The sequence below is a fragment of the Panthera tigris genome, chromosome X (genome assembly GCF_018350195.1).
Source record: "Panthera tigris isolate Pti1 chromosome X, P.tigris_Pti1_mat1.1, whole genome shotgun sequence".
Classification (NCBI taxonomy): Eukaryota; Metazoa; Chordata; class Mammalia; order Carnivora; family Felidae; genus Panthera; species Panthera tigris.
In genome coordinates, this window is record NC_056677.1 from 81,405,352 (window position 1) to 81,475,529 (window position 70,178).

At 41.4% G+C, this 70,178-nt stretch overlaps 5 protein-coding genes across 10 annotated transcripts; 2 read left to right on the forward strand and 3 right to left on the reverse strand.

Moving 5' to 3' along the window:
• Positions 1–3,119: 3,119 nt before the first annotated feature.
• On the reverse strand, positions 3,120–6,339 carry TIMM8A (translocase of inner mitochondrial membrane 8A). The gene is made up of 2 exons (XM_007094081.2): positions 6,116–6,339; positions 3,120–4,588 (listed from the first exon to the last, which is right to left on the reverse strand). The coding sequence occupies exons 1-2, from the start codon at positions 6,245–6,247 to the stop codon at positions 4,427–4,429; spliced, it is 294 nt and encodes a 97-aa protein (XP_007094143.1). The 5' UTR covers positions 6,248–6,339; the 3' UTR covers positions 3,120–4,426.
• A 135-nt stretch (positions 6,340–6,474) lies between these two features.
• On the reverse strand, positions 6,475–38,807 carry BTK (Bruton tyrosine kinase). Of its 3 annotated transcripts, XM_042974104.1 has the most exons (20): positions 38,676–38,807; positions 35,054–35,155; positions 30,386–30,556; positions 29,750–29,848; positions 26,409–26,477; positions 24,772–24,853; positions 18,620–18,748; positions 18,240–18,307; positions 17,115–17,302; positions 16,625–16,687; positions 15,995–16,049; positions 15,636–15,715; positions 15,345–15,472; positions 14,472–14,546; positions 13,823–13,994; positions 13,086–13,302; positions 11,754–11,818; positions 10,812–10,930; positions 10,131–10,288; positions 6,476–7,457 (listed from the first exon to the last, which is right to left on the reverse strand). In XM_042974104.1, the coding sequence occupies exons 2-20, from the start codon at positions 35,081–35,083 to the stop codon at positions 7,386–7,388; spliced, it is 2,040 nt and encodes a 679-aa protein (XP_042830038.1). In that variant the 5' UTR covers positions 35,084–35,155; positions 38,676–38,807; the 3' UTR covers positions 6,476–7,385. The 3 variants fall into 3 exon arrangements, with proteins under 3 accessions (XP_042830039.1, XP_042830038.1, XP_007094141.2); XM_042974105.1 differs by lacking the exon at positions 16,625–16,687 and having other exon boundaries at positions 6,475–7,457; XM_007094079.3 differs by lacking the exon at positions 35,054–35,155.
• Positions 38,808–43,192: 4,385 nt separating this feature from the next.
• Positions 43,193–45,712, forward strand: LOC102949249 (60S ribosomal protein L36a). Its single transcript, XM_007094082.2, has 5 exons — positions 43,193–43,318; positions 43,728–43,833; positions 44,042–44,109; positions 45,190–45,312; positions 45,592–45,712. Exons 1-5 carry the CDS (start codon positions 43,208–43,210, stop codon positions 45,610–45,612), a joined length of 429 nt encoding a protein of 142 aa, XP_007094144.1. The 5' UTR covers positions 43,193–43,207; the 3' UTR covers positions 45,613–45,712.
• Positions 45,713–46,525: 813 nt separating this feature from the next.
• Positions 46,526–55,178, reverse strand: GLA (galactosidase alpha). The gene is made up of 7 exons (XM_007094083.3): positions 54,772–55,178; positions 52,143–52,317; positions 50,924–51,101; positions 50,232–50,323; positions 48,584–48,745; positions 48,178–48,375; positions 46,526–47,561 (listed from the first exon to the last, which is right to left on the reverse strand). Exons 1-7 carry the CDS (start codon positions 55,062–55,064, stop codon positions 47,298–47,300), a joined length of 1,362 nt encoding a protein of 453 aa, XP_007094145.1. The 5' UTR covers positions 55,065–55,178; the 3' UTR covers positions 46,526–47,297.
• Positions 55,179–55,269: 91 nt separating this feature from the next.
• Positions 55,270–61,029, forward strand: HNRNPH2 (heterogeneous nuclear ribonucleoprotein H2). 4 transcript variants are annotated; one of them, XM_042974100.1, is made up of 3 exons: positions 55,282–55,377; positions 58,444–58,513; positions 58,992–61,029. In XM_042974100.1, the coding sequence occupies exon 3, from the start codon at positions 59,045–59,047 to the stop codon at positions 60,392–60,394; it is 1,350 nt and encodes a 449-aa protein (XP_042830034.1). In that variant the 5' UTR covers positions 55,282–55,377; positions 58,444–58,513; positions 58,992–59,044; the 3' UTR covers positions 60,395–61,029. The 4 variants fall into 4 exon arrangements, with proteins under 4 accessions (XP_007094146.2, XP_007094147.2, XP_042830034.1 ...); XM_042974101.1 differs by having other exon boundaries at positions 55,350–55,365; XM_007094084.3 differs by lacking the exon at positions 58,444–58,513 and having other exon boundaries at positions 55,270–55,377.
• The last annotated feature ends 9,149 nt before the right edge of the window (positions 61,030–70,178 follow it).

The following is a 70,178-nucleotide window of genomic DNA, read 5'->3' on the forward strand; positions in this document are numbered from 1 at the left end:
CCTCAGCAAAGCATAGCTATTATATTATAGATACAGCTCAAAATTCTGTTGACCCCTTTGTTCATCTAGAGTTCCTGATCAGTACATTTGAATCCTGGCTTGCTATATCCTAACCATCCCTTTTATGTATTTCTGTGTAGCAGAAAGTACCCTAATCATATTGTATAGGCTTTGCCTTTTTGAGTGATTTTTTAAGATATAGCCTTAGATACACAACACAAATTTTATTAGTTCATACATTAATGGTTAATGGCTGAAATGTTTCTCTTGTTAAAATGTTAATGGATGTAATGATTTAATCATCAAATTGCTTTAGCATTTCTTATATAAGTACTAAAAGTAGTAATTCAATTATTTTCTTTTATCGCAGGATTTGTGTGTAGTGATCAGTTCCACTTGCTTGTCTTCATAGTGGGACCTCATGATGGCCTCCTTATGTATATTCACATATGATCTGTTGGCTCACTTTCTGTGTCAGGTATCAAGTTTGGGCATTGCCTTGAAGCAGCTGTTTTAGGGAAGCCAATCACATAACCAGCCCTCAACTGGATACTCTTGACTTGTCTGTGATGGGTGTGGCATTCAAATGAACTATCTGACCAAGGCTTTGGCTATTGCCAGTACCTATGCAGTCCTTTTCATATAGTATTTGCTTTTCCCTACTGCTGTCATCACCTCTCTGCCATTCTTTTCAAGGAATGGCAGCAAAGTCTCTCAGCAACTTTGGTGGTACCACCTGTGGTTTCCTCACCCTAGTTCGTGGGCTTTTTTCCTCCATGCCTTTTGAGAGGTCCCTTGTGGTATCTGCTGCCCATTGACTGGGGATCAATTAATCTAAACAATACCCAAAGGGTGCCTGGGTGGCTCAGTCGGTTAAGTGTCCGACTTCAGCTCAGGTCATGATCTCACAGTTCATGAGTTCGAGCCCCGCATAGGGCTCTGTGCTGACAGCTCAGAGCCAGGAGCCTGCTTCAGATTCTGTGTCTCCTTCTCTCTCTGCCCCTCCCTCACTTGTGCTCTATCAAAAATAAATAAACATAAAAAAAATACTTCATAAAAAAATCTAAACAATACCATTTCTCTTACATGGAATAAAAATGCACATTACCAGACTCTTCTGCATCAGCCTCTTTTGAATCCAGAAGATGAGACAGGATGGGAGCATGAAGAGTCTCAAAAGATGCACTAGTGGGTGGTCTTTGAAATAAAATCTCCCCAGGCCAAGATTTTTTAAGGTACTCACACGAATGAAAATTGGTTTAAAAAAAGCCCCGATTGCTTTCCATGTAGATGTTATTCTACATGGGGTTTATTGACTTGTTATATTTTTAAATCTAAACTCCTAATAGAGATTTGTTACCATAAATAAATATGAAGTTCTTGCTTGATTTCCTTGCATGTGTCATCCCTAATGTTCATTCATGGGCTCATGGACAGGGGCCTTAGGGATAGTCTTGGTCCAGTTTTCACAGTATGCTTAGTAAAACCCTAGAGGTCCTAAGACAGTGCCTTAGGCACCACAGGGGTGGGTGAAGTGGGGGTGGGGGTGACAACAGCAGGCCTCCAGATATCCCACCACTGTTGGAACAGCTTTGCTTCTCTGTTTTATACATTAGGCTTCCAAGTAAGATTGCATTTCGGGAACAGTCTGCTAATTCATTCCTTTTATTTCTTTATGTCTTAAGCATTGTACCCTGAATATTGAAATGAGAACTTTGAATGTTATTAGGGCCGACACTACCACCTTTCTATCAAGATCCTGAAAATAAATTTTGGAGACTGACAAAGCAAACAAAAGCTCAAATTGTTGCTCTGGTATACTTAACTTCCTCGCAGACGGGGACAAATGTTCGACCTTTTCTTTCCTATTATCTTGTACCTAGCAGTGTCACACATATACTTGGTGCTCAAGCATGTTGTATCAATCTGACAGACTCTTTCTCATTATGTACACTAGCTGAGCAAGCAGTAACACTGTAAAACAAATGGTTAACTTTGTGTCTAAATGTGAGGAGAATATTTTAATACTAAGTGAAGCAAGAGTAACAATGAATGAAATAGCTAATAAATAATGACATAATAATATATAAGAAAAAGAGTAAGGAAGAATAAGAAGGCAAAGACTAAAAGACCCTCCCTTTATGACTTGAGGTTTTATGAGAACACACTAAACTCGGGGCGGGGGGGGGGGGGGTAGTGGTAGAAAACAATAGGGATATATAGATACAAAGTATATGCTAGATACCTACCCTAAGAGCCTGAGTTCTCCTGGACTTCAAAATGACATTATTATTACTTACCTACATGTTCTCCAAACAGCAGCTAGATCCCCGTAAAACTTAAGCGATATCACATCACTCATCTGCTAAAAACCCTCAAATGGCTCCCCATCTTGCTTGGTAAAAACCAAGTACTTGCAATGGCCTACAAAGCCCTGTATGATCAGTGCACATCCCTGCCTCCCAGCCCCAATCCCTCTCATGCATAGGTCTCTGACTTTATTTCTTAGCATTCTCCTTATTCATTTCACCCGTCATACTAGACCTTTTGACTAGTCTACTTTAGCATCACAGCATGCTGCTCTGACCTTGGGGCCTTTGGACTTTCTGTAACCTCTGCTTGAAATATTCTTCCCAGATACCAACATGGCTTGGTCACTTAATTCTTTCAGATCTCTGCTGAAATGCCATGTTCCCAAAGAGGCCTTCTCTAACCATCTGATGTCAAATCACAATACCCCCACAAACATTCCCTGCTTTTTCTACATGGCACTCCTTTGTTTTTTACGTACTCCTGAGTCTCTGGCAAGAAAGTATCTGGCACAGAGTAATCACTTAAAACTTTTGTTGGGGGTGCCTGGGTGGCTCAGTCTATTAAGCATCCAACTGTTGATTTCGGCTCAGATCATGATCTCAGTTTGTGAGATTGAGCCCCATGTCAGGCTCTGCGGAGCCTGCTTGGGATTCTCTTTCTCTCTCTCTCCCTGCTCCTCTCCTGCTCATGCTGTCTCTCAAAATAAATAAATAAAACTTAAAAGAAAAACTTTTGTTGAATTTTTTCATCAGGATTTTAAAAAATTTCCTTATAGTACATATATGGTGGAAAGCTAAAAGGACTTGAGGCTTCTAGAAATGTGTATTTCCCCAACCTTCGTGGACTTGAACTAAAGACTCCCAACAGGCAGTTCCACTTTAGGTCTACACTCCAGTATACTACTAGGATTTGAAGTTGGGGTGGGGGGTGGAATCCAGTCAATATAACCTCTTCTTCTACACTCAGGGAATGGACTGTCAACAGTGAAATTTCCCCCATCTCATCTCATCTCATCTGAAGGTTCTCTTTTTGTCACATAAAGGTCAGAGATTCCTGGAATGCCATGCTGTTCCTTGCACAGAGGAGGTACCTGGACTGATTAACCTTCAGTCTTAGAACCAGCCTACACCAAATCTCTCCAGGGTGCAGGTGATAACCAGAATAGAAAGCCTTCTCAGAGTTTAATTTTGTAGAAGCTTTTATTTCAGTGATTAAAAAGATGCAATCAATGGAACCTATACTGATTAACATTAGACATGCACCTCTACCTGAAACTGCTGTTAGTTCTTGACTGGCCTAAATCTTTACAACCTACTTAGGCACATCTTTGAATTTTTTCAACCCTGATATACAGCGTCAGTAAGCTTCTTCCTTGTGGCAGTTTAGTAATGAGTATTATGCTCACTGGCTACATTCCTTTATAACCAAAGGCCTCTAGACACTCAAGCTACCTGTACTACCTTGAGACCATACCTTTATATATTTAAGTAAATCACAGCATAGGGGAGATTATCTAGAAAGCTGAAGTGTATTGTATGAATATCCCATCGATTTTTTTCCAACACTGATAGTCAAAACACTAGATAAGGAGGCCTACAGTTAAGTAGCAAATTACCCTTTGCTCATTGCTGCCCTTTCTGAGAGACACAAAGATGTATAACAATCTCCCCAGAAATCCTAAATGAATCCATGCAAATGACAGGTTGTACCTATGTGGTCCCACTATCAAATTAGAGAAAGCAGTTCCACTGTCAAAATTATAGAGAGCAATTAATGGGACTTTGAGAAAGCACAGTCCCACATACAGTAATATGCATCTAGTAGAGTTTTCCATTCATCTGTCAATTGTTTTCACAAGATTAGCATTAAAAAACAGCCAAATACACATATGTCCCTCAAAGCGTGCGCGCGCGCGCGCGCGCACACACACACACACACACACACACACACACACACACACACACAACTGGTCTTTGTTCATTCTCAGATGACAGGATGTCCCAAGAGTGACAAAGGTGGGAGCCAATCCCCCCATAGCCTTTTCTTCAACTATCCCATCAACAGCTCTTCATTTCTTGGACTACCTTCCTTTTCCAAAGAGGTAATGCTGAGATTAGTCAGAAAGGCTTTCTGAGAAAACTGGCTTGGTTTTCTGGGTCTGTTCCAGTCGATTCAAGATGAACTGGCTTGTATCAATGAAGCGCTCAACGCAGTTCACAAAACAGGCCTCAGCCCGACTATCCAACTTTGGCCCAGGCTTGTCCATGCACTTTTCCTGCTCGGGACAAGATACAGAATCACAAACAGGACAAGATACAGAATCACAAAGAGAACTTGGGGTAAAAAAGGGGGGGGTAACTTGTTATTTATAGGAAAAATTTCACCTAAACCCAGTATCTGTTATGTTAATATTTCTCATTTGGCGTATGGCAAGCAGTTATCTACAGCCTTACATTAAATTCTCACAACAATCCTACCTAATAGATACTATTATTAATCCTCATTTTACAAACAGGGAAGCAGTGGGAGAGATACTTTGCCCAAAATTATTGGGCCAGAAAATGGTGGAGCTATTACAGAGCAAAAAAGGGGGGGGGGAGGGGCAAAATACAAGTGAAGTAACCTTTGGCTGAATTTGGCTGTAACTCCACAATGCTGCCACCATTTAATGCCTTTAGACTAACTTCCAGGGGGAAAAAAGGGGGGTGAAAGCATAAATCACAGCAGTGACACCCTGAAACCTATCAAACAAAAAAAGACATCTATTACCCAAGATGCTGTAACCTTGTATACTTAAGCCAGAAGTTCTTGAATCCTCTCAAGATGAATGGAAAGTTGTATGAATTTTCCTAAAGGGCCCACAAATTACAGATTCTTAGAGGAATCCTCAACCACACCCCCTCCTGGCCCAAATGTAATGAATTACAGTTTGTTTTTTTTTTAAAGAATGAAAGTACCAAGTAGTACAGGACTTAAGTAAGCATTTGTTAGGGGTCAGAGTCCCACAATACCATAAGTTTATGTGAAAGGGACTACGGAACCAATAACTGTATATAGTTCAAGTTATTTCAAATGAATTTTATTAGTTATTCTCTGCTGTGTACACAAGCGTCAGACTCTCCACTTCCAAGGAAAATTATCCTTGGCCTCTGAATTCTATGAGATATTTTTTCTCAAGGCAGGGCAGTTATGCTGCCCTTGGCAGCTAGAGAACACTTTGATCCTAAGCTGCAAATGCCTTTCACCCTTTTGCCAAGTCCCCTCACAAGGCATATTCAATTCCTCAACATTGAGACCCGAAACAGCTTGGTATTACACAACAACCCAACAAAAAAAGCAAATTTAAGTGGGGGGGGGGGGAAGACGCTACTTTTACAGTTAGTGGGCTACAGCGACTCATTTGTCACGGACAACGGTTAAAGCAACTGGGAAATCCAGGTTAACCCTGAGGAGTCCAGAAATGGGAGACTCACTTCCTGGGAATCGGGGCTCCAAAAATAAGATCTCAGTATTGGTGACCAGCACCAGGCAGCGTCAACCTCAGGTGCCTAAAAGTGCTGCTCGGGACAAGTGTGATCCCCAGTCCTCTGCACCAACAAAGCCATGGTCTGGCGTGAGAATTCCCCGAGAAACGGAGTCACCCTCTCACCCCTCCCGCTTGGTGTGAGAAACCGAAGGAAACCAAGGCAAGATGCTACCCGGTCCTCCCCGTCCCCGAATCCCGGACGTCCTGACAAGTCCCGCCCGGAAGGGGCAGGGAGAAAGCAGGGACAGTAGCTAGGTCCCAGACCCAGCTCCTCACCCAACAAAGTTCCGTCATCTGGTGCACCAGCTGCTGGAAGCGCTGCTTCTGAGTCTCCACCTCAATGAAATGCTGCAGCTGTGGGTCCACCGAGCCCAAACCCGCCGCGGACGAAGACGAGGAGGCATCCATCCCAGCGCCGCCACGCGTGCCGAGAGGAACTCTGCAGCAACTCACCGACCTTCACGTGTCTCCGCGACGGAACCGGAACCACAATCCACCGCCTCCAGACCCGCCCCGTGACTGCAACGCGCCGGCGTGTGGCCCCCTACCCCCGCCCGCCGCTCCTCCCAGCCCCTTGCGCTCCCCGCTCCAGCTCGCGACCCAGCGGCCGCTCCCTACGTCAGCTGGGAGGCCTCCGGGCTTGTAGCCGGGTGTTGCGATGCGGTCGAGATGCTATTCCAAAGAGAAACGGTCAAAAGTGAAAAAGGAAGTTACTTCACACCAGGTGGCTGGTTCGGCCTGCCCGAGAAGCCCTGGCCCTGCCCACTTCCAAATTGGCCCGCGCTTTTCCTGCCGTTGTGACTGCTAGGCCCGTCTCTTAGCCATCCTGGAGCCCCAGTTCTTTGATGGTGTTTTGAAAGAGGCTCCTGCAGAATTTGTCCCCAACTTTCAGATTCATTCCGGTCATGCTGCATGCACTGGTGCTTTGCTTGTGAGTTTATCTCTGATTTAGAGCCAGAATTTTCCAAGAGCCAGAGGAGTTAAATTGCCGTGAATCTTGCCAAGTTCTCAAAGTAGGAATATGGCAAACCAATGCCAGGCAACAGTTCTCTGCAACACTGAGATAGGGCGCTTCAGGGAGGTTGTGTGATTAATCGAGGTAGCAAGAAACCTTCATGCTTTCCAGTAATTTTATTTTATCAAAACACCCTGCCCTCCCATTTTTATGACACCATTTTATTCTTGCCAAATTCTGCCTCCCGCCCCCCAAGCTCTAATGCCTACCCAAAGAGCTGTTGGATACCTTGTCAGGCTATTTACATCCCTCCCTCCTCCAAATTTTCCATCCCAAATTCAGTCCTGTCTTAATACTCCTGGAAATTATTTTCTCTGAGAACAATACCAGGCACAAGAATTCCTTGGCTTTTGCTCAGAAGGTACTATCCCAGAGAATCATAGAAGAGAGTCATTCCTAGATGTAGAGAGGGGCCTTTGTGTATTCAGCAAGAGCACAAAGGATCCAGTGCCTGTAAACTTGGGATTTCCTCAGAAATGAAATTGGGGCTTGTGGAGGAGAGGGGTAGAAACAAGAAGCTTATTGGTGAGCTCAGGATTCTTCATCCATGACATCTAGGATGTTGCTCAGAAGAATTTTGAAAGTAGGACGTTCCTCTGCTTTCTAAAACCAAACAGAAAGTAGAGTGTAACAGCAGGCTAAAATCCAAAATTCAAGGGAAATGCACTGAGTAAGCAGCAAATGTTTATCAAGTGTATACTATATTCCCTATAGCATAACCTGTCAATTACACACGAAAGAAAGAGGAAAAGGAATGGAAGTGCTCCATAATGTCTTTGTGCACTTTTCATCTTTAGTAACTCAGGTTATTAATGTAATGGGACAATTCGCAAATTAAACTCACAAACACTGATTAAACTGAGGGTAAATTCATTACAAAATTGTACATCAATACATCCTTATTGTGGATCCTCAAGTGAAAAATGGCTACTGAACAAGTTTAAATGTTTGACAGAACTGAAATTGTAAGCTTTCAAATACGGTTTCTATCATCCCACAGTCAAAGTTTTACAAAGAAATTAACATTTCAAGATCATGGGCTGCATCAGTGGGCAGAGATCCTCAGCACCTACGACATTTTTATTACCACTGTCTGGCCTCTAGACTAAGACCCTTTGTGACCACCATGGTCCATAAACCCCTGAGGTATTTCGTGATTCAGGGCATATTCATGCCAGAAAGGTCTCAATCCATCAGAACCAAAAAGTCATCAATTTCTTGTCCCTTTGAATCAGTGGTTCTTAAACCTAGCGGAGTATCAGAATTTCCAGGGATGTTTAAAAAGACTTTTCTGGGTGGGGGGGTACCTGGGTGGCTCAGTCGGTTAAGTGTCCAACTTCGGCTCAGGTCATGATCTCATGGCTCATGAGTTTGAGCCCCTCATAGGGCACTGTGCTAATAGCTCAGAGCCTGCAGTCTGCTTCAGATTCTGTGTCTCCCTCTCTGCTCCTCCCCCACTCGTGATCTGTCTCTCTCTCTCTCAAAAATAAAATAAACATTAAAAAAAGTTTTTTTTGGAAGACTTTCTGGGTTCTGCTTCAGACATACCTAATTGGAATCTCTGAAAAGGCCCAGTTATCTGCAGTTTTAAGAGTTTTCCAGGGATTCTGATATGCCAATTTCATGAGTATTACTTTTCTTTAAATGTTTATTTATTTTGGTAAAAAGACAGAAAGAGAGACAGAAAGACAGCGAGAGGGCATGAGCAGGGATGGGGGGTGGGGAGAGGGAGAGAGAGAATCCCAAATAGGCTCCACGCTGTCAGCACAGAGCCCAATGTGGGGCTTGCTCTAAGGAACCATGAGATCATGACCTGAGCCAAAATCAGGAGTCAGACGCTTAACTGATTGAGCCACCCAGGTGCCCCTCATGAGTATTACTTTAAACAGGCTCTGCAGAAAGCGCCTGTATGAAACAGTTAAGTAGCAGAGTGAGGATGTCCTAGTTGGGAAGGAGCATTGTCAATCTCCCTTAAACCTGCATGGCACAGGAGAGAGAAGGGAAATGGTTGTCCCTTTCTCCATACATCCTTTGTGACTTCAGTCATTTGTTGAAGGGAAAGGAATCATGCTTTGATCCATATACCCACTTTTCACCCCGCCAAGAGGACTCCAGATTCACATATATGTTTGTTGGACACTGTCCTTCCCTGTTTCTAGTGGCACAGAACTAAGCCGAGCATTCATTTCCTACTAGAGATTTAGGGTGCCAAATTAATGTTGCCAAAGATCTACTGAAAAGTGGAGAAAGCACCTCTGAAAAAACTCAAGGTGAGAGCAGCAAAACATTTTATTTTATTTTTATTTTTGAGACAGAGAGAGACAGAGCATGAGCAGGGGAGGGGCAGAGAGAGAGGGAGACACAGAATCCGAAGCAGGCTCCAGGCTCTCAGCTGTCAGCACAGAGCCCGATGCGGGGCTGGAACTCACAGACCATGAGATCATGACCTGAGCTGAAGTTGGACGCTTAACCAACTGAGCCACCCAGGTGCCCCCAAAACATTTTAGTAATAGTGGGACAGGCTCCTTATTTTCAAAATACCACTACTATCCACATACCCCATGATGCATTATATTTAAAAAAAAAATGACCACTACTGGGGCACCTGGGTGGCTCAGTTGGTTCAGCATCTGACTTCAGCTTAGGTCAGTGGTTCTTGAGTTCGAGCCCCACATTGGGCTTTCTGCTGTCAGCATGGAGGCTGCTTCAGATTCTCTGCCCCCTCCCACCCTCCCCTGCTTTGCTCTCTCTCTCTCTCTCTCTCTCTCTCTCTCAAAACACTAAATAAACATTTAAAAAAATTAAAAATGACCACTGCCTATTTTAGTTCCTTTCAGGATTTTTTTTTAATGCCATTTAGGACCACAGCCAGAAAAGGTTGGCAGTTAGTAAAGTAGAAGAAAAAGCCAATGACTTCCAAAGGAATCAACACAAATTTTAATGACTTTTCTCTTCATTTTAAGTGTCCATACATTTGCCTGAGTACCGTTAACTGCCTGCTTATGCTAGGTGACATGGGCCCACAACATCCCCTCTCCCTAAAGCTGAGTTGGTAATGGAGTCTGTTAATGATACTGTAGGGAGAACTGGATGAGCCTGGGAAAGCCTCTGGCCATCAAAGGACTGGGGTACAGGCTGGGTCCAAGAATGTGTGTAGCTATCAGTGTGTGCCCAGCCGCCATGTGGCCAGGGAGCATGGGGACTGGGTGCCTGGCTGGCTAAATGGGAAAGTACAGCTTGAGGAAATCACTTAAGAGGTCCCAACAAAACACTTACCTCATGCCAGCAGCTGTACATGATGCTATATACCCTCTCTGAAGCTAGATGAGGCCTATAGAGACGTAGACCTTGTGCAATGTGTTCAGCTGTTTCACTGTTAGAAAATCTTTCATATGGCATCTTCCCCAGAGAGTAAATTTCCCACATCAAAACCCCTAGAAAATGAAAAAATGTATTAAGTCAATTTGCAGTCTCTTCAGGTAGTTGGGACACTAGTCTTCCTAGATCAATGTCAAATATTAGATGCAGCTGATTCCCCACACTTTCAATTTTGCATTTGGTCCAAACTTCTCCTGTAGTACTGACCACACTAGAGGGTAAACAGGGTCTTACTGGACTATTAGCTCCTCTAGGAAAGAGACAGCTTCTTATTTGTCGTTGTAATTATAGGGTCTGGCAGAGTCCCTTGGTACATAATCAGTATTCAGAAGCTGTGGAATACTGAATAAATTGTTCCTCTCAATATATTGTGAGTTCTAAGAAGGCAGGAATCATGTCTATTTTACTGTTTTTAGCCCCAGGAACCCCTGTGGTGCCTGACAATAGTAAGCACTCCCTAAGGATTAGAAGAATGAAAACAACAGATAGTAACCTCTGTGTGCAGGTTACAAAGTGGCAATTTCCCCACTGCTTTCCCTTCCTTTAAGCTGTATAATCTGTATAATTTTATCCACTCACCAAAAGCCCAGATGTCAGATTTGCTGCTGAACTTGCTATACATAAGGACTTCTGGTGGAGACCACCGGACTGGAAATTTGGAGCCTACTGAGCTTGTGTATTCATCATCCAGGACATACCTGTGGATGGTTCAAGACTTGTTACTGTTAGGATTTGGAGAGAGCTTGACATGTGCTTAAACTTTCTTGGCAAGTCATATGAACTGCACAAATGCATGCCTATGGGCCAATCAGTATGTTTTTAAAAGGTTATTTTTAATGTAATCCTGTTTTCTTATCTGAATTAGCTTTCTTGATTAATAATATGGTTACAGAAAGTATGAAGTGAAATAATACTCCCTTCTTCTTCTCTGTCCTTCTTTGTCTTTTCTCCTTCCTTCTAGTCTGTAGTTGCCCATGGGAATTAGACTGATTAGTAAAGAAGGAGGCTCAGGAGTAGAGACAACAGGATTAACAAATCAAAAAAAAAAAAAAAACGTATTTGGAGAAATTGCCTAAAGAAAGAGGGAATGACAAAGGAGAGGAGAGGGATACAAAGGACAAAAGAAGTGACTTAAATAATTCAAAGAAATAAAAGGAACAGAAAGGCTAGAATGAGAGGGATAAAAGAAAGGGAGAGGGTGAAAAACAATAATGCTGCCTCATGTTTGTGCTGTGCTATTTTTACTTTTAATTTTTTTAATGTTTATTCTTTTTTTTTGAGAGAGAGAGAGAGAGAGAGAGAGAGAGAGAGAGACGGAACAGGGGATGGGGCAGAGACAGAGGGAGACAGAATCTGAAGCAGGTTCCAGGCTCCGAGGTGTCAGCACAGAGCCCAACGCGGGGCTTGAACTCACGAACTTCGAGATCATGACCTGAGCCGAAGTCAGACACTTTGAATGATTGAGCCACCCAGGCACCCCTATTTTACTTGTAGAGGGAAAGATGAAAAAGATACACTTACCTGGACAGGCCGAAGTCAGATACTTTAACAACTCCTTGATCATTTACCAAACAGTTTCGGGCTGCCTGTAGTACAACAATTACCAGTGAGACTCTGGCCCTGACATACAGGTCACAAAGGCACAAAGATTCTGCCCACCAGGGGAATGAAGCCAGGGAAGCTTCATCTCTTTCACTCCAGAGACACTTTCCCACCCAGCAGGAGTCAGCTGTTGCCACGGAGAAACTTGGATACATTTCCCACACATCTAAAGCAACCTGCTATGTAGACATGAGTAAAACATTGAGGGCATACAGAATGATTCCATTCACAGTGATGATTCCATGACACCCCTTCCTCTACCAAAATGTTGAGAGAATTAGGGAAAACAGAAGGCAAGTTTGTTTTGTTTGGTTTGCTTTTCTGCCAGTGGGCTAAGACAATTTGAGCCTTGGCCTCCCTGAAATAAGCAGTGGCACAAACTCCGATGCTTCTAGAGGCCAGGCAGGCACCGGCAAAATGAGAGAGTGAAGTGGGAGGGTAGATTGCAGGAAAATGCAAAGCATGCAGTTGGTCTGAAGGAGGCAGCTGTTCCTCAGCACCAGTTGACTGTTAGCATGGTCTGTGAGAATGGGCCTGGTGTTTCAAGATGGTCAAGATTTTCAAGACAAGCTGGAAATTCAGTTTTTATTTTTAATGAAAACACTTTTTATGTTTATTTATTTATTTTGAGAGAGAGAGAGAGAGAGAGAGAGAGAGAACAAACAGGGTAGGGGCAGGGGGCAGGGAGAGAATCCCAAAAAGGCTCCGCGCTCTCAGCACAGAGCCTGATGTGGGGTTTGAACGCCCAAGCCATGAAATCATGACCTGAGCTGAAATCAAGAGTCAGAGGCTTAATCCACTGAGTCACCCAGGTGCCCTCAGTTTTTTTTTTTTAATGTGTTTTTAAGTGTTTGCTAAGTAACATACAACATTTTTTTTTATAAAAGAACAAATGTACCCAAATGTACAAATGTACTCTGATGTAACCAAATGAGGCTCTGTGCCAGGAGCAGCCCCAATGGGAAGCAGGGTTGCCCTTCTGTCCTGAAGGACCCCACCATTTTTACTTGCTGTGGTAGGGGATGGGAGTGAGTGACAGCTCTAGCTATCACCATGGCAGAACTTGTGTTGGGACTAGAGATCCTTGACTGGTTGACCACTGGAGCATAGGTTCACCTAACTCTTAATGCCTTCTAGATAAAACTGAAATGATGATTCCAGCAACCCTCCTCATCCATGTACTATATATATTCCTCTGCTACTTTCACCCCCTCAGTCCTTGGTCCCAGGCCAATCCTTCTGAGGTCCTACCAGGTCTCGGTGAAGAAATTGCTTTGACTCCAGGTATTCCATGGCTTCACAGACATCCTTGCACATCTCCAGCAGCTGCTGAGTCTGGAGGCGGTGGCGCATTTCCCTCAGGTAGTTCAGGAGGCAGCCATTGGCCATGTACTCAGTGATGATGAAGATGGGGCGCTGCTTGGTACAGACGCCATACAACTGTACCAGCTTCTCATGGGAAAGATTCCTACAGGAGAGGCAAAAAACCAGTCCTCACTTTCTGGCTCTGCATACTAATCAGAAAGGGGCTGGAGAGGAAAAGAGTTGGCCTGGAAGTAAAGTATCAGGTAAGGGACCATGATAACAAGTTGACTTTCCTCTTTCCCACCCTAAACCACAAATATGCCTAATATGTGAGAGTGGAGAGAGATTTGGAGCCCATCAATAGAACAGAAAATAAGCCCAGGGCTAACTGAACAATAAGGGTAATCAGAATCAGTCTTCCTTTTGGAAGTCTCATTTTTCACATTTATCCTTAAATGCTACTGAGATGGTACACCCCTGTGATCAACACTATTATCAACCAATATCTAAGATAAAGAAATGATTACCTCAGCAGTTAGTATTCCCACCAATCAAAGATTGACCTCAGGCCCTGGTCCCAAATCTCTCCTACTCTAAGTCACCTTAAGCCACAGTGGAAACAGTCCTGGTAATTCCTAGACTCCGGCAACTGGATTGAGAGTTGAGTTTGGGCTGTAACTCACATCATGACTTTGGCTTCTTCAATGAACTCATCCTCGGACATGGAGCCTTCTTTGATCATCTTGATGGCCACGTCATACTGGCCTCTCCATTTTCCATATTTCACTACCCCAAATTGTCCAGTCCCCAGCTCCTTTAAGAAGGTCAGGTCCTTTGGATCGATTTCCCATGATCCTATAACAACAAAGCCTTGATACGATTCTTTGGGAGTCATGTATGTATAATTCCTACAATAGATAAGAATCTCTACTAGGGGTAGTAATAGGCAAGTGGTAAAAAGGAAATGTTCAGGAGTACTAATGTCTCTTTGCCTGGGAAAATCTCAGGGACAGGGTGGTTACTGGTTGAAGGAATTGGAATTTTAGGTGCCAATTAGCCATAAAGGAAGGAGAAACTAGACAATCTGTTAAAATTCCTTTATGGTTATTTTTTTTACCACAATTAAAAAATAATCCCTTTATGAATCTGTTTTTGCAGTCCCAGTAGGAGCCACCAGGGCAAGAAGAATTATTAAATAACTTGTTTGGCTTTGTCTTAATCTTCCTTGAGGCAGCTGGTGCAGAACAATGTGCTGCAAGGTCTAATTGGGTCTGCCAAAGGTAGTCCTTGCAACTGATCAGTCCACCCTACCCTAGAGAAATAAGCAGTTACCGTAGCCCAGGCCTGCAGTGGAAGGCGCATTCTTGTTTTGTTGAGACACTGGATATTTGAGCCTAGATATGAGTCCTGAAACATACAAAGAGGGTCATGCTGCTGGTGCAGTGTAGGAGGTGGGATGTCATACACACCCTTGCTTAAAGCCTTACACTTCTGATATTTATCTTTCTGGTACATTTTGAATTCCAGAAGATCTTCACGAGCCCAAATTTTTCTGGAAGTTTCTCCTTTCACAAAAGGATTTTCAGAAAAAAAGAGATAAATACTAATTGAAATACACTCCCCAACTAAATATATCCCCACCTCCAAGCCCAGGCTTAGCTCACATTCTACTTCTGCTTTTGATACTGAAAAGTGTAATTGGGACCCCATAAAATTACAGCCTTGACACTGCCTTGAATGGGGATAGCAGACAGCAGCAAGTCTTCTCAATGTATTCATGCCGTCACCAATCTCCCAGTTTTTCAAATGCCTACCAGACTGAGAAACTGTCTTCTGATATTTTCTAATCTGTATGTTCTTTGAGGGCAAGGACCTTGACTAATAACTTTACTGTGTTCTCCTCCAGTATCAAGAAAACTGCTGAGGACACAATAGGAACTCAATGAATACTTGCTGATTTATTAGTTACCAGTATCTTCTATGTCTTTCCTTAGCACTGAGATTTAGTCACCAAATAAGAAGTCAGTCTGTACTGGGTGCAAAGTCTGGCAGTCAAAGGCAGACCTCTACCCAGCATCATAAGGGTTTTCTTTCACAACTAACTTGCACTGCTTTGTGAGGCTTTTTGTCCCCTCACCACTTTGTCCTGAATTGCTTCTACTGGTTCTTGTCACACTCTTCTTATCTGGTACCCCTGATACTCACCTGCAGAGTTATGCTGATGGTAGTTAATGAGTTCAGGGATGGTGCTGAAAAGGTGCTTCTCAGCCAGGTAATACTGGCTCTGAGGTGTGGAACACACAACATAATGGCGTATCACCCCTTGAGAGTCCCTAAGGAAGTGGGTGCTGAGTCAGCAACTTGAGAACAAGTGTCAGCAGGACCCAAAGTAAAGTGAAGTGAATTTTGAGTTTAAGGGACACAGGTAGTAGGAGAGGCACACTATTAAAGAACCTCTCCCTTTTGTCCCCAGGGCCTTGGAACAGTAATGCTCACCCTGTAGATTTAGCAAACACAGACACAGTATATTTTCCTGCTTTGCTGGAGTCTCTGACAATGAAACCTCCTTCTTTCCCCTGAAACAATGAAAAAGAATCTAACTTTAAGGAGGAAGTGGTGCTCACACCTGCATCCCACCTGCCCAAACCTGAGAGAAAACTGAAGCCTTGATTTTACTGACAAGTTCCATGTTTGAACTGCAGCCTCATTGCTTTTGATACTGAAAAGTGTAATTGAGACCCCCCACCCCAATAAAATGACAGCCTTGACACTGCCTTGCCTTGAGGTGACAGATAGAAGCAAGCCCTCACTTGTTGTGCAAGGAGAATGCCATTTTCCTGTGGTCACACACTTACCTCTTGCTTTAGCAGTTGCTCAGCTTGACTCCGAGTCATGTGTTTAGAATACCACCTGTAAAGGGAGAATGCTTCAGTGGCTCTTAGGCCACAGGGTTAGCAGCTTAGAGGTTAGAGCACCTTTCACGGCTCGTCTATGCCAGTGGTTCAGTCAGTTCAATCAACTCCTATTTATTGAGTACCTATCATGTGCATAGCACACAGCATCCCTTTCCCAAAGACTGGTTGGAAATGAAGAGCACAGGACAAAAGGCAAAGGGGTTCAAGGAAGGGATTAGGGACAGGACATTCAAGGATAATCCATTTACATGATTAGGGAGAAAGGAAAACAACAGAAGTTTGATGTTTTCACCCTTTCTTATCAAATTGTCAAATACTTTTCTTTGAGTGGTTCTTCTGAATTTGGGTGGGTGAGGTTGTGTGATGACCTCTCCAGCTCTCAAAAGAAAAGAGTGTTTGGGGTGAGGGTAAGACATACCCACTGACTTAGGGTGGTGGCATCATTTGACCCAGTTGGCAGTGGCTTTAGTAAGTATCTTAAAATAAAAATTTTACTGAAAGTATAAGAATGTATACATTATATTCCATTCGTCTGGGAAGACTGTGTGCTGGGAACATAAGCATACTCACTCATACATTTCTATGGAGTCTTCTGCTTCGGTGACATAGTTACTAGGAATGTAGCCTTCCTGCCTGTAGAGGAGACAGTGTGGTATATCATCCAATACTTCCCATCCTGGCAGGGGCGGGGGATACAGATTCATATGCCTGTATCCCCTGGCTCAGAACAGATCTCAAATGGAGGTATATAAACCACATTCCTCCCTCAAAGAGGATCATGTCACTGATGCATGGCTAAGCCAGTGAAGTGTGTAGCTTCTGCACGTGCAGCACTGATTATATGCGCATGACAACATAATGGGCCAGACCTTGTAGGCTCTGACAGGTGGCCACAAGTAGAGCTGCACTCTGGGAAGTACTTGGCAGGACAGCATAGTCACTTTGGTGTGGGAAGAACAATTTCTGATTGGGATACTGAACGGGGGAGTCATGCTGCAAGATTTTGCATGTGTGTGGAGAAGGTGGACACAAGGCTCCAGAAGGGCTGGAGTGGACTCACCCATTTTTATCCCGCGCTCTCCACCAGGGTAAGTTGCTCTCCTCCAGGATAAAATACTCATCACCCTTTCGTAGCTGTAGATCATTTGCATTCATTGGCAGGTAATCATAAAGGGCTACAACCTTTTTCAGCTCACTTGTAGAGGCAGGTGGTGCTGTTGGCTCAGGGGGCAGAGGCTTTTTCAAGATCTGTGTAGTTGAGAAGGAAAAAGTAGGGGATTTTGGCTAGATATCAAGCCCTCTCCTCTTCTCCCCCAACTCTCAGGCTTACTAGAGACATCAGTCTAACCTAAATCAGGAATAAAAAAAAATGTTTATTCAGCATTTATTCAACCAGTTTTCAAGTCTATGCTGGCTTCTCAGCCTGGAGTGCACATCAGAATCATCTAGAGAGTGGCTAATAATCCTAGGCTGTTTCCTATATCAATAGTGTCAAAATATCTGGGGATGGGACCCAGGCACCAGTAATTTTAAAACTTCCCAGACAAAAACCATGAACAGTCATGATGTGGAAACCTTGGCATTAAACTAGTACATGGATCTACTAAGTGGCTCCAAATCTTAGTTTCCTTGTTTGTAAAATGAGCATAATAACTCCTGCCCTGCTTACTCATAAAATATGAGAAAGAGGTTTTTAGATTTTAAAAAATAACCAAAAAATCAATAATAATATATTAGTGGTAGGATCAAGTATTGGGTATATGGGTATTCACTGTTAAATTCTTACAACTCTATGTTTGAAAATATTTTTCACTTAAAAATATCCGGCTTTGTTTTGTTTTAAACAGGTGATTGGATTAAATCATTGCCAAGAGCTTTGCAATAGCCCTCTAACTTACCACTGAATAGGAAGTCCTAATTAGGACAAATCCCATGTTTCCTCAAGAACTCCAATTAACATTACTAAGTCCCCTGGGAGTTCTAAGACTGGTGTGCTTTCAGGGTGTGACTGTAAGTTTCTCTTTTTTTTAATTTTTAATTTTATTTTTAAATTAATCTCTACACCCAACATGGGGCTTGAACTCACGACCCCAAGATCAAGAGTCATATGCTCTACCGACTGAGCTACCCAGGTGCCCCTGTAAGTTTCTATTTAAACAGTAGCAGCACCAATTTCCCTGTATACCTGGTCCTCTTCAGGTGTGGGAGGAAGGGGCTTTTTCGTCTTTCGGTGAGAACTCCCAGGTTTTAAACCTACAAAGTAAGAAACCAGTTTTGATATAGAATGCATCTTAGGAAAGGGCCCAGGGACAGATTTGATTAGGAACTTAGCTTTTGTATACATTACCTTTAGGAAAGTTAGAAAAAGTCTAAGTGCGTACAGCCCTGTACCAGGTTGCACAGCTTGGACAGCAGAGTGCCAGCAGGATTTCGGCCCCAGCTAAACCCCTCTCCCAGGCCCCTTTGTGTAGTGGGCAAAATATACAAACCTGGGTTTGACAGACCCTTGAAAGGGTGGTGGATAGGGTCAAAAGAGGGAGAAATTATATTGATAAGATCTCTTACTTCCATTCCTATTCTCCAAAATTTGGCAGCCCATAGCATTTTTGGCTGTCTGAGAGCAGCAGAGATACTGCCCATCGATCCAGAAGCAAGGATGGTATTTCTGTGCCAGATCACTGTTGTACCGGATTACTGTAATGGGAGAGAGAGAGAAAGAGATCACATCTGAAATTCCAAAGAATCCACCATTTGTATGTTTTCCTCTTTGACTAAGGTTAGTGGTGAGCTCTAAACAACTGCCCCTTCTTGAGGACCAGTTGGCTCATATCCCTGTCCCTGGAGAGTTCTTGCACAGTCCTCTTCAGTGGTCTCTCATGATGACTATCTCCTGACTACTGTGGTAAGAATATCTATGTGTCCAGAGCCCAAGAACAACAACAACAAAATATATATGTTCTCTGTTTTCCCAGTAACCATTACAATATTCCTGTAAGGCAACGTGTTGATTATGGTGTTCTTTTCCAGATACAGGAAACAATAAGCCCATGCCAAACTCACTCCAGTTCTCAACATGCCAATGTCCCAGCTACCTGAGTGGTCTTTTAGCGATACCTACTTTAGTGAGATTATCTGCATCAGGCTTTCCATGTTCATAGAATAGACAATAGAATGGAGCTCAGGAGCAAATGAAGTGATTCTGCCTCTAGAATAAACATGGTTCCGGTCTTCCTAGGGCCACCAAGGTGGGTTCAGCTCATTGTGGGAGATAAACACAGCACCTCCATTTCCTTCACAGAGTCATGAGGTTCAAAATGTCTCCCAGAAGCCAAAGTACTTTGCAAAGAATAGAGTGGTTTGCAGATAGGAGGAATTGGTATTACTGTTTTTAATATTGTGGCATCTCAAGAACCTGAGCATGAAGTCAATTAGATAAGTCATCCATGGGATCAAGTTGTCAGATAACAGATAGAGCAAAGACAACTGAAATGATTGACAATAGCTATCATTGGGACAAAAAGACTTCGGCTGGTCTAAAAATATGCACATTTGAGGACTTGCACATTTCAGCCTTTACTGCTAAGGAGAAGCCCATGTAACTTTTTTTTTTTTTTAAGATAAAAACAAGGCAGGGGTGCCTGGGTGGCTCAGTTGGTTGAACGTCCAACTTCGGCTCAGGTCATGATCTTGCAGTTGACGAGTTCGAGCCCCGCGCCAGGCCCTGTGCTGACAGCTCAGAGCCTGGAGCCTGCTTCAGATTCTGTGTCTCCCTCTCTCTCTGCCCCTTCCCTGCTCATGCTCTGTCTCTCTCTGTCTCAAAAATATATAAATATTAAAAAATTTTTAAAAAACAAGGGAAATTTTTCCTCTGTAGAGACCAACTCAAGTCCTTACGAGCTTGCTAGTCTCACTCCATTCATTCACTTAAGACTTTGAGGGAAGCCTAGAAGCTTCTGGTGGCCAGGTGCATTTCACAGGCAAATGAACAAAAGTGCTGGTGTTTTTAAAGTACTATTGTGATGCTTTTGTAAACATGGATTGGAGTACTTCTAACCACTGTTCCCTGCTTAACCTCGTCCTTTACTTTCTCAGCACTCCCCTTCACCATCTTACCAGGTACAGGGTGGTGGGACCTAGTCAGATGGAGGTGCAAGCTAAGGGGCTGAATTGTCTCTAGAGAATTTTAAAACACTAGTAAAACCAACCAAAAGTCTGTCTTTTATTATTACCAGGCACTGGCAATTCTGAACAACATTCCAGATGTCAGCCAGGACTGATCACTCTCACTACCTCCATTCTCTGCCCCTCCCTCCTCCCACCATTACTCTTCACCCAGGGATTTGAAGGCCCTCTGGTGCAGGCCTGCACACTGGCAGACCTGCCAAGAATTCTTAACCAATAACTGGCTGCTCTACAAAACGAAGCTATGCTAATATGCGGATGAAGGCACATAATGCATTCTTCCCTCTCTCCCTACAGAAGACTCATTAGGAACTCACCCTACATTCCTAAGTAATGCCTGCCTCTTACAGGGTCCCTTGAAGATTACACCCTTTCTCTTGCTGGCTAATCCAGAACTGGTATTTCCAGCTACCTAGGAGGGAATTTCAAAAACATTTATCTGTTATGGACTAAATGTTTATGTCCCCCCTACCTTGAAATTCATATGATGAAGCCACTCAATGCGATAGTATTAGGAGATGGAGGCTTAGGGAGGTAATTAGGTCATAAGAATGGAGTCCTCATGATGGGATTAGTGCCCTTATATGAAGAGACAAGAGAGAGAGATTCTGTCTCTCTCTGCCATAGGAAAACAGAGGGAGAAAGTGCCCATTCTGCAAGCCAGGCAGAGGGTTCTCACCAGAAACCAAATCCACTGGCATATTGATCTTGGACTCCCCAGATTCCAGAATGGTGATAAATCAATGTTTGTTGTTTAAGCCACCTGGTCTATGGTATTTTTTCTTACAGCCTGAGCTGACTAAGACAGTGTCCAAGTGAGAGGGCCGGGAAAGACTACTTCACCAATGCATAGGGCCAACTCTGTCTGGGAAGCACTAATGGTTGGTGCACTTTCTCCAAGTACTTGATGGGCTGGTCTCTCATGTTCATATTTATCAGGATAATGTCTAAAATTCTGTTTCATTATGAATGAGTTCTTCCTCCCTATATTAGTTGTCGCAGTTTTGTCAATGCCACTCTTTCTTTCATTTTTGGTGAGGTCAGGACTTTTGCTTATTTTTGAAGTTGCAATTAGGAGAGGATCTATTGAGCTTGTCCAAACCAATATTCTAGAGTGAATGTAGACACATATTTGTGGTGCTATAACATTAAAGTGCCCACTGTTGTGTTCAAGGAAATGGAAGGAGAGAGCCCAAGTCCTCAGGGATACAATCTCTGCATGGAAAGTGCCACTGAAAAAAGAAGGCAGCTGGATATGGGGTACCTGAAGCCCTACTTTTAAATGGAGGTATAACTTACACATAATGAAGTGTGCAATCTAAGATATACAACTAACCACATTTGTTTACAACCATTTAACCACCACTCTGATCCAGGACCTCAGAAGGCTCCCTCAGGCACTTTAATAGCCAATAACCCTGCAGAGGTAGCCAGTACTCAGATGAAGTCTCCTTCTCATGCCAGTGATTTTCAACTGCTGCATTTTATCCTACAGTGGGATAACTTATCCCTAGAGTAGGACTTTATGCCTCCTATATTATCTCACAATTGGCATTGCAGAACCTGGGGCTGTCTTGGTATTGTTACGACTTGCACCTAAGTCCCCCAGCAACTATGGTATTTTGTTGCAAGTTACCTACTTTTTTGGGTCATGTTGTCAGCCCAAGCAGGTTCAAGAAGACATACACCCAGGTGTAGAACAACTGGAAATGAAATGCCTTCAGAAACACAAGAGAAGAGAAGGCAAAATTGTACCTTCCCACACTACCCATCCACACTAATAACCCAACTCAAGTGGTAGTATTTTCTATTTGTTTTGGCTTTATTTTTACTGTTGTTGTAGTTTTACTTACCTAATGAACTTTAATAGTAGTGCATAATCAGCATTATGTTTGCCATTTGAGTTAATAAGCCAAGTTTACAAGCTGGATATTCTTTTTTTTAATTTTCTTAATGATTATTTATTTATTTTGAGAGAGAGACAGACAGGAGAGAGAAAGAGAGAGAGAGAGAGAGAGCTCAAACAGGAGATGGGCAGAGAGAGAGGGAGAGAGAAACAATCCCAAGCAGACTCTGCAGTGCCAGTGTAGAGCCCAACACTAGGCTCAATCTCGCAAACTGTGAGATCATGACCTGAGGCAAAATCAAGAGTCAGACCCTTAACGGACTGAGCTACCCAGGCGCCCCACACACTGGATATTCAGTCGTTGCTAATACCTTGAATATAGTGGACACTCAGTAAATATTTGTTAGGCTAACTTATGACTGGTTTTGAAATTAGTAGTTTAAGTGTAAGGGAGTTACTAACTTGCATGTGTCACTTTTTTTTCTCTTCTGGTTCTTGCTCAGTATGTCCCACTTTCCCCTATTTCCAAACTAACTCCTAGCTGTCCATCAACATGGAGCCCTAGTTAGTGGTGGTTGTATACTCTTACAGAAAAATCAGTGAGCATAACCATTGGTCCCTTTCTGCATTCAAGTCACTGTATTAGGCACTGTGGAGAGAAACCAAAGAAATACAAACATATATGCCTTCTGTGTGCTCATTTTGTACTCCTAGGGCTAAAGCAGGCCTCTTACCTTAAAACATGCCCCCCCCCCCAAAATCCCAAGAACTGGACTTTGTGGTATAAGATATCACCAATTTGCCATCTCAACATGGCCTTACTCTAGAATATCTTGCAGCTAACTACAGGTATAACTTCTGGGCTTGAGAACAAACCAGCATGAAACTATGTACTAAACTTAGGCTCTGGAGTCATTCAGACCTAGGGATATGGTAAAACTCCAGGCTTTACCATCAAGTGTGCCCATGAATGTGACCATGAGCAGGTTACTGAACCTCTTTGAACCTCAGTTCCCTCATCTATAAATAGGGGAATAATACATACTTCATAAACTTATCATGAGAACTAAAAGCTAGTACATTTGAAACACTTGGCACAGAGCCTGGTACATAATAAGTGCTTATTAAGTATTGTTATTTTTTTATTTTTAAAATTTATTTATTTAGTTATTTGTTTTGAGAGAGAGAGAGACAGCACACGCCAGGGAGGGGCAGGGAAAGGAAGGGAGAGAAAGATTCCTAAGCAGGCTCTGCGCTGCCAGCACAGAGCCCGATTCAGGGCTCAAACTCATGAACTGCAAGATCATGACCTGAGCCAAAACCAAGAGTTGGACACTTAACCGACTGAGCCACTCAGGCACCCCTATTATTGTTGTTTTAACCCACAGTTGCTGTGAGAATTAAATGAGACAATAAATATAAGGTACCTAGCTTGGTGTATGGAACATAGCAAGAATACAATAAATGACCCCTTTCTTCCTTTCTCCTCTCCTCTTTCAGCTTGAAAGATTTGGTGATTTTTATTTTGGCCAATCAGACTTGCACTCAAGGGAGTGAATAAGGGTGGTATGGTGAGCCGCCGAATAGCAGAATCTAAATGTTAACAAAAAAGGCTGTCGTGCAATAACCCAACCATGCTGTTATCAGTCTGCCATCCTTCCTGTTTCTCTAGGCAGCCTTTCCTGATGTCAACTCAACCAGTTAATCTCTCAGTCACTTGACATGTGGCTATATATACACACAAATATGTGTGCATGCATCCTGTGCTGCAAGACTTTAGAGTCAAGTTTATCTGAGCATGTTGTATGGTCTTTGTGAAATGCTGAAACTATGCAAGTTTAAGTCCTCACAAAACAAGGAACATGAAATAGTTCCTTAGAAAATATTTACCCATGAAAGAGATGTACCATGCTTTCCTATACAGTGTTTTATAGTTTTCCATGTGTTTTCATAAACATTATATCATTTGATCATTAAGACAACCCTGGAGGTAGGTATGGCAGGTACCATTATTATTTCTATTCCAGAAGAAGAAACTAAGCCTCAAAAGGAGCTTGTTGGCCTACTTGCCAGAGGTCACCCAGTTTATTAGTGGCAGAAGAGGGCTTGGAAGAAGCTTCTCTGCTCTGACTTCAAGCATTCTCATAATCATCTAAGTTTTGGGAACTAGATATTTTATACTTAGGATTTGAAATATTGCAATAACCATTGAATGCCATACCACCCTTATAGTTGGTGGAAAGAGTGGGACTATTTTATAGATAGGGAAATAGAGGTGCCCATAACTACAGAATTGCACTAGAGAGATAATGGTGGAACTGCATTGAAACTCTTTGTCTAGTACGTTATCTTTTATTCATATAATGGAAGGAAAGGAGTTTAATAACTCAATTGTATCACTAATATTGGATAAAATACAATTTATCGTCTTCTTTCCTTCCTCCCTCCCTGTTTTCTTCCTTCCCACCTCCCTCCTCTCTTTCCTTTTGTTTCTTCCACCTCTTCTCTTTTTTCTCTGTCGCCTGCCTCCTTCCATCCATTCTTCTTTAGTCTCTCCTTTCCTCCCTCCCTCCATCTCTCTTTCCCTGTCCCCCTGCTCCTTTCTCTCTTCTTTCTCTCCCTTTCCCTCTCCCTCTACTTTCTTCCCTTCTTTCTTTGAAAACTAGTTTATTTTCAAAATAATTCTCACCATTTTTGAGCTGATGAATCCAGCGCTTCCTCAGTTCTTCAGTTGGGGAGAAGACATAAAGAGGCCCTTCATCATATACAACCTGAGGCAATGGACACACAGACTTCAGCAGTTAGGATTCAGAAAAAAGAAGAAAGTTTTTGAAAGAAATAATCTTAAGCTGCAACTTTGTATATTCATAGTGGAAAACAAAGAAAGTTAGGGTCTTCAGTCAGCAGTGGAGTTGGGGTCATGTGAGCTGTCTGATAAATTCCTGAACAATTAATATCCAGGGTAGTAGGACTTAGGGGCTCTTAGCTTTTTAAATGGTCCTAGATCCTCTTGACCTGTGTTTCAGTTTGTGTGTAAACATAGTTCATAATATTTCCCTCTACTCATGATGGAGACAGGATTTGTGTTTATCCAACAAAGAATATGTTATGATCTTATTAAACTTTGTGTTTGTATAGGAGAGAATTGAAGTAATGATTTGTATAACTTAAGTCTTCATCGGTACATATGGATTATAATATGTAACAAAATTTTAACTCAGAGCTAATTTTCCTCCCATGCCCTAGTGGCCTCCCATTGCCAAAATAAACCAAGTTTGGAACCACAAAAGAGTAAAGTATATATTTACTTCAAAAAGAGTAAAGTATATATTAAGCATTGTCATCAAATCAAACAGTATTTTTTAAAAACTTCACATGTACAAGGCATTGCGTTAGGTATTGTAGAGGTGCATGAAACATGTGGTTCCAATCCTCACAGACATTACATATTGGATTCTGAAATCAAATGTAAATTAATTTGAATTAATTAATGGTATTATCCACTAGCCCAGCCAAACAACATCATCTTGTTGAAAGACAACAGTAGTAAAAACGATGTCTAAAACACTCCTCCTTCATAGGTTTTGTAAATTTTGATACAGTCAAGGATGTGAACAAGATCCTTGCAAATTTTTCTTTTTGCTTGTTAGTCTTGCTGTGCTTATAAATCCATGACAGAAAGCCCCCTCCCCTGAGACTTTCCACTTCCTTTTCTGGCTTTCACTGTTTGCAGAGGCTGCTATATTCACAACATATGACCTACAGAGTTTTCAGGATGTAAGCAAGCCAAACTGAAGGTTGAATCTGAAGCTCTTGCTCTCCCTCATGGATTACAATGCACCTATGAAACAGATATCTATGTGGCTTTTCAGTTATTTCAGACTTGAATAGAATTTAGGTTTATGTATAAGTCTAATAAGCCTTCCCCATACGGAACTTCCTAATACTACTCCTTCCCTCCCCTTTTCTGTCTTTTCAACCCACATGACCACCATTAGACAGATAGGCGGGACCAGAAGGAAGTGAAATGCTCACTCAACAGAGCATCTTTCTCAATGTAGTTACCATAGACAAGACACGCCATAATACAATTACTGCCATTATGGATTCTCTTTGAGGTGTAGGGACTAAAAGGTACTGTGTTAAATTGGGAAAATAGAAAAAAAAACACTCTTAGCCCATGTCAGTGTCATTTCTCACTTGAGTGTCCTTATCCACCTCAACTTCTGTTCACTGGGACCTAGTATTCTTCACTGTGCCCCGCACCCCATCCCTAATTGTTACATTACAGGTACCTTTGAGAGCTGGTGAGAGAAAATACCTTACCTGGAAGGGATAAGGGAACCTTTCAATGATTGAAATCTGCTCCATTTCACTGGATTCTTCACCCCTTCTCTGCAATGAAAGAAGAAAGCACATGCCACTGTGGAAAACAGTGTGGAAGTTCCTTAAAAAGTTAAAAATAGAACTACCTTATGATCCAGCAATTGCACTACTTGTCATTTACCCAAAGAATACAAAAACGCTAATTCAAAGGGACACATGCACCCCTATGTTTATAGCATTATTACTTAAATAGCTGAGATATGGAAGCAGCTGAAGTGTCCATCCATTAATAAATGGTTAAAGAAGATGTGATATATAGATATATAGATACATATAGACATAGATATAGATATAGATATAGACATATAGATGTGTGTGTGTGTATACACACACATACAATGGAATATTATTCATCCATTAAAAAGAGTGAAATCTTGCCATTTGAAGCATGGATGGAACTAGAGAGTATAATGCCAAGTAAAGTAAGTCGGACAGAGGACAAAAAACATATGATTTCACTCAATATGGAATTTAAGAAACAAAATAAACAAGCAAAGGAAAAAATGAGAGACAGAGAGAGAGAGAGAGAGAGAGAGAGAGTCAAAGCAAGAAACAGATAAGTATAGAGAACAATTTGGTGGTTACCAGAGGGGAGGTGGGTGGGTGTTGGGTTAAACTGGTGATGGAAATTAAGGAGTGCACTTGTGATGAGCTCAGGGAAAGTATGGAACTATTGAATTACTATACTGTACACCTGAAACTAATATAACACTGCCTGTTAGCTAACTAGAATTAAAATAACAATTTAAGGGTGCCTGGATGGCTCAGTCGGTTGGGCATCCGACTTCGGCTCAGGTCGTGATCTCATGGCTTGTGAGTTCGAGCCCCACGTCGGGCTCTGTGATGACAGCTCAGAGCCTGGAGCCTGCTTTGGATTCTCTCTCTCTGCCTCTCCCCTGCTCATTCTCTGTCTCTCAGAAATAAACATTAAAAAAAAAAAACTTAAAAAAGAAGAGAGCATGGTTGTTAATTGATACATTGCTGTCTTTTGGATTTCCTTGGGTACTGGGAGTCCTTTGCAGTGGCTCTAGAAGACATTCCTGCACAGACAATTCTTATTAGAGATTGCTTCCTTTAACCCAATAGGGACACATATCCATAAGAACCAGCACATACGTGTTCAAAAAAAAAAAACAAACCTCATGCATTTCAAACCATCAAGGAAAGGGAGGTTACTCAATCAGTGGTGCTGGGACAAACATTTTACCCCTAATATTGGTATGTGTGTTGAGGGAGAGTTAGGTGGCTATTTCACACCATACACCAAAGTAAATTCTGGATGGATTCAAGAGGTTAATATAAAAATGGAATTATGAATGACTGAGAAAAAAAAACATAAGTGTATGTATAATCTTGTGGGAGACAAGGCCTTTCCAATATAATGCTAAAGGTTAGAAACATTAGGAAAAAGATGAAGTAATTTGATGGCATAGACTTTAAAACCCAGTATGGTAAAAATGAACAAGTAAAAAACACCATAAAATTAAAAGATAAATGAAAAACTGGGAAAAATATTTTCAACACATATTACAGTTAAAGGATTAATACTCTTTTTTTAAAAAAAGGTTTATTTTGACAGAGAGAAAATGAGCAGAGGAGGAGTAGAGAGAGAAGGAGACAGAGAATCCCAAGCAGGCTCTGCACTGTCAGCACAGAGCCTGACACGGGGCTCGAACTCACAAACTGTGAGATCATGACCTGAGCCAAAATCAAGAGTCAGACACAACTGACTGAAGCACCCAGGCACTCTGAGGATTAATACTCTTAATATATCAAGATCTCTTAAAAAGTACTAAGAATAAAGTAAACATTTGAGCAGAAAATTGGGCAAAAAAAATGAGCAGGCAATTCACAGATGGAAAAATATAAATAAGGTGTAAGACATAAACATTCAACCTTATGAGTAACAAAAAATTGCAAAATAAGTCAGAAATGAAATATCACTTTTCTTGGCTGCCAAATTAACAAATATTTAAAATGTCTGATACTGGAAAGAATGTAGAGAAATAGAGGTACTCTCATACATAGCTTGTAGGAGTGCATGAAATTTAAATTGCACTTCTAGAAAATAGAATATAAAGATAAACATAACCAAACTGTACAAATTTAATAAAGGGAAGAATAATATTTTACTTCTAGGAAGTTATTTTAAGGAAATGAATAGCAAATGTACATAAAGATGTATGCAAGGATATTCTTAACATGGTTATAATATCAAGTTGGAAACAAATGTGTAGTAATAGGTCAGTTAAACAAATTGCAGTATATTCATAATAGAGAATACCACATAGTCATTAAAATCACGTTATTAAAAAGTATCTATTGTCATGGGAAAAGCTTCCATATATTGTTAAATTGAAAATGTTACAAAGCAAGATGTTTAGTATGATTCTATGTTTTCAATACCTAACATATGGGTGCCTGGCACACTTAGACAGAAAAGCATGTGGCTCTTGATGTTGGGGGTGTGAGTTTGAGCTCCATGTTTGTTGTAGAGATTACTTAAATAAATAGACTTAAAAAATAAATGTATAACATACATAGTAGTATGAATATGTGTGTTGCTAGTGGAGAAAAACATCTGAAACTCTGTATACCAACATACAATAGCTGTTTTACCTGGATAATGGGATTATGCATGGTTTTATCTTCTTTATTGTGCTTTTTAAAGTATTTTATAGAGTTTCTATAATAAGGAAAAATAATAAATGATATATTTTTTTAAAAATTCAATCTGAAATCTGTAAGTGTTATGCCTTAAAGAGCCTCTGGGAAATGAGAGGAGACTAAACCTTGAGTTATTAAAGAATCTCATGACTCAGAGCCCTAGATTCTGGCCTTCAGACTAACTCAAACCTATAAATCTGATCCTGGTGTCTGAGACAGTAAAACTAATAATCTCTGATCAGTTTGAAAATTTTAAATATTGGGGCCCCTGGCTGGCTCAGTTGGTGGAGCATGTGACTCTTGGTCTCAGGGTTGTGAGTTCAAACCCCACCTTGGGTGTAGAGATTATTTTAAAAAAATAAAATCTTTACCACAAAAAGAAAATTTGATATGTCGTCTTAAAATTGGTGTTAGGAGTTTTCAAGGTTAAGTGAGTTGTTCTGCATCTGGGTGTAAAATGCTGAGACTCAATATAACCAATATGTGGCAGAGTGAAGAATTTTATAAGGGAGATTTACCATATTGCACAGCATCACCATTTTATTTGCAAAGAACTGAAGTGTTCCAAGTTTCTTAACCACTCCACTCCTGCTCTGACAGTGGCCTCTACTTACCGGAATCTGTCTTTCAGGGGGAGGATTTTTTTCAGGAACCACTGTTTCAACGCAGGTGATCTTCTCAATATCTATTGAACCCTTCTTACTGCCTCTTCTCTGAGAAAGAGAATGAGGAAGAAAATGGAGAAAGGTTAAGACTGATTTAGCAACTAGATGATTAGATTTTGTTATCTAATCATTCAACATAGTGAGGTGACACCCACAGTCTACATCAGGACCTGTCATTTTGAAAAAAAAACAAAAAAACTTCCAGATCTATTAATCTAATATTTTTTGACTATCAGATAAAGGAACATACTATAGAAGAGTGGATGACTGTGTGTGACTTTACCATAAAAAAGTAAGAAAGTAATTTTCTAGACTTGGATTTCATTCTCAACATTTAATGAATGATAACCAATTACAAGATTCCATGGTAAGATTTCATCCCTCCCACCCCTGCCGGCTTCTTAGCACCTTTGAATTTTTGCGCCAGCATGGCTGTAATTAGTTCAAGGATAGGAAACATTTTCCTTTGAAATGTACCCAGGTCCCTACCACCTCCCTCCTCCAAACAGAAAGGATCTACTTCCTTCTCAAGGAAGATCTAAGGCCAGGTCCTTGAAACTCAAGTTTCACAGCAGAGAAACTTACCCCACGTTCAAAGTCATACTCATAATAGGAAAGTTTATTCACAGTCAAGAGAAAGAGGCGCTTCTTGAAGTTTAAAGGTGATGTTTTCTTTTTCTGTTGGGATCGCTTGAGAAAGATGCTCTCCAGTATCACTGTAGCCATTGCTTCTTCTTTCTGAAACTCACTTGTGTGCTGTTGATAATGAAAGTTCTTGAGGACCCAGATCTTTAATCCTCATCCTTCCTGGTTTCCCCTCAGCCTGGCCATCTAGTTTCAAATGGAACAGAAATGTGCAAAGCTAACAAAGATCCTTCTTCCTACCTTGACATCTTCCTTCCACAGCCCCCACCTCTGTCAGTTTTCAGGTTTAATGGATGCACGTTGAATTGGAGGACTGGTTCAACGTTGTGAGTTCACATACACTGGCTTTTTGTATAAGGCAATGGAATGCTCTGGATGTCAAATGACATGTATTTGTGTGCTTGGTAATGTCTAGAGGCAGCTTTATACTAACCACCCTTTTATGATATCTGTTAACAGCAAAAGCCTCTCTGCAGCTGTTGACTCTGATATTCCCAGAAGGGATAATGCAGGTGCCAGAACTCCACTGAGGCAGATATTGGACTTTCAGTTCCCAGTTTCCTAGACAGTGAATGTAATTTTTTCAAACACTGTCCCACTGGGGTCTGTAACCGAGGGGTCTAATAAGGATATGGAAGCTGCACCTGCGGGTATGGACATATACTAACTGCCGCCCAACTGATTTTGCCCATCGGCCACTGGCTGAGCTACAAAGGATAGAATCTTTGTTCTAAAATTGAAAACCAATTTCTGAGGAGGGAGTTGTTTTTGTTTTTTGGTTTTTCCTCCCTCCTTTTTTTTTTTTTCTTAGATTGGTTCTTTTAGACAGTGTCATACAAAAGTGATGCAACTTAGTCTTATGGATGCCATCTCTGACTATTTATGAAAAGTAACTTATTTCACCCTCTCCAAACTTACAATACTCCAGAAAGATTCAGTTTAGGTAACTGAAGTATGGAAATGCAAAGAAAGTTACGAAAAGTCACCATTTTTTTATTTGCACAAAACACATTTTTATATAAGTTATTTACTTGGTTTATGCACAATTGTATATTACTAATTCCATACCTTCCTTAGACAGATAAAGTGAAACTATAAATACTGCCACAAAAAAGAGCACAAATAAGTGCTGAAAAAAATCACCAACCCCTCTCAAATTTGTTACAGGTGGGTTTTTTCCTTAAGGGGGGTGGCATTTTAAAAAATTAAAGTCCTTAATGATTTTGGTGGCACCATGGATGCAAAATAAAGTCAGCATTTTTTTATACCTGTGAAGCACAGATTATTGCTCACATCAGGAGAGCAAGGGAGTGGTTTTTATCAAAGTCTGAGGCTATCTACACCATTGTTCTGCTCTTTCCTGTGGTGGAGAAGGTTCTATTATCATACTGGGGACACAAAAATAGGTTGAAGGAACACCACAGATGTTCAGAATGATCACTTATCCACCATGTCAATGCTACTGTCTTTTGGTGGTAGACTAATTCAATGGTTTATAACTCAATTGTTTATAAATTGTGAATGGTTCACAATTCAACGGTTTATAAATGATCTTTTGAGAAAAATTAGGCAAAGGAGCAAACTTTTTCCCACATCATGTCACACAGCTCCCTGACTCCCTGGTTTACATGGTCTCTCACAGGAGTGACAAACTGATAAAAGTTTACAACCAGAGTCCTCTTTAACACAGATTCAGCTCAAAGCCCACAGAAATTTCCTTCAACTTTAAAACTATTCACTTTCCCAGAAGTAGTGGTAGCCCAGTAATAATACTATATTCTTAAGAATTGTCACTCATCAAGATCCTTGTAACAATATTACTTTTTTTCCCATGGTGAATTCCAATTAAGTACCTTTTCACAATCAAAAAGATTCGAATTACAGAAGATAAAATAAAAGAAAGTGAGCAGCATGACCAGTAAATTGGATCAGAAGCACCCCAACAAACTGCATCCAATTTTGCTTCTTTTAGCTGAGTAAAGCACACCCATCATTTTACCTTTAGCTTTGTTGCAAGCTCTTGATGGACACATTCCCTGCTCTGACCTGGCATCCATTCACTTCAGTCTTGGCGTCTGCTCTTACTTCCTATAAGATAGGTCCTTCTGGAAGCTGCCTCTGCTCTTTTTCTTTTTAGAACAAATCCAGTTTGTACAAGAGGAAGCCTTCTTCTCTTTCAAATGTCTGTGTTTGGTTAGGGTTTAGTGCTGGTCTAAGTATGAGGAAGTAAGCAAGCTTCTCACTAGCCATCACCCCTTCGAGCAAGGGGTGAAATGGCCTCTACCTCTAGATCATTAACCTAAAGGATTACCAGGATTTCCAAGGGCTAGCTGCACCCTCTTTGGCAGATTTCCTCCTATTCCTTGTGATCCAGTGCCTGCACACACAGCCTGAAAATGTGGTAGTTCTTCCTTAGTCATCACTGATCCATCCACCAATAATGTGAAAGAAGGTGCATCTGTCCTTTATGTCCTCCTGAATGTTGGTGTGTGATGGACACTCTGCTTTAGAGGGCAGTTACAACTTCTTTAGGTACTTATTGTGGAAGGTTCTAAGTTTTTTTTCTATTTCTGAAGCTGACAGTCAATTTGACCACAAAAGATGCACAGTGAAGGCTGACCCTCCAGTTCACTCAGGGAGTGGGGGTGGGGGTGGAAACCGGAAGTGACATGAATATTACACACACGCAAACACACATACATACTGCTGCTCATATAAAGAAAGAGGAGGAAAAGTAAAAGAAAGACACAGAGCTCTTCATTTAAAATTTAGAATTCCAGTATTATGTTCTCTTTATTAAACTACAAATGCAAGGATTTTCACGTGGACACCGTTTGCAGCCTCCCAGCTCCCTATGGAGCAGCAGAATTCAAAAAGTGGGTGCTTGTTAGTAAGAGTTCAGCCATCTTACAAACTGCACTATCCTAAGGAACTAATATGAAAAGCTCCTACAGGATGGGTACACTAAACCACCTTTGGTCCTATTATCGCTCAGGCTGAGGTAAACACTATTAGGAACAACACCAGAGCAATGTTCAGAACACTACACAGCCTGCCTATGATTGGGAAGAGTCCAGGAGATGCTAATTAGAAATACCCAGTCAGTCATAGTTCAAATAGCTACTTAGCCAGAGTATCCAAGAAATATCATTCTGTCTTTATTTCTCCTTTAAAGCATTAATTAATTGCCCCAAGAGTCTGTCTATTCCCTTTTCCTCCCAGGGGAATGGAAGGGAACTCCTGTTTCTCTCAATGCAGTCTACCTATCAGGCATTTTATACTCATTATTTCATTTATTTCTCACAACAAACTGATGAGGAAAGTGAGACTCATGGAGGTTGTGTGACTTGCCCAACCTCATCCATCTGTGAATCCACAGCCCTCGTTGTTCTGTGACACCGACCTCACTGCCTCCCAGAAGGATTTTTTTTTTGGCCTTCAATGAGTTGTGGTGCTATCCACCTCAGCACCTTGTCATACCCCATGGCTATCATCAAAGAGTAGTTGGGACAGACCCTTCTGCATCTTATAGGAACATTTGGCAAAAGAGGAAATGGTGGTAATTTCAGGGGATAAGAGAGAGTACAGGACCCTGGGGGCATTTTCCTCTGCAATAATCCTCCACTCTAGAAAGGATGATTTATCCCTATTAACTTTCAACTGTACTTCTTCCCACATGTGGACTCTTCTTAGTCCTACCAGATTTTCTTACATTTTAAATCTTTCACAAGGAGATCCTAACTAGTTCAGGATTTTTCATTGTTGATGAGATAAAAACACAAGATTTAAGTTGAACCCCCATCCACTCTTTGTCCCTAGGGTTGTTACTGCACACTGTGAATACAAAATTTTGATTGAATGTACTTTCTTTTATATTATGAAATGTTGCAAATAGACAGTACAGAGAATAACGCTATACTTAGAAATGCACCACTTAGCTCTATAAAATCCCAACATTGTGCCATAATTGCTTCTGATGTTTTTCACAAATAAAATACCATCCATAGAGTCAAAACCTCCTTGTATACTCCTCTACAATCAATCCCCTCCTTCCTCAGAGGTTACCAATATCTTGAATTTTGTGTTCATCATTCCTAGGCATGGGTCTATATTATTACTGCATGTGTAAATATCCATAAAAGATATTTAGTATTGGTTTGCATGTTTTATATTTCTATACAAGTGGTACACATTCTTCAGCAACTTGCATTTTTCTCAGCTTAATGTTTTATGATTTATTTTCCTTGGTAGTTCTAGCTCACACATTTTTATCTATTTTTATACACATAAAGTATTCTAGATGATGAGTACATCACACTTTATTTATCCATTCTCCTACTGATGGATATATAGGTTGATTGTCTTCAATTATAAACAATGCTGCCATGGACATCCTTGTACATGTGATCATAGTTTTCCACTCTAAGAATGAATTCTCAGTTACGCAAAGTGGCAAACCCAGGTCTGGCTTATCTGTTGGCCTATGTGCTTTGCATTATCCCTTCTTTCCATTTCAGTCCTATCTTCCTGATGTTTTACTATGAAATCTGGCAGAATTATCAACTGTCTGAAATTAGAGTAGAGTATCATGGGCTAAATTTAGCTCACCAAAAATCTCTTTTCAGTTCCAAGAAGCATATCATAGGTCCTGATTGAGATTTTCACTGAGAATTTCCTGGAACCAGAAGAGAAGTCTTCTTTCCAATGTAACTGTAGAAACAAAGAAACCTAATTGCTCTTGCTAAGTTCCCAAGAAGCTCTTTTCAAGCACCAAAGAAAATTATTTGGTAAGTTTCATGCTCAGCACTATAAGGGGTGAGCTTTGTGATGAAGTCCTCTAGCCAAAATCAGTTTTCTGGCTGCATGTTAACCAGGGAAATTCTCATCTGCTATAGTCCTCTCCAAGAGGTCTCAGGTTTCTGGTTCTTCTGGTTCTTCATGTTAATATTTTACACAAGAGCCAGGTAGATAATCTGTAAGTCTGCACTCAACATCAGATTGGTGGTAATACTTTCAGCACTGTCCCTCGGCTCTCAGGGTGACTACTGGGGTCTCCATCTTTCACTCCAGACTTGAGTGGCCCTTTGGCCTTCTTTTTCGGTTTAGTTTTTGTTTTCCCTGGTTTAAATATTTTATTTATTTTATCCTTCAATATCAAAATAACACATGCTCATTATAAAAAATGTTTCAAGGGGTGGCTGGGTGACTCAGTCGGTTAAGCCTCTGACTTAGGCTCAGGTCATGATCTTGTGGTTTGTGAGTTTGAGCCCCATGCCGAGCTCTGTGCTGACAGCTTGGAGCCTGGAGCCTGCTTCAGAGTCTGTGTGTGTCTCCCTCTCTCTCTCTGCCCCTCCCATGATCACCCTCTCTCTGCCTCAAAAATAAACATTAAATTTTTTTAATTTTACAAGAATATTAAAAAAGAAAACATCAATTATAAGCTTACTATCCAAAGGCATTAATATTTGGGCATATTAACTTCCATTTTTCCTGTGCATTTTTCTTATATTTGAGATCATACTGCACATGCAATTTGTAGTTTACTTATATTTCTTAACATTATCTAGCTATCCATCCGACCAACACACGTTTTCCCCAAAATATCCAAAGGTCTTGTTTAACAGTATTCCTGATTATCTTTCCATGATATTACAATCTCTATATAAGCATCATTCACCAAGTTAAAAAGTATATGCATTTTGCATTTTGAAATACATTGACAAAATAGTTTCCAGAAACATTTTACCAATTTCCACTCCAGATATTAGCTTTTGAGAGCCTGCTTCCCCATTCCTTTATTTATTTTCTGCTCCATTTCTAGTCAGTTTTATACTCTGTTTTTGCTGCAGACTAATCTGTGTTTTTCATTGAGCCAGTGATCTTGAACTCCAGTGTATTCCAACCTCCAACTTGGGTACAGTTTAACTTATCTTGACTCTCCAAAATTTCCTTCTTCTAGGAATGAGCTATATTGACAACCGTTTATTTTTCTTTTAGGGAAGAAAGGCAGTGATCTTTCTGAGGTTCAGATAACCAACAATAACTCTCAGGGTCTCTGATGATGGCTCTCAGAGAGTGAGAAGAAAAGCCTGCAATTAAGGCTTTTGTATTTCCAACACCCTCCCTCAGTGCACATGAACCTCTATAGAAACTGAAAGTCACACGTGGCCCATTTGTTTCAGGGTCCTCAGAGGAGTTCTCTCACCCCATCCCCTGATGGCTTCATTTGCATAACCAAGAGGCTTTGGGATGAATTATGTCAAGGTCTTGTCTCTAGCTTCTTGTTGAACACTGACTTACTGAAAATTCTAGCTCTCCCTTATTCCCAGGAGTTATCGATCTGATCTCAATACAGCATCTTTGGGCAAAAAGCAGCAAGTATCTGATGACTCTTTGGAGAACATCCAAACTGGTTTTCAAAAGGCATATCTTCCCCTTATACTAAGTCACTTCCTGGTATGGGTCTAGTCCACTGAAAGGAAAATCTCTATAGGAAATTTGCTCAAATGGAAATAGTAAATCATAGTGCTGATAATTTCAAATTGCACTGAGACCCTAGAAGCAGATGGGAAATTGCATTAGTTCTCACCATAAAGAGTTTACAAAGGATTCTAGGCAAACACATCACTGGTCCAGAACAACAGGAATTTGTACTTTAATGCAAACAGTTTAAATAGTCTGAATATAAAGGGGGTCAGAATAGAGCACACAGGGCTAGCCTTAAGAGATACTGTTTCGGTATAATGCTTTACGTTCCATGAGTATTTGCATTTTGTGGCTTTTTTGGAGGGTGACATTGTTTTATCAAATAACTGAGGCTCCAGAGAGGCTATAGCACCCTTAGTTCAGGGGTTTGGCATGCAAAATGAGGGAAAGAGTAGAACTAGCACACAACTAACAGCACAGAGGACAGTCCCACAGCTTTATAGACCCCTGCCTCTAGGCTTTGCTGCTGGCCTGCTTCTGGAAATGCACAGCATGGCACTGAGATTTTGAGCTTGGAGAAATGAGTGACCAGGATATGGGACCAGGATTCCCTTTAGAGTCTAATAGCCCACCCAAGGATGTCTTGATCAGGGTCAGCAATCCATTTTATTCTAAATGTCACACCATTTGCTCTAGGCAGGCCCTCTGGGGACACTAGCAGGTCTCAGGCAGAATAAAAATAATAGCAAACCTGGAGATGCTAGTACTTACTATTGCCAGGCTTTGTTTTAACTGTTTTACATATATTAACATGGTTCCTACTCACAACAATCCTATGGGGAAGGTAGTAAAAAAGTAGTGGGAGAGAAAAAATGGAAAAAAGCAGGGGAAGAAAAGGGCAAGAAGAATCCAATGCAATTCAACAATTATTTATTAAACACAACTCTGTTCTGGGGATATGGTAATGAATAAGATAAAGGGGGGTGTAAAGGGGAGTACAGGTAGAGAGAGGAGGAGGAGAGAAAGGAGGAGGGGGTGGAAAGGAGGAGAGAAGAGAAAAGGAGAGGAGAAATAATGACAAGAGAAAGGAAAGCTGTGCACATGGCAGGCAATGGTAATAGGAAAAACCTTCCCCATGACCTCAGGGGTTGGCCACACTTTCTGGGCTGAGGCTGAGGCTGTTTTCTTCTGGCCCAGGCTCTTACCCTCATTACCACGAGGTTGGTGCACACATAATCATTCCAATAATCCAGCCCACTCCAGACAACATGGGCCCAATGCAGCCCAAGGCAGGTAATTTACACCCTGGTTTAGACGGTGCTTTTCCCCAGTTTACACAGGTTGAGGACCTATTGTGACACGTGAACTTTTACTGTTTTCTCAATCTGCCTCCTGCTTTTTCTTCTTCTAAGGGCTTCAGTGACACAAGTATACATTTTGGGCCTGCAAACAATATTTTACCAAATGGCTTATTTTTATCCTACCACCATCGACAATATTACTTTCCTGCCAAATTTTGCCAAGGTGCCCGTTTCCAACATTTGCTACCTGTTCAGATGATCACCTCATGCCATTTTTTTCTCTTCTTGTTCCCCCCACAACCCTACTTGGAAAGGACCCTTACATCCCATTCTAATCATTGGAAAGGACCACCAGGGCCTTGTGCTGATGACACTCCCACCCTCTGTCAGCCTTCTCTGCCAGCAGAGGATATGGCACCAGCCACGCTTTCTCGCCAGCCTTCAGGGATCCCATGAAAAATAATTGTTGCTGCTGCCCAGCCTCTGCCATGCCCCAGACCCACCTCAGTCCTGACTTAATGCAGGTAGCTTTCCAGATGCATTGAGATGCCAGGACTTTGAAGGTGTGACTCGATCTCAGAAGACACTGGCCCTGGAGACATATTCTTACAGTCCAGAGAGGAAGGACAGTCTGAGCAAACCCCACCCTTTCACAGCCACTCAGTTCCCTTTTTTTGTTTCCTGACTTAAACCGATGTCTTTTTTTTCTTCTCAGCAGCATGGTATCTGGTTCCCTGCCTCTGTTCCTATACCACCACCCCCCAGCCCCCAGCTGTCCCCGCCCTTCATTTGCTTGGGACCTCTGACACTACTATCTTAAGTCTGCTCTGAAAGAACCCTTCTCAACATTACTCGGGACAGTGAGACTCTAGATGGGTCTGGGTTGAGCAGACAGGTCATCAGGCTGACCTCCCCAAGGTGAAGGGACAACATGCTTAAAGAACTGTGGGGATATTCAGCAGAGAGAGTGGAGACTTACAGGAAAGAGGAGAAATGCAGACCTTCAAAGATGTATCAAAGGGTCTAATGAGGAAGAGTGTCTTTACAGTCTCATGTCCTTGAAGGCAGAGGAGATTCAAGGTCACACAGTTAAACTTGATAACGAAAGATGGAGACTGCTCACAAGGGGACCCCCAAAGTGCAGAGCCTGAGAGAGGTAGAGACAAGACTTCCCCCTGCTGAGTCATTTTCTAAGAAAGCATGTTTTTCTACAGATAAAAATGTACAAATGTAAGCCCTGACAAAGACCTGTGCCCTTCCCCATTTTCTGCGGATGTTGATTTTCTTCATTTCAGATTCTGCCTCAGGGATTAACTCTTTTTTTAAATTTTTTTTCAACATTTATTTATTATTGAGAGACAGAAACAGAGCATGAGCGTGGGAGGGGCAGAGATAGGAGGAGACACAGAATCCGAAGCAGGCTCAAGGCTCTGAGCTATCAGCATAGAGCCCGACTTGGGGCTCAAAACACAAACCGCGAGATCATGACCTGAGCCAAAATCGGACACTCAACCGACTAAGCCACCCAGGTGCCCCTCAGGGATTAACTCTTAATTTACACCTTTCTCTTTAATTCTGTAAGTCTATAAACCAGACTAAGTGTGTTAATTGAAGCCTGAATGTTTCCTCAACTACTTCTTAGCCTGTGTTCTGGCCACAATCATCTCTTGGAGGATTCTCCTAGGAAATGAAGACAGTACTGGCTGCAGACCAGGATGGCGGCAGAGCCCCTGCTGACTAGTTGGCTTTCCCACCTTGACACATCAGGCACTGCCGTGTTTACTTGCCCTACATGCTGTATCCTAATGTGGAGATCACAGATCTCACTAGAAGTCTGTCATAAGTCTTAAGGCAACAAAACTTTTTAAAACACATTTTGTAGGGATGGTAGAGTGGATAATCGTCACATCTGCACAAGATAGATATATCCTTTCACTAGTCGCCTCTGAACAGCTGCTCTGGTCCTCTGCCTGAGAGTTGGTCACAGACATTCTCCTCCCCTCCCCTTTTCGTCAGTCAGATGCTACCTGTTGTCACATGGCCTATCCCTTCTTGAGGGCCATCTTGGGGTGGAGACCGGAAATTGATAGACATACAATGGGGGATCTGGAAAAGGGAGAGTGAGGCAAGGGGATAGGGTAAAATAAACCTATGCACTTTTTTACCATCTGCCCATGAGCCTTTCCCTAACACACTTCTCTAGATGACAGAAGGGCTGCACCCAAATAGTGCAAATAAATGGCCTAGTGTCGCCTCAGAAGATTCCTGATGTAATGTAAGGTTTTTTTGGGTAATATCTTGTTGAACATTTTTAAATGAACTTTGAGGAAGATATAGGAAGTAGCCTAGCTAATCTGGGAATGGTGCAAGGCTATTATGAGTTAGATTGGATGACAGAACCAGAGCAATCAGTTTGCAAAAAAAGTCTTGGTCACCTGGTGTGATAAGCCAACTTCAACCAAGTGTATTTTACCAGAGCTAAGGGATGTGTCCCATAATTGGGCACTGAATTGAACTTCAAAGGACTCCAGGTGAAAGTGGGATTGCAGTAGCATTTGTGAAAATGGTTCATAAGGTTTTTGCTGATAATGATCAAGAGAAATGTCAGGTCAATAACATGGCTGCCAGAAAATCCAAGGTCATATTAGGCTTCCTTGTATAAGTAAAATATCTAGACAGAGGAAAGTGAATAGGTCACCTACTCTGCAAGGTGGGGCCATATCTAGACTCCTGTGTTAAGTTCTGAGTGCCTTGTCTTAAGAAAAATTAAGCAGGAGTATGTCCAAAACAGAGACCAGGATTAGTGAAGGAAATCAAAACCAAAGCCATGTTACACAAGGTGTAATAGAAAGAACTAAGGTTGATTAGACTAAGAGGGGCCATGTTCATTGTCTTCATTTTTCCATGTGACTAATGTCAAAACCCTGTAGAAACTCTTCAAATGGCAGTAAGACTGCCTAAGAGCCCAAATAGAAGAAGAAAATGCCAAGACTATGGGCTGGCTGTTTGGCAAAGAAAGTTTTAGGAAATGTAGCAGGTAGTGGTAATGTTTTTATTGTCTCCTTCCCAGAGACCATCCAACAAAAAGAGGATGATCAGAGAATCAACGCTGGACTCATGGGTATTCCTGGAGAGTTATGCAAGCATGAGATCCTAGGCTTTCATATTTCCTTAGCCCTTAGTCACTGGTACCCCTTCCAGAGTCCCTGATCAGTTCTCTCACTTCATCATCCTCTATCCCGCAGATGCCCCTGCTTCCCCCATGTGATGTTGTGGTTAGGTGCAAGGCTGTGGTGTTAGAACTACCTGGGATGAGATTTCAGCTCCACAAAATAATCACTTGTATTGTGCCTGAGTTTCCTTACCTGTGACATGTTCATAACAGTACACAATATACGGATTGTTAGGATTACAAGAGGTAGTATATAAGGTGTTTAGGAAAATGCCAGGTATATAAGAAGTCCTCAATAATTGTTAGCTATTATAATTACCAGGCCACAACAGCCATATTGTATAATGTTAAAGAAACCCAGAATCTGGAGTCAGATCACCTGTGTTTATATCCTGGCTCCACTAAATACTATTAACATTGGGCAAAATGTTGAATATACTATTTGAATAGCTTATGGCCTCAACTTTCTCATGTGTAAAATGGGAATAATAGTACTCCCTACCTCCTAGAATTACTGTGAGAATTTTATGAAACAATCAACTTTAATTTTTTTTATTAAATTTTTTAAATATTTATTTTTGAAAGAGAAATCACAAGCTGGGGAGGGGCAGAGAGAGAGAGAGAGAGAGAGAGAGAAAGAAAGAGAGGACCCAAAGCAGGATCGATGTTGTCAGCACAGAGCCCCATGCAGGGCTTGAACTCGCAACCTGGGATCATGATCTGAGCCTAAGGTGGAGACTTAATGGACTGAGCCATTCAATTTAAATTTTTTTAATTTTTTAATTTATTTTTGACACACACACACACACACACAGCATGAGTGGGAGAGGGGCAGAGAGAGGGAGACACAGAATTTGAAGCAGGCTCCAGGCTCCGAGCTGTCAGCACAAAGCCTGAAACAGGGCTTGAACTCACGGACTGAGAGATCATGGCCTGAGCTGAAGTCGGACGCTCAACCGACTGAGCCACACAGGCGCCCCTGGGCCATTCAATTTTAAATACTCAGTGCACTGAAGTCTTTCTCTGCTAGACTCTTTTTTTAATTTAATATTTATTTTTGAGAGAGAGAGCAAGCGAGCAGGGGAGGAGCAAAGAAAGAATCTGAAGCAGGCTCAGATTCAGTCACTCAGCCGGAAACAGGCCCAGGCACCCCTCTGTTGGACTCTGGAGACCTAGCACATGCCTTCTGCCAGGCACGCAGGAAGGGAAGAGCGGTGGATACTTTCTATCTCTCTGCCTGTTTATTGCTATTGCGGTAAGTGAAAAGTTTCATTGTCTCTTCAGAACAGCAGCCAGCTTGCTCCTTCAACAAACAGGTACTTTTTTTTTTTTTTTTTGCAAAGTACAGTACTTTGTAATTATATATTTATGAGAGTGTATTTGATTATTTGATTATTGTGTCCCTCTCCTAGAAGAGTGCCCAACACAGAATAGGAATTCAATAAACATTTGTTGAATGAACCAAACAGCCATGTGACAAATGAAATAGGGCACTGGCTCCCTCCAAGCCAATCCCTCCACCAGCAGTTCACTGTCAAAAGATGTTCCCAGTGTCCTTGAAGTGGGACAGTAATGGCACATGGGTGAGTAGGGCCGTTCCATTTGGCCCTAGTCCTTGCTTTCCTTGGACATAGGGACAGGGAAGCCCAATCTAGAATGAGCAGTGCTTCCTTCATTTAACGCTGCTACCTAGCGGCGTCCACTTAAAGTGATGAAGTGAGGAAACATTGCAAAGCGGGAAGACCGGAGGAAGTCAAAGACTGGATCCGCCTCCAGCGGAACCCTGTCTTAAACTCCCGCCCACGGCTACCAAGCAGGTCATCTCAGTCGCCAGGGGGCGGTGCTCACAGAGCCTTAGACTCTATGGTCATTCTCGCCAACTCCCATGAGCAAGAGCGACCAGAAACCTCCTATATACTTCCGTTTCCGGCCTGGCCTCTCTCTTTCCGTGCCGATAGCCTTCTCGCAGCCATGGTAGGACCTTGGGGAGGGTCTCTGTAACATCCAGTTTAATCTTCTCGTACCCTTTGACGGTGCCGTCCCAGGATGGCTCTGGGCCCACGCGTGGACTCGATGTACCAAAGAAACCCAGTGTTGCTGGGGTCGACCCCGGAGGCACTGGCTTTGGGGCCAGGAAATGAAGCGATGGGATCAAAGAGGTAGTTAGGTGGGGGTGGAGGGTATGTGCTGACTTTTGGGCTCACAGGAGGCCGCTGTACTGGAAGCACTTGCGGCTGTACCACTTTCTAGTCGAGTGTTGTGTGCTAGCGAGGAATCTTGAGAGTCGAGCTCTCATGGGATGTCTTAGCTTCAGCTGGGTAGGTCAAGGCATTGTGCACTTTTATCTGATAACCCTGCTTATTCTAAACTGTGTGCTTACTAGGTGAACGTTCCTAAAACCCGCCGGACTTTCTGCAAGAAGTGTGGCAAGCACCAACCCCACAAAGTAACACAGTACAAGAAAGGCAAAGATTCTCTTTATGCCCAGGGTAAGACAGTCTGTACGTAATTTGGTTTTAATGCATCATTCGTATACTAGTATAAGAAATGAGCGGTCCCATGCGCCCTCTCCCCTAATTTGAGTATTGATAATTATGCTGGGAAAACCAAGATAAAACCTGTAAGAAAAGAAGACTTTACCATGTGGCAGTTGTGATTATCTTTGGTATACCATAACAAATAACTTCATTCTCCCAGGAAAGCGGCGTTATGACAGGAAGCAGAGTGGCTATGGTGGGCAAACTAAGCCGATTTTCCGGAAAAAGGTTAGTAGTAATTACTGTTTGACATGCTGCCCGGCCTACTGTGGTAAAGACATTGTATTTTTCTATGGCCCACATTTCTCCAGTACAGGTGTGTGTCAGTGAAGTTCTCTGTTAACCTGCAGTGACCTGTCCAGTAGGCAGTGGAGCTGGGAGTGCAACCCAGGGCTGACCCTAGTCTGCAATACTGTATCATCTCAGTGTTTTATTCTTTTTGTCTTTCCCTTACTGAAGAGGCAAACATCAAGTTAAATGAATGTGTCCTGCCTTCCTAAGAACTGAAGTTTGAGTACATCACTAAATCTTTTCCTTTGCCCTGTTTCCTGTCATGCGTTAGTGAATCCTCAGTCTTCGCTTGCAGTAAGAATTACTTGCTTACTTTGTTTTTCAGCTCAGAAGCCTGCAGTCAGCTACCTATCTCATGAACTTGTAAAGCTCTTTAAAATTGTCATTTAGGCCTTCCACTGGTCTGAATTCTCTGTCATTCTCATCCAGGCCAAATGAGTTTCTTTTCTGCCCCAGGTGATTGGCTACCCCTTAAAGTACACAGTGCCTGGAACAGCATTCTTACAAACACAGCATTTCTTTGGTGCTTTGCTCATTCAGCCTAGTTTCAGAAAATATCAAGGAATAACTAGCGTTCATTTAGGTGCTGTAAATGGTTTGATCTCAAGGTGGTAAAAGGAATACCTGATAGCCTTTTCACATTCAGCTAATTTGTTTAAGATGGGGAGATTCTGCCTAGGTTTTGGCTTTTTTGTGAACTGTGAACTGGTAGCAGGATTCTTGTTATAGGAGTAGGCTTAAAAAGTTTATTAGTGGACCTTGAGTTAAATGATACAGCTGAATGCACATAAATTATATATATAGTTTTATGTAGTCTCCAGAGAATTAATAAAGTAACAATTATTAGCCCTATTCAATGAGAAAGCTGGGTTTATTTCATGGTTTCATGCACTTGGTTGACCCATTTCTGTCATTTGAAAAAGCTTTCCTTTAAGTAGTACTTAACCCAACAGTGCTATTTTTGAAGAAAGATTTTCTCTAGTGATTTATGAAGGGTTTGACTTAATTTTTTTCCAGGCTAAAACCACAAAGAAGATTGTTCTGAGGCTTGAATGTGTTGAGCCCAACTGCAGATCTAAGAGAATGCTGGCTATTAAGAGATGCAAGCATTTTGAACTGGGAGGAGATAAGAAGAGAAAGGTATATAATTATGGGTGGAGGGTGCAATCTTTTCTACTGGAAGAGGTGAACATTTCTCCCCACTTACTGATTGTGGAATCAAGAATGGGGCAATCCTCTTAAAATACCTAGATCCATTAGCTGAAGGTATGAGGTTTTTGGTGTTGGGTTTTGGTATGAGTAGAAGGATAATGAAAAGTGACTTAAAAGATGGTGATCACTTTAGGGACAGACGGTGTACTTGGAGTAAAGGTTCTTTGCAACATAAAAAAACCTCACTTATTATCTGTTCCATTACAGGGCCAAGTGATCCAGTTCTAAGCTTCATATTTTGTTATGAAGACAATAAAATCTTGAAGTTATGTTCATTTGGTTGCAGTTGGTCTTTTGAGCATGAAATAAACTAGCACCCTCAACAAAATTCTGTTCATGGGGAAATTTATGGTTGATGGTTCTTTTGGGTACTGTGCTCATTTTGGATTGAATCTAAACTGGTTGAACTCACATGAGACATGATTTCTCAGTTTTCACCTCAATTACTTGGGGTTCATGGGATTGTTTGCTGTTAAAGGTTATTGGTTACCATGGGACATCAGTAGAGATCTGCATTCACTAACATGGTGAGATCAGTAACAATTACACAGTAAGTTTACTAAGAGTGAAATTCACATATACCCTTGCTACTGCAATCATTTAATGAGGAAATTAGGTCCAGTTTTTTAGGCATAGTATACTATATTGTGTCCTCAGACTTACTCTCAACATTGCTCAAACATTTTGATGTGGCCTGTCAAATTTTGAAGTAGACCTAAATTCTCATGTAGAAACCACTGCAGAAGATAAAGTTTCTAGTGAATTGAGCTGCTCAGTTGAATTTAACAGGTATCTGTCAATTAAAGATGTCTAATAGTTGTAAGTTTTACATTCTTTTCCTTTTTGTATACTATTGTATACTTGATTCTTCCTGATGTTCAGCTTTTCATACTTGTGTAGCAAAACTGGAGACAAAGTATATAAGCAATATATTTTGGTAACTAAGTACATCTCCATGAGATGGAGTAGTTTTCTTACAGATTACTTTGTTTCCATGAGTGAGGAAGTCTGGGCTTGCCAGTTTTAGCAACTGATGATTATTCCTCCAGTTTTATTGAAAATGATTGGTAATCACCTGACAGGCAAAGGAATTAACATGTACTTTGTGGGCCTTTTGTGCCCTGCTAGTTTTGTGCTGGTATGCATTAGGATGGGTGAGCTGTGCATGCCTTTGGTCATGTTGGAGAAGGGGGATTGTAAAAGGGGAGGTGGTGAGGCTGGCTGGAAGCTTTAAGGATTGGTCCTCAGGCAAATGAATTGTAGGAAAGGGAGGGAATTGTAATGTCTGGAAATTCCTTTCAAATGATTCACTCCTACATACCCTAGTCTGAAGGTCATTGCCTCATCACATTCTTTAGAGGAGGTGACTTAAAGGGGGGAGGGTGTTCTGGCCAAACGCCTGGTACTTTAGGTCACAATGTATCAACTATTGCTGGTGAAAGTAAGTCATATGTATTTGTTGGATCTAGACTGCAAACCACCTTGGGATTTGGAAACCTAAGTGGTGGGGTGTTTCTTGACAAGATTATTCCAAGCAACTCAGTAGGTAGTAGTGCAAGAGTTAAAAGTCTGGGCCGAAATCCTGGCTGAAGTTTATAGTGGATAAGTACCTGCCTCAGGGTTGTTGGTGAGGATTAAAATGAATCCATATACTTTACCTAGAAGAGTGCCTGGCAAATATAGTGTGCCCAATAAATTACAGCTATTATTTCTCATCTGTTAACATTTGTTCAAAAGCTTTTTCACAAAATGTTCTCTAAAGATACATTTGGAAGTTCTTAAAAAACTCCACTGTGGAAAATTTTATTGAAGGAAATGATGGCTGAAGTGGGAATGGAAGAAAAAGGAGACACCAATGGGGTAGTCACTTTGGCAACAAGATACACATTTAAAAGAAAGCTTTATAATGTGGTCTAATTTGCTGCCAGCCGAAGTAAAACCGTGCCCGTGGGATTTATCTGAATTTTTAAATCTGAAGTCCACTGATAAAACCCAAGTTTTCTCTTCACAGGCAGGAGCTGTGTGATTATGCAGTCAGGAATACAGGCCATCCCTTGTCCCAGGGAAGCAATAGAAATGGTATAAAAACGAGGTCCACCGATCTCCTGCAGGTTTACCATTGCCACAGCCCAAGCTAAATCTGATAGTGGGCGTTCCCACACCTCAATGTTGTCTTCCTGAAAAGTAAGCCAAGAAATTAGGTGTGATAAGCTTGGTACCTAGCAGTAAGCTGCCTTGTTAGTAGTGGCATTCAGTATTACTGTCAACTATTGAGCACTTCTAGAAAAACTTAAAATCCTATAGTGTGTTTTGGAAATAAAGTAATGGTTAGCAAAAAAAAAAAAAAAAAAAAGGAGCCTCATTACTGATTATAATATGAAGATTAAAAGCAAATATTCTCAAAAGATCAGGGGCGCCTGGGTGGCTCAGTTGGTTAAGCGGCCGACTTCGGCTCAGGTCATGATCTCGCGGTCTGTGAGTTCGAGCCCCGCGTCGGGCTCTGTGCTGACAGCTCAGAGCCTGGAGCCTGTTTCAATTCTGTGTCTCCCTCTCTCTGACCCTCCCCGGTTCATGCTCTGTCTCTCTCTGTGTCAAAAATAAATAAACGTTAAAAAAAAAGATCAGTGCACATCCTCTTATGTAACAGATTTAGGCCCAGGACAGACATGGTACTTAGGCATAAAGCCATTCCATCTTTAAACACAAACATTTGGATGAACTGTAAACTAGAAGGCAAGAGAATATGATCCTGGCCAATTCCGGTTTTCTCCCATAGAACATTATTTACTGTACCTTTCTAAGCCGGTACCCCTGCTTGCCTAAGGGGTCTTGATTGATGGCAATTACATCCTTATCCTGAAGGAGGGCTTTGGCCTGAGGGCTGATGTGTCGGAGGTCATTGGACATGAGTAATGGAGCTGCCATGATAGCCCACAGGGCCATCTGAGTTACCTGCTGATCCCAGCTAAGGCCAAAGTTACCGATCACTAACTGGGACAAAGAAGAACAAGAATTTAAGAAAATGAAACAGTCTTAGTCGCCTAGACACAGAGATGCCACTTTCTATGGCACCCTGCTCTGAGTAGTACTCTCAGGTAAGGCCTGCTTCCAGGAACTTTCCCTTCTGATTTACCTTGAAAGTAAAGTAGGCAAACAGGTCCACTGCAGGGGCTTGAACAAGGAGGGCTCAGATTCTTACCATATCTGGGTCATTCCAACCCCCTGGTCCTGCGACATCAACAATTCTCTTCTGGTTAGAAGATGTCCAGTCTAAGATATTCTTTATACTTTGCCAAGAATCATAAACATCATCAAAATTTCTCCAGTGATTGCAGTACTGTCGGATTTCTGTGTAATTGGGCTATGGAAACAAACAACTCTTCTGTTTACTTCTACTAACATTGTTGCAAGATGAAAACAGTCAAGTTTAAAGGAGGCACCTGTAGTGTTCTTTAGTTTACAGATTAAAGGTCTCTATGAGGAGAGCTAAATCCCTATTATAATGGAATTTTATTGTAAGAAATTTGCTTCAGAAACAAGACATACAACTTAAAATCCCTACTTAAAATGGCTTTAACACTGTTTATACTGGAAATATACCAAATAGTAACTAAATATTGGGATTATGGAAAGCTTTTAATTTTTTTCACAACTTACTGTATTTTCACACTTTCCTAAAATGGAAATGCATCCCTTTTGTCATCAGAAATAACTAAAATCTTTATAAATAAAAAGCTGAAAAATTACATAGGACATACAAGCTCAGGATTAGGCAATCTGAATCCTAGGCATATAATTTGTTAAAAGAATGAATAAAAGTTTGTAGATAGGGAGGTAGAATATCAGGTTCACAGTGTTAAAAAGAGGTGAGAGTATTTTGCAGGATTAGAAGAAAATAACAGGGATCCATTCTGTAAGTAATTATTCAACACTTACCATAAACTAGGGATACAGTGATAAAGTCAGACAAGGTCCCTGCCCTCCTGGAGCTTACATTCTAGTGGGGAAGACAGACAATAAACCAGTCAACAAATAATTCCATACAGTGCTAAGCTCTTAGAAGGAAATTCACAGATCAGTGTGATAAAGAATAAATGGATAGAGGGCTATTTTAGAGTAGAGAAGAGGTGTCTGAATATGTGTCATTTGGTTTGAGACTTCAATGTTAAGAAGGAGCCAGCAATTTAAAAATCTTGGAGAAAGAATGTATCAAGCAGAAAGCAAAATTCAAGTGTAGAGTCTCTGAGGCAGGAGTAGGGTTGGGTGTTTGAGGGACAGGACAAAAGCCCAGTGCAGTCATGGAAAGACTGATAGGAGGTTGGAGACAGGCTAGGGCCAGATCAATAAAGTCTGATTTTATTCCAAATGCAATGGGAAGCCAGTTAAGGGTTTTAAGCAGGGGAGTGGTATGATTTACATTTTAACAAGATCACTGTGGTGCTGCTTGGAAAATGGACAGGAGTAGGAGGACAGTGGAAATAGATCAGGCTGATGATGCAGTCTGGGTAGAGATGATGGTGGCTTGGAGGACCAGGGTGGATGCAAGAGAGAAAGAAGTGGGCTGATTCAGGATGGATTTTATAGACAGTACTGATAGGATTGCTGGTGGACAGGTGTGAACTGTGAGGCAATGGGAAGAATCAAAGATGACTGATTTCCTAGGTGATGGTAGCTTAGACTCCAATTACAGCAGTAGAGATGGTGAGAAGTGGTGGATCCTGAGAGAGATGGTAGGATAAGACTGTTAAATAAGGTTGGACTTTGAAGGAGACCCTTTGTCTCCTTTGTTCTCAAGTTCTGAGAATCTACCGGCAAGGCTCTATTGGATTCTGGGCTCACTAGCTCACCTTACGAAAAGGCCACATATAAAGGGGCCACTCACAGGAATACACAATGCTTCTGCCAGTCCTGTTCAGGGCCAAGGACATGTGCTTATAACCTGTATGAGAAAACAACGGGTAAAATAAGGGAATGAAGGGAATTTCCAGCTGGCACGGTGTTACTTTTTAAAAGGAGACTGCCCGAAAAAAAAATAAATAAAAAGAGGCTGCCTGGAATGTCTGTGGTTATATTTTAAACTAGCAGCAGAGACATGTGGCTGCTCTGTGCTTAAATGTGTGTTTAGTACCTCCCAGACTGCTGGGATTGTTGAGGAGGTAGTGTGGGATGGTGCATATACTAAGGAAAGGTGGGAATGAAGATGTTCTTCTCTGTGACGGACAATTCTGGATGCCTTCCCCCAAGTGATGTTATGCAGAGTTACAATTATATTTGTAACGAACTCAGAGCCCTCTTGAATGAAATGTGCACAGTATTAGCCATGATTAGGCATGCATGGATTTTATACACATGCATGAATGAATGCATGGACAAACTGAAATAAGAGAAGAGGTAGGAGCTCTGGCACATTAAGAATAATTGTTTCCAGTATTGTGATAGGGCATTTAAAATGTGAAGATTAGCTCTTTGGATGTTCCAGTTACCCTGGCCTCCAAGTTCCTCCCTTTGCTCATGGCTAAATCTCTTTAATGAAACATACCATTTTCCAAATGTTCCATGCTGTCACAGTGACAACCATCAAATTTTAGCAGATCTACTCCCCAGTCAGCAAAGGTCTTGGCATCAATGTCATAGTATCCAAAACTCCCAGGAAAGCCTGCACAGGTTTTATTTCCAACATCTGCATAAATTCCTAGCTTCAGTCCTTTGCTATGAACCTGAAATGAGAGAAAAGGATCACCACAGTAGAAGGGCAATTATGAAGCAGAGAGAATCACTCCAGGCTGGGGACAGAGACAAGTATACTTCACTATGTATCAGGGACTTTTTTTTTTTTTTTCACAAGCCCCCAAAATTATCCAGGTGAGTTAGTTGGGAGACAAAGTCTCCAATTCTGCTGAGTTCAAACTATATATGTAAGCTATAACGTAGAACTAAAGGGAAAGCTATCAGTCACTTTAATCTCTCTCTGATGGGATCCTAAAAGTTACCTTTCCAGGGCAATGATACAATTATCTGGACAAAGTCTCTCACCATGACCATACCTTAGGTTCCTCTGTGCCCTCTTCTCAAGTAGGCCTCATGTTGTTTCAGCAAGAATCCTGCTAAGTCATTCTCCTACCCTTGATATCTGATAAAGTTCCTCATCCCCCACCCCTGATATCTAAGTTCTTGGCCTGCCTTTAGCATGAATCCTCTTGCCCTTGATGTCTCCTCTTGGTAATTTTCCTTCCACTGACACTTTCAAGTCTGCTCACAGACTATAAAACCCCACTTGTCTTTGTTGTATTAGGAATTGAGCTTGACTATTACAATCTTTGTTGTATTAGGAATCGAGTTTGACTATTACAATAGTACTGAATAAATCTATCTTCATTGCCTTTAACTGCTGTCCAACTCTATTACACCTTAATTTTCAGAATATAGTTCTTCTATCTTATAAAATTCTAGTTTATAGTACAATTGCAATAGCTCCGCAAAGCTTAACATGGAAATATATGCACACATGTCAAGAGCCAAGTTCCTTTTTTCCTCTAAGAGAATTCAGTGGTTTTGGCAAAAGGAGAACTTCTTCAAGATAGGCCTCAAGAGCTATTGCAAAACAAGGATCTGCTGATGGGATGAAAATTCCACCTGATAAGTCTTACAATTTGATATTCACATGATGGCAGCTATTTTACCTTCTAAGTCTTTGTGAACAAGTTTCAGTACAGAAGTGCTTTGGGTCTCTTTAATGAAAGAATTATCTATAAACTCACATAATTAGCAAGGCCTTGGATCCCACCAGGAAAGCGTTTAGGGTCTGCCTGAAGTCTGCCTTTTGAATCTCTTTTGGGAGCCATCCAACAGTCATCAATACAGAGGTACTCATAACCTACATCCTTCCACCCATCTGAGTCCATGAGTTCTGCCATCTGCATGAAGAGCTTCTCGCTGATAAAGAAATGCCAAGAATCATTGAAATTCATTAAACAAATCATTAGGCATCTTAGGGTTTTGCAATTTTTTTCAATAATTGCTACTCAATAGTTCAGTAGTAATTACAATCAGTGCAGGGTAAAATGGACTGTGCTTCTTTCCTCCTCGCCACCCAAGTAGTTCCACCCAAGAACCTCAAACAATTAGGAATGAGAAATACATGAAATTGAAAAGGCTATTAGAACTATAAGAAAAGGGGCGTGTGGATGGCTCAGGTTAAGCCTCTGGCTCAGGTCATGATCTCACAGTTCATGAGTTCGAGCCCCATGTTGGGCTCTTTGCTGACAAACATGAAGCAGAGTGTGCTAGGGATTCTCTCTCTCCCTCTCTCTCTGCCCCTCCCTGCTGGATCTTTCTCTCTCTCTCAAAAAAGGAAAAAAAAAACATTTAGAACTAAGAAGAAGGTTCAGTAAAGTAAGAAACTACAAAGTTAATATAATCTACAGCTTTCTTAGATATTAACAATAACTTATTTGGAGAAAAAGATACCGTTGACAAGACCAACCAAAAAAAAAAAAAAAACCAACAGAAAAACCTAAAATACCTAGAGATAAAATTAACACATGTGCAGGATCCATATTCCATATGAATAAAACTATGATGTTCCCAAATGACTTAAGTGGAGAGATGTTATTTTGCTCTGGGATAAGAAAACTCAACTTTAAAACACACCTTTATACCTTGAATAAACTCTGAACAAACCCCAAAAGGAGTTTTTAAGGAACTTGGCAACATGATCCAAAAGTTCACCTAAGAGATTAAACACGTAAACATTCTACAAAAGATAAATGAAGCTGCAATATACCAGTAGCATTAGAATACACAAACCAATGGAATTAAAGACAAAGTTCAGAAGAAGATCCTTCCAGCCATTTGGTACCATGGAATTTAGTATGTATTAAATGTGGCATTCCTTATAGTAAAATGAAGTCCAGATAGATTAAAGATTTGAATATTTTAAAAATCCATAAAAAATACTACTAGAAAATGTAGGTGACTCCTATTATCTTCAGGTAGGTAAAGACTTTCTCAGCATGATACCAGAGCCAGAAATAATAAAAGAAAAAATTGATGTTTGAAACATTCATAGCAAAACCAACCTAAGCCAGAACCACCACATTATTCATAATGTATTGACAGACCACACACACACAAAACCCCAAAGCCAAACCCAAAATATTTCAATTAAAAATAATAAATGGAAATAAAAACGATTGGCAATGTTTTAAAAGAATCAGAAAAATGGAGTGTTGGCCACAGTGTGCGGAAACAGGCATTCATCATACACTGTTCTTGGGAATGTGCATTTGTTAACTTCTGGGGAGGACAGTTTAGTACATAATAAAATGGGCATACGTTTGGATCCAGTAATTACACTTCTAAGAAAAGAATCATATGATGTACAGGAACGGTTAACACAGCTTCACAACAATAAAAAAAAAAAATTGAAGAGCCTGAATAGATATCAACAGGAGATTGCTTAAATAAATCATCATACATACATACAGTTTGCATTTGTGAAGCGCTTATTCTGTGCCAGGAAAACTTTATTTTCATTATACTCTACTATCTACATTTTTTGCAATGATTATGCATTAGTTTTATTATCATATAAAAATAAGACAATCACTACTTGGAAAAAAAGGAAAAGACAAAAAGAAATATATGATGGTAACTGCATTCAGCATCTCAGCATTAAGCCACCATGGCTTTGAACTGTGTGAGCATCTGTGATTTATCTCCATTTATTTTGTGCATCAAAGCCAATAGAGGTTATTTTTTGGGTTTGGGAACGCTCAAAATTTTTTCCATATAAACTAATGGTAATTGCTTCATTAAGCCATTTAGGCTTACAGAACACGTTACTTTCGGATAGTGGGGGAAACCTTTATAAAGTTCCTCCAGGTCAACCTCCCAGCTGGATCCCACATTCTAGGGCGAGTGGGTGAGGAGATCCGTGACTCCACGGTTCCTCTAAATTCCCTCCAGTTACAGCCAACTCCTGACCCAAAAAAGGAGAAGTTGCACGTGTTAGTCCTCTGTCTCGCCTACTCGCCCCAGCTGTGCTCACTACTAGTACCTGGCAGAGGCAGAGCGGCAGTTCACAAGAAGGATGTGAACAGAACTGGATGGTGAATGGATAAAGTCCCCAGTTGGGTGATGAGGCACAGAGACACGAGAAGCAGGGGCTGCTGACCAGACTCCCACCACAGGAGGGGTCACACAGCAAAAGTTTAGGACTAGTTTCCATCCAGGGAAGCTTGCTGGAGACAACAACAACAACAACAACGCCAACAACGCAGCAGCAGTAAGGGAGCTCTCACTCGGGCTCAGATGTTCCCTCTATCTCGCCAAAGAGACAAACACATTGAAAGGCGAACGCGAGTGGGTACTCAATATCTCTGATACCTGATACAAGAATCTGGTTCTTCTTGGCAATCAACATTGCACATGAAGCGTTCCCAGTGCAGCCAGCCCATGGTAGGGGTCATCGCCAAGCCATTGTCCAGGGCCCTGGCCCCAGGGAAGCTCCAGAAAACCAGGGCCAGGAAGCGAAGCGCCAGCAGGAAGCCCGGCTGCTGAATTCCGTTCTTCAGCTTCATCGCCACTGTAATGCGGTACGAATTTCCATCGGTAACCTGGGTTTTTAAGCTTAACTTTAGGGGCGGACCAATCACCTGTGAGTTATTAAATAATGACATTAGTGTTTCTCAGGCAACTGGGACGGTTATCCCCAGAGGCGGACCAATGATGAGTCACGTAAGACACACCACAACCAGTCACACTCTTCGTTTCTTAATATTGGCCCGCTCCATTTCCATACCGGAAGGAAGTGCGGCACTTTAGAGATCCCGAGTTTAAGCCGAGAGTTGCTCACGTGACCGAGATCTCACATGACGTAGGTGATCACGTGATCACTCGCTTACGTGAGCAGAAGTAGTTCTGGTCGTCGTCTACCGTCTCGCTATAGCCGTTTGAGGGAAGAAGGAGGAAAATTATCCGGTATCGTTAGAGGTTGGTGTGTGGGTGGGAACTGGGGACCCGAGGGTGGTGATGATGAAGATCAAAGAAGGATCCGCGGTCCACCTCCGCCTTTTTCGTTCCCTGCTTTCCCCTCCCCCGCTCCCCCCTCCCCCTCCCCCCGTCTCAGTGCCGGGAAGCCGCCTTTGCTGCGCCTGGTGGGGAAATGGTGGACGTTCGTGACTGTATGTGTTTTTGTATATCTGTCTGGGCGGGTCTCAGGGGACCCTTACGAGAAACCGTAAGGTGAAAACGCTTGAAAACCATGTCCCTGGATTAAGAAAAACAAATATTCAGACCAGTGGCCGGAGTGCTGGTCCATCCATTCAGGCACTAAGTCCCCACTGATTGTCTGTAGGGGGAGGCACCAAGTGAATTATATCTGTAGAGTCACACCTAGGCAAATGCTGCATGCCTTACAGAGGCGCCCAATAAATGTTTTTACTGTATTGCATATTTAAATAACGTTTGTTTTTCTACTTATAACAACAATCTACATGTTCAGTTTTGGACGTTCAGAAAATAAGAGTATACTATAAATTAAAAAAAAAAAACACAAGTAATTCATCACCAGGAAATAACTACTCAGCATTCGGGTGTATAAAAAGTATGTGTATAACACGCATATAAATACACAATTTCTTAACCCACAAATGGAATCCTGGTTCCTACTTCAGCAGCAGAGTCCTGGTAGCCTTCCCAGGAGATACAGTAATGAAGCGGAATCTCCCTGCCACTACAGAGGGATATTAATGTCTAGAGTGCTGCAGGGACATGAAATGGGATTGTACAACCAAGAGATAAGGCATGCAAAAAACCAATGCATAAATATGTCACTCAAACCTGAAGATGGCTTATAGGGAGAGTGTTATTTGCAGATGCAATGTGCCAGGCCTATGATAGGCAACTAGTAAATGTTTGTTGAATCTTCAGTGTAGTTTTATGGCAGTTATTACACTTTGTACTTTCTTTCCAAGAGGCCCAGTGTTTCCAGACCATGTCAGATAAGCCATCCACATATACAAAATTAGAAAATTTTCTAATATTGCTATATAGCAAATCCCAGAAAAGTAAACATTTAAATTTATTTTTTTTGCTAAAATAAAATTATTCTCCACAGAAAACTAAGAATGCACAAGAGATTGAAAAAATAACATTGAAAAAGCCATAAGCCTGCCACTGAGAGCAATCACTATTAACATTTGACATATTCCCCATGAATATATTTTTTTCTAACACTTTTTGTTCCAGTTACAGTGATTTTTAAAAATTAAAACTATATAGAAGTAAATTGGGTAAAAAGTGAAAAACTACTTCACTCTAACCTCCAGTTCCTGTTTTCTCAAAAAACAGATTTGTATTCTATGCTTTCAGATTTTCTATTCATTTACATACATATATACCTGCATGCTTATATTTTAAAATAGGATCATACTATGCATATTCTTTTATTTAATACATTTTGGAAATCTAGTTCAGAAGCTGTTTTTTCTTAACAGCTGCGTAGGATTCCATTTTAAGGATAAAGTATATACTGTAATTCATTCAGCCATTCCCCTATTGATGAATAGTTAGGTTTCTAATTTTCTGCCATTACTAACAGTGCTGCAGTGAACATTTGTGAGTATTTCTGTTGACCAGGTTCCTGGAAGGAATTTTAGCAGGGTCAAAGGATATATGAACATACATGTTTTTTTTACATAGTTGAGATTATAAAGCAGCTGTGATCTTGGTTTAAGATTATAGCATATGTAGTTCCTCATGTTATTAAATATTTGTATAATTTTAAAATTACGTGTGTAATAGTCTTTCTTAATAAAGTACCTTTTGAAGAATATGTAGCTCCATAAATCTTTGTCTGAAACTTCAGATCATCTCTTTAGGGCACATACTCTGAAGTGGATTTACTGTATCAAAAGGCGTGATACATGTTTACAAGTTGCTTTCCAGAAATACTGTGTATACTTTTCACTCCTTAGGAGTGTTTGCAGACCCTGAATATTAGCATTGACTTATCCTCACTGTTTAATTTTCACTGTTTTAGTGGGTGAAAAATGTTGATTAATTCTGGTTTTAACTTGCATTTCTGATGATTGGTGAGATTTGAACATTTCCCAAATAACTCCTCTGTATCCTCACATCTGTATTCTCCCTGTATTTAATCTGTTATCAAGTCCTGCAGAGTCCACTGTTGAATGCGTAGATCACCTCTTTCCTTTCTTTTTTAAAAGTACTATTGCATTAGGTGAATCCCTTATGCCTCGAAGAGACTGGGGTTCTAACTGATCTTGCTAGTGTCACCCCAACCCCCCTCTGTTTGAGTTCCACACTGTTGCCAGCGTGATCTGTTTGAAAGGGCTTTGATGACGTCACTCCCCTCCCCTTCCCTCCTGTCACTCCCCTGTTTAAAACCTTTTGAAGGTCTTTCTCATTTGTCCATCACATAAGGCCTTTAAGATATGATTTCTACCTTCCAGCCTTAATGTCTTGCCTGGCCTAATCCTATTTTATGCTCCATCGTAACTTTTAAAATTCATTTATGGATCCATGAACTGGTTAGTCTGTTTTTTTTTTTTTTTTTTTTTTAACGTTTATTTATTTTTGAGACAGAGAGAGACAAAGCATGAATGGGGGAGGGGCACAGAGAGGGAGACACAGAATCGGAAGCAGGCTCCAGGCTCTGAGCCATCAGCCCAGAGCCCGACGCGGGGCTCGAACTCATGGACCGTGAGATCGTGACCTGAGCCGAAGTCGGACGCTCAACCGACTGAGCCACCCAGGCACCCCTTTAGTCTGTTTTATTTAACAATTCTGTGCTGTTAGAATTGACCAAGCGTCCCTGCTTTGTGTATCTTTTTACCCTGAACAGGATTCTGTCATAGCAGGGATAATGTTTATTTGCACTTTTGTCTTTAGTAAAGATGTATAATGCTCCTGGACCATAAATCCTTTCTGGGCTTACTGTTGTATCCCGAAGCCAAATACTGGAGTTGGCAACTGAAAAATATAAAATCAATGTATGAACTACCCATAATGTCTTTTTTTCCATTTATCTCTTAGGCCTTAATATTTCCCTGATTTTATTAATTGGCATGAATTCTTTATATAATAAGGATATTCATGTATTGGTGTAAGTATCTTCTCAAAGTGTATTGTTTGTCTTTTAATTCTGTTTTATTTTACCTTTGACGTAATTAAGTTTTTCATTTTTATGTAATCGGGTATAGCCATCTTGTATTTGTTCATATCTTCCAGTGATATTGTTGCTGTTAATTTTTTACACCTTTCATTTTCTGACTATGATGTTAATATATGCTGAATATAGAAAACTTAGAACATACAGAAATGTCCAAAGAAAACAGTCCTTTAAATAAAAAGTTCCCATAATCCTACTGCCCAGAAATAACCACTATTAATGGTATCTAACAAATAAATAGGTATTGAGTAAATAACGGTTGGATGAATGAATTAAAAATTTGGTGCGGCCTTATTATTTATACGAATGTTTTGGAAAAAAATCAGTGAAATTGAGTTTTATATTAGTTTGCTTTTTTCCTACTTGTATTGTGAACATTTTTCCATGACAATAGTCTTCTAATTTTTTTCAGCTACATCAAAATCATAGTGAGCCAAGCTTGCCACCAAGAGCCCAACAGTCACCATGATGCTGAGCACGGAAGGCAGGGAGGGGTTCGTGGTGAAGGTCAGGGGCCTACCCTGGTCCTGCTCAGCTGATGAAGTGATGCGCTTCTTCTCTGATTGTAAAATCCAAAATGGCACATCAGGTATTCGTTTCATCTACACCAGAGAAGGCAGACCAAGTGGTGAAGCATTTGTCGAACTTGAATCCGAAGATGAAGTGAAATTGGCTTTGAAGAAGGACAGAGAAACCATGGGACACAGATATGTTGAAGTATTCAAGTCCAACAGTGTTGAAATGGATTGGGTGTTGAAGCATACAGGTCCAAATAGTCCTGATACTGCCAACGATGGCTTCGTCCGGCTTAGAGGACTCCCATTTGGCTGTAGCAAGGAAGAGATTGTTCAGTTCTTTTCAGGGTTGGAAATTGTGCCAAATGGGATGACACTGCCGGTGGACTTTCAGGGGAGGAGCACAGGGGAGGCCTTTGTGCAGTTTGCTTCACAGGAGATAGCTGAAAAGGCCTTAAAGAAACACAAGGAAAGAATAGGGCACAGGTACATTGAAATCTTCAAGAGTAGCAGAGCTGAAGTCCGAACCCACTACGATCCCCCTCGAAAGCTCATGGCTATGCAGCGGCCAGGTCCCTATGATAGGCCAGGGGCTGGCAGAGGGTATAATAGCATTGGCAGAGGGGCTGGGTTTGAAAGGATGAGACGTGGTGCCTATGGTGGAGGGTATGGAGGGTATGATGACTATGGTGGCTATAATGATGGATATGGCTTTGGCTCTGATAGGTTTGGAAGAGACCTCAATTACTGTTTTTCAGGAATGTCTGATCATAGATATGGAGATGGTGGGTCCAGTTTCCAGAGTACCACAGGGCACTGTGTACACATGAGGGGATTACCTTACAGAGCCACTGAGAATGATATTTACAATTTTTTCTCACCTCTTAACCCCATGAGAGTGCACATTGAAATTGGACCTGATGGCCGAGTTACTGGTGAGGCAGATGTTGAATTTGCTACTCATGAAGATGCTGTGGCAGCTATGGCAAAAGACAAAGCTAATATGCAACACAGATATGTGGAGCTCTTCTTGAATTCTACTGCAGGAACGAGTGGGGGTGCTTATGATCACAGCTATGTAGAACTCTTTTTGAATTCTACAGCGGGGGCAAGTGGTGGTGCTTATGGTAGTCAAATGATGGGAGGGATGGGCTTATCCAACCAGTCTAGTTACGGGGGTCCTACTAGCCAGCAGCTAAGTGGTGGCTATGGAGGTGGTTATGGTGGTCAGAGCAGTATGAGTGGATATGACCAAGTTCTGCAGGAAAACTCCAGTGACTATCAGTCAAACCTTGCTTAAGTAAAGAAGGAACACTAAACAGCTGTTACAGAAATAAGAGTTGTGCATTTATGGGAGTTGTAGAATGGGAGGGATGTCTAGCCTATCCAGTGTGATTGGTAATTGGGAAATATCATTGATTCTGATCACTCTTGGACAACTTCTTTTTCTTTCTTTCTTTTTTTCTCTTTCTTTGTTTCTTTCCTTTTTTTAAAGAAAACAAAAATTAAGTTTAACAGTTTTGCATTACAGGCTTGTGATTCATGCTTACTGTAAAGTGGAAGTCAAGGTTTTAAAACTTCAAGCTCAGTAATTTTGAACACTGAAGCATTCACCTAGGATGTAATAACAGCGTTCAGTATTGACCATAACTGTTAAAACAACTTTCAGCTTTCCTCAAGTTAGTTATGTTGTAGGAGTGTACCTAAGCAGTAAGCGTATTTAGGTTAAAGCAGTTTCACTTATGTTAAATGTTGCTCTTATACCACAATACACTGAAAACTTTGGATGCATGTTGAGAAACATGCTTTTCTGTAAAACTCAAATATAGGAGCTGTGTCTACGATTCAAAGTGAAAACATTTGGCATGTTTGTTAATTCTAGCTTTTTGGTTTAATATGCTGTAAGGCACGTGACTGTACACTTTTACTTTTTTTTTAAGATCTGGGACAATTTTGAGATGTAATACCAATACTTTAGGAGTTTGGTCATGTCGTTTGTATGAGATTCTGCGGCTTTGATTTAAATCTTTCCTTGTATTGTGATTTCCATTAGATGTATTGTACTAAGTGAAACTTGTTAAATAAATCTTCCTTTTAAAAACTGGAAAAATAAACTTGTACAGCTTGATTTTTTTAAAAGAAAATTTATTTAAGTAATCTCTATACCCAAAGTGGGACTCAAACTCTCGGCCCCAACATCAAGAGTCACATGGCCTCTGACTGAGCCAGCAGGGTGCTCCCAGCTTGATTTTTTTAATGCTTTATCATATGAAAATTTTCTTTTATTCAAGTCTTCTGCACTTGAAATTTAAATTGTTTTTAATTTTTAAATTTTTATAAACTTGCATTAGCATCTTTATACATACATTGTTGTATATATCACAAATTATTTATTTCTAGGATATATTCCTAAAAGTGGAATTGCTGAGTCAAAGGTACAAACCTTTTTAAGGCTTTTGATTTGCATTATCAGAAAGATTATGGTACTTTGTGTTTGTACCAGGACTGTATGTCCACCTCACCCCATAGACTTCTCAATGATACATATTATTATTATTGATCTTGGCTAATTTGTTAGTTGAAAAATGATATCCCATTGCTATTTTATTTTTTTAAGTTTTATTTTCGCGAGAGTGCAAGCAGGGGAGGGACAGAGAGGGAGACTGAGGATCTGAAGCAGGGTCTGCACTGACAGCTGACAGCCTGATGCAGGGCTCCAACTCATGAATTGAGATCATGACCTGAGCTGAGATCAAGACCTGAGTTGAAGTTGGATGCTTAACCAACTGAGTCACTCAGGTGTCCCTCCAATTGCTATTTTAATTTCTATTTAATTACTTTTGGGGTGGAGTATTTTTCTGTTTGTTTTTAAATGTCTCACCTCCCTGTCCACAGGACTATGGAGCTACTCTGGAAACTATCAAGACAGCATTCTCCAAAATCCAAGAAGTGAAAGCAAATAAATCCCATTCCTTTTGTTTAATCATATAGAAGATCTAAGGCCAATTTATATGTTTTAAAAAAGAATTAAGTATATGTTATTATAGAAATAATACAGTCTCCACCATGAATTTATTAATAGCATCTCTAAACACCTTTAAGGTTTTTCGGGGCATTTAAAACTTGTTCTTAACCATTAGTTCTCAAACTTTAGCATGTACCAGAGAATCCTCTGCAGGGCTTGTTAATACATTGATTACTGGGCCTCACTCTTACAGTTTTCAAAATTTGGTAATATTGGGGTAGTGCTTAAGAATCTGATGCTGCTGGTCTCGTGGCCACATTTTGTGACCCATCACAGCTCTGTGATTACTAAAGGTCCTAAAATAGCTTTAAGAAGCAGCTTCCTTCATGATTCCTGATTGTCTCCCCTTACATTCCTATGAGAAGTAATTTAAACTTTATGTTAAAATACAGATTGCATATGATTGTTTATAGCATCTTGCACCTCCTATGAGGACTTCAAAGGCCTGTGACACCAGAGGCTTTCTTACATTTCTGTATATGTAGTAGCTGTTAACAATTACACCTCTCAATGACATTCAGGCCTGGATGCCCTCGGGTCACTATCAGCTGCACCTGAACTACAAATCTTTTTGTGGATCTTGTGACTAGCCTGGAAATGGATTGTTACCCTTGCTCTGCTTATAGCTTAGGGCCCAGAGAAATGCTCTGAGATGGGAAGCAAATACCAAATTGGTATAACCTGACAATTTTATTCAAGGACACTTTTTATTGAGTATCATTTCTACAAAATCATTCACACTGAGGATACAGTGAGAGGGGAATTCTTTGATACTTCTAATTTCTGTAACAGTTGCTAAGAGAGCAAGAAATCCATTTTGACTTGTGCTACTGAGCCAGTCATTACCTTGCCCTCCTGAACTCCTTCAGGAAACCTGTCTCAGGGGGTTCACGAGTACATGTTTTTGCTTTCCAGACTGCTCAGTTAATTTTCCAGAAGGTTCTATAAGTGTGAGTGAAGATTCTTCAGTTAGCCACTAGATGTCACCAAATGCCAGGAAAGAATTGGCTGAGACCTGAGATCAAAGGTGTCTGTTGCTTCTTGCTGGATAAGAAAACTCCCAAGGCCAAAGGAAGCAGTGAAAAGAGAGAGACCCTGGAGAAGGTCAGCAGTCAGCACTAGAGGTATGGAAACGGACAGCAGTACCTGTCAGGGAAGCAGCACAGATGTGCACACATACACACCCCTGTAACTCTCAAATCTAATTCTGTAACACTACCAAGGAGAGTTTGCTGGGAGGTAAAGTGGGAAACCCACCCATAGACCTCCTGAGCACCAAGCCAGGGGATTCATTTTAGACTGTACCTGTAAGCTACTTGGCAGGATCAGGCTGAAAGTTTGCAATCACAAAAATCATACCCTAAGGGGGTCTCCACTGATGGCTTATGCCAGTGGTTTTCAGAGTGTGCTTCCAGGACCAGCAGCCTGACCTGGAACTTGTTAGAAATGAAAAGTCTCAGACCCCTCCCAGACTGACTGAATGAGAAACTCTGGGGTGAGGCCACAAATCTGTGTTTTAATAAGCACTGCAGGTGATTCTGATGCACAGAACCATTGGCTTATGTAGGCATTCTGTTTTCCACACATTTATTTATTTCTGCATTTATTTTTTGAAAAGCTTTTAAATATTTTATTTACTTTGAGAGAGCGCGTATGAGCAGGGGAGAGGCAGAGAGAGAGGGAGAGAATCCCAAGCAGGCTCTGCACGGTAAGCTCAATCATGAACCATGAGGTCATGACCTAAGCTGAAATCAAGAGTCAGATGCTCAAATGACTGAGCCACCCAGGCACTCATATTTCTGCATTTATCCAACCATAAAGGAGGTCTCTATTCCAGAGACAATCTTATCTGTCATCATGACACAGCTTCTGTATCCTCCCTCCCAAACTGATATGGAAAAGCATTGCGAATTCACTTACAAATCAAGGTCCTTTTTCCTTAGGGAGAATTCCTAAAATGTCAGCAAAAAGGAAGATTTCTTCAAGACGTGCCTCGAGGGGTATTGCAAAACCAGATTGCAACTGGTGAAATGGGATTCCACTCACCGCACCTGACACTAAGCTGGGAGTGTCACAGGGACCATTTCACAACCTGCTCTCACAGTGACTGAAAGTCAACTTTTCTGAATGCAAAGCAAGCACGTGTGTGGAGTCACCAGGTTAGGGCGGTGCAGGGCCCCATTCAGAAGGTTAGCTTGTGTTTGGAGCCTGTCTGTGGGAGCCCCACCCCCCCGCCCCGCACCCAGCAGTGATCTGCAGACAGATGCACAGAATGCACTTCCCGCCAGCATCTGAGAATGACTGTACTTTATCCAGTAATTATTTTCTAAACTATTTACCTATTCCAATGCTCTGTCTGACCAACATACTAATTAGGACATCTACCTGCATATTGCGAGGGCCGTTTTCCAGGGTTCTTTTTCTCATTCCAGCACTTGCTCCTCCTGCCTCCCCTTGTTTGCGCGGGGCTTTTTTCTCATACACGCGATGCTATTACGTGTCAATGCCACCACCATCATAGAGATGCGGAAATTGAGTCTCAGGGTGAAAACCAATCTTGTGTTTGGGAAAGAACCAGAATGCTGGAGGGGAGAAGGAAATGATGTCTAACATGGGCAAGAGGACACGGCTCAGGTCCGAATGGGATAGAATTAAGAATAGCGGCGCTCTGGGCCCCGTGTGGTAAGGGTGGCGGGGACCCGCGCTGGGTCTAGTTCCTCCTCTCTGGCTCCTCAGCGGGTAGTCCCGTTTTCCTCCAGCAAGCCCGCCCAGAGGTGAGTAAAGTCGGGCAGAGGGCGTGAAGCTCAGGGGGGCGGAGAGAGATAGTCTGACATGAATCAATTCCTTCCTTTCCCCTCTCGCTTACCAGAGACCATCAATTCTCCTCCCCCCCACCACACCTACAGTTTATTTCGTTTTCCCGTGTAGGGATCGGCAAGAGGCTGCCCGCGTAATGGCGGCCGGCTGGGCGGGGACTGGTGCGGGCCTTGACACAGGGGGCGTGGTTAGCGCGGCTGTGGGCAGAAGGGAGCCTGGGGAGGGGAGTCAGTTGCGTGTCAGTGGTTCTCTGAGAGGGGAGACCACCACCCCGATAAGCGGGGCCCAATAAGTTAAGGCCGGTCCAGGAACCTCGTTCCCCCTCCCAGCCCCCTCTCACTTCTTCGAGTTCAGTTGGGCGCTGGGAGCGGGAAGCCAAGGCCGAACCGGACCACGGGGTCGAAAAGGAACAGCCCTGGAACTTCCTGGGCGCCCCTTCCGTCGATTAGCTCTGGTCTGTTCCTCGGGGAAGTCATGCTTCCTGTGCCCACAGCACCTTGGCTCCAGGGCAGCTTGAGAACAGGCGCCAGAGATCCTCTGGTGGGTCGAGGGAAGCCAGTTTCCCCTGCGTGTAGCCCCATGCCTGGCACAGAGTAGGCGCTCAATACATATTTATTTCAGTTGAGTGTTGATTGAGCTTTTATGGTTTGTGATGAATCCTTTTCTTTCCATTCTCTAAACTCCCAGTGCTGACTGGATCATGGATAATTACCCTCTATCACAACATCATATTAGAACTTTAAAAAGTTGTGAAAACATGTTGATTCTCTTGTTTGATTTTTTTCTCAACTCATATAATTTTGCTATTTGCGGCGCTCGGGGCGGGGGGGATGATTTCTCTGCAGCAAAGCCTTAAAATGTTCTACCCCTTCCTTCAAACTTCCTCCCACTCATCACTTGACACCAATTTGTCTCCTGTTAAATCTTTGTCAGCAGGGGCACCTGGGTGGCTCACTTAGTTAAGCGTTGGACTTCAGTTCAGATCATGATCTCACTGTCTGTGAGCTGAAACCCGCATCAGGCTCTGTGCTGTCAGCTTGGAGCCTGGAGCCCGCTTCGGATTCTGTGTCTCTCTCTCTGCCCCTTCCCTGTTCAGTCTCTGTCTCTCTCTCTCTCTCCCTCTCTCAAATATAAACATCAAAATCTTTTTCAGAAAATAATCACACTGAACAGTTGTTACTTGGAGATTCTCAAATTATTTCAGGTGTGGTAGTTTTGAGTTTTGCTTGTCTGGTTAGTCTGTACCTTTTGTGCTTAGGCAAATATGAGGGTATTCAAAAGTTCCTCTGGGTTGGGAACACGGGGATTAACTGCAAATGGGTACTAAGGTCTTTTGGAGATAATGAGAATGTCCGCAGTTTAGATTTTGCTAATGGCTTGCACAACTCTAAATTTACTAAAAACCATTCAATTGTAGACAAAATGGGATAACTTTATGAATATAAATTATATCTCAAAGAAACTTAAAATGCCTATGGAGTAATAAGTACAAAATAGTGGAGATATGATATATTCTGTGGGGAGACTACTGGGAAACGTAGGGCAAAATGATAAGAATACAATACAATAGCCTAAGGAAATGACAGACTCCTTAAACTTTAGACACGTTTTTCTAACACCACATTTCAAGTAGGCCTCATCCTAGGGCCCTATCCTGGACCCTGAAAGTCCATGGTTAAAGGATGATTCCTGGAAATGAACATTTTTTACTCTTCCCATATGCTTGGACTACATATGCATTTTTGGGCCCTCACAGTTCATGGGTTCAAGTTCCACATCATGCTTGCTGCTGTCAGCACAGAGCCTGCTTCAGATCCTCTGTCCCTGTCTCTCTCTGCCCCTGCTTCAGATCCTCTGTCCCTGTCTTTCTCTGCCCCTCCCCTGCTCGCTCTCTCTCTCTCTCTCTCTCAAAAAAAGGCTTATTTATCTATTTTGAGAGAGAGAAAGTGTGCAAGTGGGGGAGGGGAAAAGACAGAGAAATAATCCCAAGCAGGCTCCACGCTGTCAGTGCAGAGCCCCATGCGGGGTTCAGTTCCACAAATCATGAGAACATAACTTGAGCTAAAATAAAAAATTGTATGCTTAACTGGGTGAGCCACCCAGGTCCCCGTCCAAAGCTCGTGGTCTTAACCACTACAGGAAGATATGTCCTCTAAATGGTCTTGAGCACACTTCACTATTGCTAAATATACAACTATGCAATCATATTTAATGACTATGCTATATTCCATTGTATGGATATAGCATGTTAGGATGTGATCTACACATTTTTCTCTTAATAGGCAAAAGTTCAGTTACCAGGACAGGAAGGAACTGTGTTGTGTGTTCCTTTGTCCCCAGCACCATGTAGTAACAAAGTTCAGGAAGGCAGGCAGAGAATATGGATGGTTTTTTGTTGTTGTTCTTTGTTGTTTTTTTGTTTTTTGTTTTACTTTCTGGGCCTGACCAGAGGCTCTGTCCAAACTAATCATCACAGTCTGGGCCCTGACTCTCATAGAGGGAGACTCCATGGATTTGTAAACTGGTTTTATGCTTGACAGTCTGCTCAGTTAATTTTCCAGGAACTCTCCAACTATGTTTCTTAATTCTCAAGCCAGCCAGTAGTTGACACTGAATTCCGGAAACAAGATAGCTTATGTGAGTCTGAGTTACATGAGTAATTCCCCCCTTTCTGCTTTGCTATATTTTCCAATTTTCTATAGAGAGTACATGTAGCTTTCATTTTGTGGGGAAAAAGGAAGTTAACTTCCCTAAATAAAAAAACTAAGCTATGCAGAGAATAGAGATCTAAGATTCAGTGCTTTTGAGTCTACTATAGCTAAACATATGCTTACTCTATGATCCAACAATTCCATCCCTAGGTATATACCCAAGAAAAATAAAAGCATATGTGTATATAGACTTGTACATGAATGTTCATAGCAACTCTTTCTGTAATTGCCCTAAACCAGATACAATCTTTTTTTTTAATGTTTTATTTATTTTTTGAGAGAGAGCGTAAGTGGGGGAGGGGCAGACAGAGAGGGGGACAGAGGATCTGAAGCAGGTTCTGCACTGACAGCACAGAGCCCCATGTGGGGCTTGAAATCATGAACTGTGAGATCATGGCCTGAGCTGAAGTCAGATGCTCAACCAACTGAGCTACCCAGGTGCCCCCAGATACAATCTTAATATGCATAAATAAATGAGTAGATAAACAAAATGTAGTACTTCCATACAATGAGATTCTGCTTAACAATAAAATGAATAAATCCCAAAATAATAATGCTAAGTGAAAGAAGCCAAACCAAAAAAAAAAAAAAATAGGAGTATGTACTGTATTTTTCCATTTATATAACATTCTAGGACATGCAAATTAATGTATATTTAAAGTAGTCAGATCTGTGGTTATTTCTGGAGGTGGAGATTAACTCGGAAGAGGCCCAAGAAAGCCTTATGAGGTGATGGAACTGTTCTATACCTTGGTCTGCTTACACAGGTGGATATGTATGTAAAGTTCATTGGGCTGTACATTTAAGATTTGTGCACTTTACTACGTAATTGTTATACCTCAATAAAAACGTTAAAAGAGGATGCAACTGCTTTTGTCAGTCTCTTTCCTTCTTTCTTTGACCCTTTCTTCTCTTTCTCCTTCTCTCCATCCCTCTCTCTTCTTTATTTCTTGAATCCCTTTGGGAGAGAGTTGATGGAGCATCAAGGCACTGATGCCAATTCTACCCATAATCCTGCCTATCAAATGTTCACATCTCCATTAAGTGGGAAATATAGAAGACAGTTTATTCAGGGAGTAGGATTTTAAAAGTCCATGGTTAAAGGATGATTCCTGGAAATGAACATTTTTTACTCTTCCCATATGCTTGGACTACATATGCATTTTTGGGCTCTCACTTCTGTTGTGGTCTTTCTCTAAGAGCTAACATCTTTGAAGTCAGACATACTTGCCTTTGATTCCCTGCTGCACTAACTACTAGCTGTTTGACTCTGGGGAAATGACTTAAGTTCTGTGATTCTTAGTTTTTTCATTCATAAAATGGGTATAATAATCCCTATTCCCTAACCTTAAGAATTCAGTGATGATAGGGGCGCCTGGGTGGCTCAGTTGGTTAAGCATCCGACTTCAGCTCAGGTCACGATCTCGCGGTCCGTGAGTTCGAGCCCCGCGTCGGGCTCTGGGCTGATGGCTCAGGGCCTGGAGCCTGCTTCCGATTCTGTGTCTCCCTCTCTCTCTGCCCCTCCCCTGTTCATGCTCTGTCTCTCTCTGTCCCAAAAATAAATAAACGTTAAAAAAAAAAGAATTCAGTGATGATAACTACACTTACCGTGGTCAGCATTGTATGACATATAGAATTGTCAAATCACTATGTTGTACATGTGAAACTAATATAACATTGCATGCCAACAATGCTTCAAGTTAAAAAAATCAATGAGATAATACAATTCAGGTAAAACACATTGTCTGCCACAGAGAAACTTCTTGATTTTGGAAGGCTCTCTGATTTCCTTACATGGTTATGAACTTGTACCCTTTGAATTTCTGGTGACATGTGGCCCTGCTCCATTGGGACATTAAATAACCTTTCCTCTTGTTACTACTACAACAACTAGGAGGAAGATTTATACTTTAGTATGATTCTTAAACCTGTCCTTGGCCTCACATAACCTCTTTCTTACTAAATAACAATGGGGGCACCTGGCTGACTCAGTTGGTTAAGCGTCTAATTCTTGGTTCTGGCTCAGGTTATGATCTCACGGAGCCCCGTGTTAACTCTGCACTCACAGCCAAGAACCCTCTTGGGATTTTTCTCTCTCCCTCTCTCTCTGCCCCTCTCCTGCTGGTGCGTTTATGCGTGCACGCTCTCCCTCTCTCTCAAAATAAATAAACTATATATTAAAAAAAAAAAAAAACAATGGAAAGGGTTTTTTCATTGGCTTCCACAACATTCCTGGGTGGTTGATTCATGAAAGCTACTTGTTGCTATCCTGTTACAGAAGTGAAGAGAGGCATCTTGACCTCAATAAGATCCTATAGTTAGTGATAGGTCTAGCACTGACAAGTGTGTATCTTGCCTTGTGGGAGCATGATAAGACATTGCAGATGCCAAAGTGAATTATTTAAAAATATAGTTAGGATTTTTCTTCCTACCCCAAACCCTGCTAGACTCCACGAGCTGATTCCTACCACATGACCATGAAAGTCAACTATAACACACACACCTATTTATTTCCCTCCGTGCTGACCCAT

Coding starts and splice junctions, on each gene's coding strand:
- TIMM8A (XM_007094081.2), bottom strand. CDS start 6,247: ATGGATGCCTCCTCGTCTTCGTCCGCGGCGGGTTTGGGCTCGGTGGAC. Junction 4,589..6,115: donor AGATGACGGAACTTTGTTGG/GTGAGGAGCTGG, acceptor TGTCCCGAGCAG/GAAAAGTGCATGGACAAGCC.
- BTK (XM_042974104.1), bottom strand. CDS start 35,083: ATGCTTCTTGGAACTGAAAAGAGATTTTTG. Junction 16,688..17,114: donor AGAGCGCGGGATAAAAATGG/GTGAGTCCACTC, acceptor TCTCCTCTACAG/GCAGGAAGGCTACATTCCTA. Junction 10,289..10,811: donor ATCTGACATCTGGGCTTTTG/GTGAGTGGATAA, acceptor TTCATTTTCTAG/GGGTTTTGATGTGGGAAATT.
- LOC102949249 (XM_007094082.2), top strand. CDS start 43,208: ATGGTCATTCTCGCCAACTCCCATGAGCAAGAGCGACCAGAAACCTCC. Junction 43,319..43,727: donor ATAGCCTTCTCGCAGCCATG/GTAGGACCTTGG, acceptor TGTGCTTACTAG/GTGAACGTTCCTAAAACCCG. Junction 44,110..45,189: donor AGCCGATTTTCCGGAAAAAG/GTTAGTAGTAAT, acceptor ATTTTTTTCCAG/GCTAAAACCACAAAGAAGAT.
- GLA (XM_007094083.3), bottom strand. CDS start 55,064: ATGTCATTATTTAATAACTCACAGGTGATTGGTCCGCCCCTAAAGTTA. Junction 52,318..54,771: donor GAACCAGATTCTTGTATCAG/GTATCAGAGATA, acceptor TTTCTTTATCAG/CGAGAAGCTCTTCATGCAGA. Junction 48,746..50,231: donor ATATGTGGCCTTTTCGTAAG/GTGAGCTAGTGA, acceptor TTGTTTCCATAG/CCCAATTACACAGAAATCCG.
- HNRNPH2 (XM_007094084.3), top strand. CDS start 59,045: ATGATGCTGAGCACGGAAGGCAGGGAGGGGTTCGTGGTGAAGGTCAGG.